We start from the raw sequence: 72089 nt of genomic DNA on the forward strand, positions 1-72089 counted from the left end.
GTGTGTGTGTGTGTGTGTGTGTGTGTGTGTGTGTGCTCTGACAGACAGAAAGGCAGACAGGCAGAGTGATGGGATGAGGGGGTTGGTTCCGAGGGATGACCAGGCAGCACCAGGTTACTGCATCAGTACCAGTATCATGTGCAGTGTTATTTATGACACCATCTCAAAAGACGAGCAGGAACCTGATCGTCTCCTGGTTAGTCTGGTGCTTCTCAGGGCTGATGGGGGGGCGGGGGGGGGTTTTCCAAACATGCTGACTGGCCGTCGCTCTTTTCAAGACAGCGGCTGTTCAGTAACACTTTGTTCTTCTGAATCGAAGGCGTCGCCAAACTTTGACACTGTGAGCAAACGCACCGACGCATCCATCTCCCTCGGCAACATCTCCAACAACAAAGGGCTGACACGCTCATTGTGCTCGTCCCTCAGCGCCGGGCGACGCCTGGCGAGCCAAATGACAATATTTTAACAACAACAACTGCCTTGAAGTTGAAGGCAACACGTGGCCAAGTATCAGCGACGCCTCGGCCCGCTGAAGCCGCTGCTTCTCTGTCGTCTCCGATGAGTCACAGTGGCATCTGTGAAAGAGCTTCCAAGTGTCCCACCAACATCCTGACCTCACAGCTCGGCAGAGGGGGGGGGGGGTGTGAAGCTCCGCTGGTTGGGCGGGACGTTCACCCCAAACTACCAGAGTTTCCTGTCGCACTTCTTCCTTCAGTCTCTTTCCTCTGTTTCTGTCTCGGAACCATTATTCACATTGGTTATTACCTGTCCATGTATTTTGTGAAGGCCGTCTGACTCAGTGACTCAGTGACTCAGTGACTCACTCCCTCGCTGCACCTTTATCATCGGAGAGACGTCCAAATACTAAAACTTGGTGAGAAAAAAACCCGGCAGTCGATAACTTTTCCCATATCTGCAGCAAACCGAGGCTCAGTGTGTCATGTTAGTGTGTTTGACGATCACTGCAGTCCCTGGAGAGCTCTTGTGCAGCTTAAGATACTGGTGGCGGCGGCACCACTGTGTTTATGCTTCACATTGGATGATAAGAGTGAGAATCACAATCACTTGCAACACACGTGAGAACATACAGACACACACACACACACACACGCCCTGCATCATCGTCCCTTGGCGTGCTGGCGCCTGTCACTCACTGGGGTCCTGGGCTGTGCGCCGCAGCCATCGACAGGCGTCTGTGTCAATGCCTGACAAAACCTGGAGGCACCAGGCTGTAATTGGAACGACGGCTCTAATCCTCACATCAAGACCGAGGCATCGACGAGCCGGCAGCGCCTGATTGGAGGAGCTGGCTGGGAGCTGTGATGTCATCACTGCGGGCCAACTGTCTATCTATCCGTGACGACTCCTGCTCAGCTGGCTTCTGGAAACCACTTTGGGTCTCCGGTTCCTTCCTGAGTCGGGGTGATTAGCAGCACCTACTGTAGGCGTCGTGTCTTTTTTCACAGCGACTCTCGCGTTGAAGAGACACCACACAGAACAGACGGTGGGAGGACCCAGTCATCCATGTCTGCTCTCAGACTCTGGTGGTAATGTGGTGTGGGACGGTGGGCAGCGTGGAGCTGAGCTCAGCTCTGACACCTCGCTGGCAGAGTCGCTGGCTGCTGGCTCTCACTGCGGCTCCTCAGAGCCAACGCGCCCCAAAGCCAGCGCAGGCGGAGGTCGAACAGAGGCACGACTGTGTGGACGAACCGGGATCAAACACGTCCTCGACAACGGCGCCTCTCAATGTGAACACCTTGTAGATATGACGCAGCCACAACTTGATGGCGTCACTCCCAAAGCAGCAGGAGAGATTAAAGCTCACTGGGTCAGACGGAGGGATGGTCAGTCCTCATACATTTATAATGCTTTCCTAATAGTGACATGAGGCAGAGGCCAAAATGGCCATATGATATTGCAATTAGTAGCTGCATATTCAATGCAAAGAGCAGCGTGTGTACTTCTTTCAACATGTTAAGTAGTCCTTGGCAGCGCTTGAAAGACGTCAACGTCATGCAGAGCATGACATGAGTGTTTCTAAGTGTGCGCGCGTGTGTGTGTGTGTGTGTGCGCGCGCGCACGCCAGCCTGCCTGCAGTTCCTGGCTTTTGTAAAGGCACCGGGAAGCTGGAGCCGTCCAGCCAGGCATGCCTGCGCAGTGTAACCAAGGCTGACTGGCTGACCTCAGACTGTGTGGGCCCTGTAGCCCAAGATGAAGGAGCTTTTTCATAGACGCAGGAACAGGAGGTATCGCCTTCCCCTCTTAGCAGCGGCACGCATTCATGCCAGACACAATGCGTTATTATTGGTTTTGAATTGAAATGTTAATTTCAGGGGAAACTGGGCCCGAGAGCTCATTTCTCATTTTTCCCCCTCGGCTGAAGCTTTTGACACGAGGAGAGTTTCAGCCCTCGCCTCTCCTCGAGTTCCGAGTAGCAAAGACTCAGCGGCCTTTGAAGGTCCACTGTGTCAAATGTTTGAAGGAAGCCTGCCTGAGAGCGTGTTTGGGTAGTTAGGCCGCTGTCAGGCCGCTTCCTTGACAAATGCTGGTGCGAGATGACCGCTGACGAGGAGCCCGAAGACTCTTATTGCTCTGTGTATGCATGCGAGAACTGTTCTATGCGTGGGTAAACCAAATGACTTTTATAGCGCTGCCAGTATAGACTTTTATGAATGTATCGATGGCAGCGTGTTCCGGTTTTTAACGATCTAAAAAGCATAAATCAAGCCAAATTTGACTCGCTGGACGTTGGCAGCAGGCCGCTGTGGTGCCGGAGCGGTTACACTCGAAGCGACTGCGAAGGCTGAAACCTGAGAGACAAGTGTCCATAACCAGTCAGGCGGTCACTATTGATCCTGTGGGGTGGGGGGGAGGGGTCTTTGAGGAGAGGTTGGTGCTCGGAGCTCGGCCGCAGCTCAGCACTCACACAGAAACCAGCGCGTCAGCAGACCCCCGCAGATCTATATATTAAAACTGCATAATCAAATTGTTTACGCAACCGTTTAGCACGTCGCTCCCGGATCGGGCCGCCGCGGGCCAGAACCGACCACCGCAGAGCCACTGGCCGTCCTGGGCAGCAACAAAGTGGAGCCGTAACTAACGGCGATTAAAGGAATATTGATGGCCGGTGACACGCAGCATCCTGTAGGAAACACACACAAAAAAAAAAAAAAAAATGCCATTTGGTCAAATAGCTGCAATAATTAAGTATATGAGGGCGAGTCAATTTTATCCGCCGCTTTTTATTTGAATCGATTATTGAGTAAAGTGGCCGAGCCTCAGAGAGCATTACTGCTGAGCAGGGTGTTGATTTCGTACCTCGAGTAACTGCGGCCAAGTTACACGGGAGCAGCTCACAGTGGTGGTGGTGGTGGTGGGGGGGGGGGGGTGTGTGTGTGTGTGTGTGGGGGGGGGGGGGGTGCGAGGCTCAGAAGAACACTGCAGCAGAACCACAAGTAACACAAGCACAGCAGCAAAACAGAAGAAAAAAAAAGTGCTTTTATGAAAAAGATCATAATATATGAGCTGGAACTCCAATAGTCGTCCCCCACCACCCGCCCCCCGGAGACCAACATTCACTCTGCTGGGGAATATTTCCCACCAGGGATTGACAAGCATTAGCCAAGGCAGAAATAATGAGTTTTGGCCGTGTAAAAACAACAAAAAAAAAACCTTGGCACATTGAATGTGATACCTTGGTTAATAATAAACTTGACCGTTTGGAAGCTTCTCTCCCGCTTGATTGATTAAACATTAACCAGGTGGAGCTGGGATATTTCTTATTAATCACAGGTGGCACCGACTTAACTGTGCGAGCGTGGGGTTGGCCAGGCAAAGACAACCACACACACACACACACACACGTGCGCACACACACTGAAAGGAGTATGAAATTATGTAACAGCAGCATATGCTGCTCAGTGGAAGCTTTAAGCTGATTGGCGATGCTGTTTTCATGCTGCAGGACCCAGAGGGAGTGGAGCATTTAACCCTGCCAGCGCAATTGAGTTTAACACACACACACACACACACACACACACACACACACACGTGTGCACACATATGGACACACATCTCCATATCAAACAGCACATTGTGGGAATTGCCATGACCTAATTGCATCTCTTATCTTGCATTCGATTACACATTTCTCAGAGGAAGCTGACCCCCCCCCCCCGTCCCCCCCACCCCATCCCGCCCCCCCCCCTCTTCCCGTCCTCTCTGCCGACAACAACATGTCCAGTAAGAAAAGCAACCTTGACTAAAGCACAGAGTATTTTACGAGTGGGTGGCAGAGCTGTGATGTGGAGCAGTTAGATTTGCAGCAGCAGCAGCAGCAGCAGCAGCAGCAGCAGCAGCAGCAGCAGCGGCAGCTCCAGCTCCAGCTCCAGCTCCAGCTCCAGCCAGACTGAAGCTCTATCTATCAGTGACTCTCTGTTTCCCACAGTGGCTGCATGCGATCGTCCCTCCAGTATGGTCACTGGATGTTCAGCCGCTGGGAACAACAAGTGTTACTTTGATGTGTGGTTGATGTGGGTGGCTGGTGTCCACAGCTACAGTACCACGGTCCTGGGCCCGACTCTGACTGACCACTGAAATAGCTGTGTTATTCTCGCTGTAACTACAGGTGACCTGAAGAGGCTTTATGAGGGGAGTGACGGAGCGGACGTCCTCTGAGCGGCTCGGCTGATGAGTGATGTGCGTGCGGCCGGACTGACGGACGGCTTTCACAAAGCAGAAAAACACAAAAGCAAAGGATTCAACAGCTTCAGGGTTGTCCTGACGCATCAGCTGTCATCGTGTGATGTGGGTGGCGGTCCGAGCGCGCGTTGGGGTGTGGGTGGGGGTGGGGGGGGGGGGGGCGATGGGGGTGCGCTAGCTTACGGCATCACACAGGTGCCCTTTTCACTCGCAGGCCGAAAATGACAAATTCAATAAAGTCAAGACACCTCCTCTGACGCACCTATGGAATCAGAAGCACCTGACAGGAGGCTGAAGGGCTCTTCCCTCGCCGCTCTGACACCCCGTCGTGACGTTCCGTATCAATATCTCCCTGCTCGGCGCCGGCTCTGGAATATCTTTCCATCTCACTAGCATGCTTTGACACGGTGAGAAGGAATAAGAATATGTGTCAGAGGTTGTGGGACTGGAGGTAAGAGCCCCACGAGGAAATTGAATCTTTGAGATGACATTAGCAGAGAGTGTCTCCGACTGTGTGTGTGTGTGTGTGTGTGTGTGTGTGTGTGTTTGAGCCGCGCAGCTTGAGTGGCCTGGCTAGGGTTACCCAGCCTAATTCTGATGGTGAAAGGGCCACAATCAGCCTACTTAATCTTGAAGCTGTTCTTTAAAACCAGAGAAAGACGATCTGTCTCTATTCTACTGTACAAAACAAGGGAACATGTGATTCGCTGTGAAATGGAAATGCACATTAAATTAAATTTGCCCTGGGGGGCCAATAAGGACGAGGCTCTGCCGCAGGTTTTCCCCTCCGATAACAAAAAACACGTTCGAGAATTAGCATCACAATCGGCTAAATGTCCTCTTGTAGCAAAAGCCCGGCCTCGTCATTTCACCGGTGATAGTAATAATTGGGAGTTGGGGGGCGAAGATAGAGGGCGCTCTGTGCATCTGACAAGCCCTCAGTGTACGTTGATTAGCAGCCTGAAGGTTCCCAGCCAGTGGAGGAGGGAACCAGCAGGCGTCGGGCCAACTGCCACCACCATGTGGCCTCAGAATCAGACTTTGCTTTGGTTTGTACGTTACACGAGGACCTCACATCAAGGCTCCCACCTGTTTGTCTGGGTGCTCGTTCCACACAATAGGTCATGAAATGCAATATGGGCCCGGGGGTCTTTCTGTCTCACCGCACAAAGCCAAGGAGTGGATGGGCTGCGAGATAAATGAGGCTCCCATATTGCTGCGCCGTAAATAATAAAAAATAAATAAATAAACCATGCAAAGAAAGTCTTGAAAGTCTCATAAGATCAGAGTACAACTTGAATGGAAAACAAACAGAGGCAGAAGGAAGAGAGGGGGGGAAAGTGTCTGGTTTTCCCGACAGGACGGACGCTTCCTTCAAGACTTTGATTGCTCGACTGTGATAGCTGTGAGAGTGAGCAGGCTGAAAAAAAAAGTTGTGTTCCGTGTTTGTACTTCCAATCTGGAGGTCTTGTCTTCCACCAGCTGTGTACACGCTGCGGAAAAAGAGCCTCCATTTTCCACAGGAAGCTCGACGGGAGCCGCGGGAAGACGAAGGCAGCGTGGAGCAGCGAGGGGGAAAATGACAAGGCCGCTCCAGGGCGAGGCTTTTGTGTAAAATACAAAACCAACCATCACTTTTGTGTAAAATAAACAAATAGAATTACAGGGCATGTGTAATTCTACACAGGGGCAAATTAAAGGCAGCACCAAAAACGAGCATTACGGGGGGGGGGGGGGGGGGGGGGGAAACACGTCTGCATAAAATATATGGCGTGCAGGAAGAAATCAAAACAACAAAATAATAAAAGCGACAATTAAAAAAAAACCAAATCTTTCAGGATTAACGATGCTATCATTGGCTGCAAAATATGCAGAAAGTTTACAAATGTTTAGTTGAGGAGATCTGGACCATCAGTTCTCACCTGAAGAGGGATCAGAACTTGAGAGACACCAGTGTGAAGGCACCAAAGGGTCTCTGTTCATGTCCGGAGGAGGTCCGTGAGTCCGTCCGTCCGTCCGTCCGTCACCTGTGTTGCTGTGACTGACAGTGCAGGCAGGTGCGGCACCAGTGAATGACAGACAGCTAAATGAGACTTCCCATTGTTCTGAGCGGCTCTTTGATCTGCTCGCGGTGGGCCAGAACCTCAGCGGGGCGTCCCAGCCGGGGCCCCAGGCTACAGTTTGTATCGACTCGGGGGGTGAAGGCAGGATGGAGGAGGTGGAGGGGGTGGTGGTGGTGGGGGGGCGGGGGGTTCTTCTCCAGAGCACCTCTGAGGAGCTCCGTCTCCAGTGGACCCAGACAGCCACACGAGCTGGAAGAACGAGGAATGTTAAGCAAAAGCTGCTGTTGGTGGCTCAATTTTTTTCTTTTTTTTTTTTTACACCCACACACACAAACTATATATGCATATGTATATACAGATTATATGAATATGAGGACATGTTTAATAGTTTTGCTTTGACAGTTTTGTGTACAGGACAAAACGAATCAGTTTGTCCTAATTTCCTGGATGACTGCTGAATGTTTGCAGTTGTAATATTTAGAATTTGTGTGAATAATTATCCACAACCTTAAAAAAAAAAAAAAAAAAAAGTCACTTGTAAAGAAACAATTGAATCACTCTCACAGCAATGACTGCATACTTACACAAACGTTCAGATGGAATTAAGCGGAGATGAATGCTGTTATTTTTTCGTGGCGGCTGTGCATATGGCCCCTTACTTAAAGCGCGAGCCCTTTAATGAACCTTCAAGTGTACAGTGAGTGGACAGGAGTGGCTTCCAGCTAAAGAGAGCAATGCTTCTTTCTGATGGCTCCCATCCTCCGCAGCAAACGACCATCAAGCAATTACGGCCAGAGATAAGGATGAGGGAAAAGGCAGCGCTGAAGTATATGTTCAGAATAAATCTGTGTGTGTGTGTGTGTGTGTGTGTGTGTGTGTGTGTGTGTGTGTGTGTGTGTGTGTGTGTGTCCGGGTTAGCGCTCAGAGCCCAGCACATGGCCGTTCCACAGAGAAGTGCGGTGTTGCTGCAGAGCAGAACCGGACCGGCGGTGACCGCGTGGAGCCTCCTCAGTCCGAGCTGCGCTGCTGCAGCAGGAGAAAGAAAGGAAGACAGGAGTGAGAGAGACGCCGCTGCGGGGAGCCACAGTGGAAGAGATCAATTGTACACATTTCTGCCACCTGAGATTCAAGTGTTTCTGTAATGCAGCACGGCTCAATCGATACGTCAGCGAGGAAACGAGAAGGCAAGAAGAGCCCGAGCAGGCCACGCTGAGCGCCGCGAGACAACACGCGGAGTTACTGCTGGTGCCGGTGACTCCGCTTCCAGCTGGAATGCCCACCACACACACACACACACACACACACACACACACACACACACACACACAGATCATTATTATTTTTGCATTTAAACCCTATTTATCCAGAGTGTAAATTTAATAACGTAAAACAAAATAATTACTAAAATAATTAGGCATTTTTACTACAATGAAGTACTACTAATTATTATTATTATTATTATTATTATTATTATTATTATTATTATTATTATTATTACTATCATTATTATCATCATCATCATCATCATCAATAATAATAATAATAATAATAATAATAATAATAATAATAATAATAATAATAATAATAATAATAATAATAATAACGACTCTTTGAACGAAGCCCTATTTATTTTCCTCTCCTCCGCGGGACTCTTTTGGATTCGGCGTGCACGCGGATGTCGGGCAGCAGATGTGATTGTTAAAAAGAAAAACACTCGCTGTGGGCAAGCATCATTTAGTCCCGACATCCTGAAATATAAAACCTAAATATTGGGGATTACGGCTTTTGTTGAAGAGAGGAGAGCAGCCCGCCGAGGACGCCGAACGCAGATGAGCAGATCATGTACTGCAGGAGGTGCAACGATGTGTTAAATTAAATGCAGCTGTTGAAATAGAAAAAAAAAGGGGTGAAGAAATTCAGGTTGAATAAAAAGAAAAGAAAAATCAAGGCGAACGTCTTCAAAGCCGTCAAAAGTTTTTTTTTTTTTTTTTCTTTTCTTCTTTTTTGCGTCCTCCGGATAAACGTGTGATCGTTTTCACAAGTTCTTTTTAAGGCTTTGCGACAATTAACCGCTGCGCTCTTCATCAGACTTCATCACTTTGGGCCCACATCTAATTAATGCTCGTGCTGAATTTGCGCCTGCTTGACTTTGGTGTAAAAGGCGAGACAAGATGTGCGACCTGCTTTGTTTTCCTGTTATTGGAACAATCTGGTGAAGCTGAATAAATAAGCGTCGAGGAAGGTCCCTTTAATCCTGCGCGTAACTGCGGCTTTAATCTGCACCGATTCCAAAGTCTTTCAGCGGAAACCGTGATAGTAAACCGCGACCGTGGTTCGAATTAAAGACCAGGAAGAAGCCGACGGCTGCCGTTTCTAAGGCAATAAAGAGCTGCGGTGGCTGCACTGGTGCCAAAAGATGCATTATTTTCCTAAAGCTAATCTTTGAGCTCTTCAATGCACAACAAAGGGAGCGTAGAGGGAATAAAAACACACACAAACACACATTTAATGTTTTCTTTTGGAAAATTGATGTATTTGATTATTAGAGTAAAGAATTACAGTATCTTAGTTGTTAGTAGGTATTAAAGTGTAGAGAAACTGGACCCATAAAGATCTTCCAACTTTCCAAGAAAGTGCATGTAACAGTCCATAGGTTGTCAAACCCAATATATAATTATATTTATAAAAACACTATCGTATCGTCCCCTGGGCCGTGATGGACTTCTCTTGTGTAAGCTTTATGTACATCTTTCTTCTGAGGGAGGTTTTGTAGTTCCACATCTGAGCTGTATTTACAGAAGCGTCAACACACAACTTTTTGCACTGATGTCAAAGAGGATGCTGGGTCATAGCAGCAATGTGGAAATGCAGCTGAGAGCAACTTAAGAAAAAAAAAGAAAAAGAAAAAGAAAAAGGAAAGTGAAAAATGGAGAATCCTGCACATTTGATTGGTTGCTTCAGTTTCAAAAAACAAACGTTCCCACCGCCGTCCCCAGGAAATATCGGCCAGGCCTCATGTTCCCTTCTGTCTGACTTTCAGCAACAGTAAGAGTGAAAAACCACAACAAGCAGATCAAGAGGGAGGAAGAGCAAAGTAAACACATACGTAGAAAGTTCAATACACTTAAGAGTAAAAAGTAAAGTGTTAACTAAGAAAACTTTTTCTTTTTTTCTTTTTAGAAATGTAGCAAACGTCGATGTTTTGTCTTAAATAAAATAAAGGAAAAATAAAGGTCGACAGGAAAAATGGAACTACCCACTTTATTTAGTCCCTTGCTTGAATTTCAACGTTTTGAGTTGAGGATGGTGCGGAGGAGGTGGGGGGGGGGGGGGGGGGGAGAAAGGGAAGGGGGGGGGCGCGAGAACACAGATGTTAGACCATCTACTGGAGATCAGTGTACATTATTTACAACACGTCTGTTTGCTTATTACAGGGCTAATGCACAACATGAACATCAACAGTTGGGTTATAGCTACTACAGACAGGAAATAACTTAATGCCAAGGTAAGGTTTTCTACCCAGATACTCTAGAAGTTTCAAAAGCACATTTTTTAAGCACCCCATACATACTCATTCTGGCTTTAAAACCACCAACAACAACAACAAAAAAAAAAAAAGTCTAACTGTTAATGCTTCAACTTGGTTTCAAGCAAGGTTATAACCACTAATAAATAAGCTCCTTAAAACTATAACATGTACATTGTACAAAAAAAGCAATTTGTCTTCACACTTATGTTCGTAAAGATTCAACGACGAGCAAAGCAGTTCAGTCGGATGCGTCCCCGTCTCCTTCCTTCTTTCTCTCGTCGTCTGTGTCTACATATGTGTACAATGTGCCATCAGGCGGCTTCACGGGGGGTGGGGGTGGGGGGGGGGCTGGGGGCGCACAACAGGGAGGACGTGCACTCTTAACTGGTGACAATTTCTTTGTTGTCCTCCATGAAACGAGTGAACCGGAAATGGCCGCCGTTCTCCGTGTTGGCCATTTTCTCCAGGCCGGCCAGAGCGGCGTTGGGCTCCATGCTGTGCAGCTTGTCCAGGCTGCCGGTCAGACCACCGATGGGGGAGCTCCCACCGTTGCCCACGCTGCCCGCTAAGGGTGGGATGCCTCCATTCTGGATGACGGAGATCTCGTTTGTCTTCATCGCCAGGCCGCTGGAGAAGGCCGCAGCGTACTGGTTCCAGAAACTGGCCGGGTCCCCGTGGTTCGCCCTCGACGCCATGTCCTTCTGGAATATCTCGGGAAACTTGACTGGGTTGGTGCCCAGGAAGGCCATTGGTCCGTCCACGGACAGCCTGCGGCCTCGTCTGGCAGGAGCGCTGTTCCACATGTGCGTGCCCATGTGGACCTGCACAGAGAGACAGAGCAGGGAGGAATACAAAGAGGAGGGAGGAGGAGGAGAGGCAGGGCAAGGAGAGGGATGAAAATTAGTGATGTTTATAAACTTGCCCACAAGAGCTGCACATGAGATGATGCAATGGAAAAAATAATAATAATGATGCTGCTAGACTCCAAATTAAAATAGCTTCACACCCAGTGCGCAGTGAACTGGTTGGTTGTCTGTACTGTGAGAAGTAGACTGGCATGGTGCAAACATCCTTTTTTGGCAAGGCTGATGCATGCTGTATAATCTAAACCTTCATTTGCACATCTCACAGGGCTCTGGGGGAAGATACACTCCCTGCTTTCATTGTGCTGACTGATATCACGTGTGACATTCCTGTACTGCCAATGCAACGACACAGGCGCAGCTTTTTGCAATTCTGTTCTGCTTTTCATTATACTGAAAAAGTAAAATTCTAACAGCAAAATTATTTATTGACTTTTTTGAGATTGGTCAGTGTTTTTTTTTTAAAAAGTTGTGTTTTGGCCTTTCATGGGATAGCTACACAACTAAAAGTGAAAGACCAAACTGTTAATATTTTAGTCATATATATATATACATTTATATATAGCGAAAAATCATCTCTCACTAAGATTCAATAGCAAAAGTTTTCTCTCGTACCTTGAGGTTTCCTTTGGTGGTGAAAGCCCGACCACAGATGGTACAGGCGAAGGGTTTCTCCCCTGTGTGGGTTCGCTCATGGATCTGCAGAGCACTGGAGGAGGAGAAACACTTGCCGCAGGTGTTGCAAAAGTGTTGCTTCGGCGTCCTGCGCGGGGGTGCGGCAGAAAGCACAGGGGAGGTGGCGGCCGAAGAGCTGACAAAGCCGGTGGGTGGATCCTTGTTTTCTTGATGCAGGCCATGGAAGAAGCCGTTGACCTCCGGTTTGCCGAGAGAGCCTACAGAGAGGAGGGAGGGTGTCGGGCTGGAAGACAGGCTGGTGTTTGAGGGCTCGAAGAGCTGCGAGGGCAGATCTCTCATCTGATGGGTCAGCATGTGCTGCTTGAGATTGCCCTTAGTGGAGAAACCCCTGTTGCAAGCGGTGCAAATAAACGGTCGTTCTTTGGTATGGCTTCGATAGTGGATGTCCAAGGCACTCTGACAAGCGAATGTCTTCCCACAGATATCACAAGACGTGTTCTTGCTGATGCTTCGCTCACGGAATGGAAATATCATGCCAAGGGACTCTTTTGAGGGGTTGACAGATGTCAGGTCCAGGGCTCCTATGTTGGAGGGGTGTGAGTGCAAGAGGCCTACACCGGTGTGCTCAAAGGATAAGGCCCTATGGTGCCTTTCTTCAAGGCTCGGGGATTTGCGCGGTTGCAGTTGCAAGCTGGTGGGGGATGGCGCCTGCATGGAGGAGGTAGATTCTGACACAGCTGGACTCCCGGCGCTTTGGCTTTCAACATCCCCTCCCAGAGACGAGGAGTCGTTGGTGAGACAATCCCCTTCCGCTAAACCGTTGGCCATGGCCTTTGCTTGTAGCTCATTGATTTCATTGCCGTGTACATGATGCTCACTGTTTTTCTCCTGGCCGTCAGAAGTCATGTCAGTTGGGGACGGCGAGTCGCACAGACTGTCGTGCGACGCGTCGGCCGACCTGGGCGTGTCTGGAATGCTGCTGTCCGGGCCTTCCTCCATTCCTTCCATGTTGTCGTCGGAAAAGTTTTCCATGTCATCAAAGTTTCTTTCCTCAAAGGAGCCGGTGTCAGAGACCATGGACTCGGGGTAGCTCTCCGGCAGTGGGGTGTTGGGGATGTGGCCGACCATGTGCATGCGTATATGCTGCTGTAGCACCACAGCATTTGTGAACTTCTTCTGACAGATAGGGCAGGAGTGTTGGACTCTCAGGGGGGGCATGGCCCTGTGGACGCTGTAGTGGGTCTTCAGGTTTCCCTTGGTGGTAAACGCCCTGCCGCAGACTTTGCATTTAAACGGTCTCTCCCCAGTATGAGTGCGATAGTGCATCTTCAAAGCACTGTGACAGCTCAACACCCGGTGGCAAATGACACACTCATTTGGATCTGTCACTTTCCTGTCAATGTTCTCCACAAGCTGCTGCAGCTTGGAGGTCTCTGATCCTTGGAGAGGATCGAGGATGCCGCCAAAGGGGAACTTGGCCTTGAATTGATCGGACATGAGAGGCATGAGCGGGTTGGTCATCATAGGTGGGCTATTAGACGTTGCGTACTCAGCAATGCTCTCTGAGGCACAGCTCACGTTTGTCATCAAGCCCACCAGGTGGCTGCCTTCTTCAGTTTTCCCATTTGAGGTAGGCAGAGTTGCACCTTCGCCATCGTCGGCCACTCCGTCCGTACTTTTAGTCGAGGGCTCGGCAGCACCCGAGTCACTCTTTGCAGTGACAGGAGGGTTTGTTATGGCTATCGAATGGTCCTCTTTCTTGATGAAATGTGGCAGGCTTGGCATGGTTGGTGGCAGCAGCATGCCGACTGAGGAGGTCAAAGTGGGCAAAACCGGTTTGCTGTCTAGCCAGCTTGTGACAGGCTTCTCAGGGGGCATAGACATGCCATATGGAATGCCGGTGCTTGTTGGTATATTGTCTAAATGCTCGGGAACAGGATAGGGGTTCATCTGGATATGTGGGTATTTCTCCTTGTGACGCTGGAAATGCACCTTGAGATTGCCCCGGGTGGAGAAGCGGTTGCCGCAGATGTTACACTTGTAAGGTCTCTCGCCAGTGTGGGAGCGCAGGTGGATCTGCAAGGCACTGTCGCTTCCGAAAACCTTGCCGCAGAACCTGCACTTATGCTTGAAGAACGCCTCATCCGAGCTGCTCTTGTGTTCGAACGAGGGGACATTTAGTGGCTTGCTTTTCGTCCGCTGGGCCAGAGCTGCTAAAGAGTTGAGGTCCTCGACAGTGGTGCCAACACTGGGCAGAGAACTGGAGAAGATGGGGTTTCCTGGTGGGGGCTGAGGTAGAAGGGGATTCACCGCAGAGCTCAACAAGCTGCGCATTCCAAATGCTGGCGTGGACGACTTAGCTAATGAGGAGCTGCTGAGCTGAGAGTGGAGGCTACTAATATGATTGGGCATCTTGTCAGAGGGCTGGGCGTTGACTGTCGATGGCCCCAGTGTGCTAACGCTCTGAGATGTCTCACTGCTCGGTTTGGACTGAGGTAGCTGTGCTGCTGCAGCCAGCTGCTTTAGGCTGCTTATACTGGCTGACTGACTAGCCAGGTTCTGTGCAAGGCCTGCGGCTGCAGCCAGCTGTTGGGAGAGATGTGAGCTGAGTGTGGCCAGTGGGCTGGCAGCAGGGCCCATTGTGCCTGGAGCAGAATTTGAGGGCACCTGCAGCTCTGGCGACTGGGAGGCCAGCAGAAGAATCTGATGGCGGATCTGCTCGATGAGTTGAAGCTGGTGAATCTGTTGCTGCTGCAGGGCCAGGAGCTGCTCCATCAGGGCCGGGACCGCCACTCTAGGGCCCCCGGTGGAACGGGCCTCTTGGGAGAATTGGGCCACAGCCACCTTGGTGCTCTGCAGGTTTTCAATGATCACGTTGCTGTTGATCATGGAGAAGTTCCCCAGTTCCGTCAGGCTGCTGAGCTGGGGCAGAGGGACAGAGACGGCTGACGTACCCAGCGCCGGGCCGGCGGTGCTCCTGCCACCGTGGCTGCTGGCTGTGTTGAGGGGGCTCCCGCTCCCTGTGTGGCTGCCTTCCTCCTCCTGACCGCTGCTCATTCCGGAAACATCCACATCCATGGATTCGTCTTTTTCAAGAGGCCCCAAAAGGTCACTGCACTCCGTTTGATCAGTGTTATTAGCTGTGTCATTCATCTGGTCATCGGGATTATGGGGAGGGGACCTGGGCGAGAAAGCTCCGGTGGGGGACGCCGGATTTTCATTCACTATCAGAACTAACTGATTCTTAGTGCAATTCTTCTGGTGCTCCTCAAGATCTGATAGTTCAAAGAATTCAGCGCAGCATCTGCTACAGACGTGGGCGTCTGTCTCTTTGCATGGGGGGTCTTCTGAGCAAAGTTCTGTGTCCCCTGAAAAAAGAGGAAGGAGAGGATTAGTGATTCTGGCGTTTTGCAGCTGAAGACGTGGCTTTTTATCTCCTCCAATTTCATTGTTGTTAATCTTAAGTTAATCAGTTTTATACGTATTCCCTTGATGCGCTCACAAAAAACAAAACAAAACAAAAAACCCAACTGTGATCGAAGGGCAACAATAAGACGGCAGAAATAAGAAAAGGCCTTATTCAGTGCAGTGGCCCCTGATACAAGATAAGAGAGGATACAAAATCAATCGGCGGTACTCAAATTATTGCTTAAAAGTCATCTTTGAAGATGTGCATCTGGATTTCATCAGTGCAACCAAAGGTAATAATTCTCTCCAGATAATCCATCATAATATAGAATAAAGTGAAGCGAGGACATTGGGCCTTAATGAAATTTCATAGAAAGGCATTGATTTCCGATATTCCCCAGCTCTCAAAGTCGACATGTCCACTTGGCGCAAATCAGACATTTGAGGGAATTATTAGACTTTCAATTTGCTGTCAACTTTGCTCATTTTCAGCCGACTATGGACATCTTGGACAGGTTATCTATGTCACTAAACTAATTTGTACCCACTCAGACTGTAGCCGCAGTGAGACATGAGCGACAGCCTGCGGCATTCCAGCTTTTACATGCACACAGTGAACACACACAGAGCCAGAAAAAGACATAAAACATTTAAGAGTTCAAAAAGAAACCGTGACTCATTTAACACATTTTGCTGTCACGACTGCCCTGAAACGTAAGGGGGGGGAAAGAAGATGTTTCACAAAAATCTGAGAAAAGAAATAAAGTCAGACTATATTTATTGTAAATTGAAGTTATCCCATTTTCTTTGGTAAGAATAAATACGCTTGCAAATGTCTAATTAGTAGAAAAGGTCCTTTCCACTTTTAACACAATTAAAATTAAAACAAATCCAAACTCCAAACTCGAGCCCATGGCTGAGCGTGAAAACAAATGCGCTCCAAACTTGACAGAATTGTGGGAAAAGAGCACAAGAAGGCAACAGAGGGCGTGCAATACAGTTGAAGAGGCACAGAGGCAGAAAGTCCTTTTTCACGTGAAAACTCAAAAAGATCAAATTGCAGCGAGTGGGAGATTTTCTCTGAGAAATGTGCCTAAGCAACACTGCAGAGAGTGGAGGGGCTCGACGGCAGCAGCGTGCCCTCAGAGCCACCGCTGCGCCGGAGACTTGCTGCATTCATTCCCCTCTTTGTCACACTAAAATCTCGCTGTTTAACATACAAGCTGATTTACAAATTGCATTTCTCTATGAATCCCTTTCATTGTGGCTGCGGCCCCTCAACACTTTCATCAGGGCCAAGAATTCATTTGCAAATGAAACCCCGGAGAAGTGCAGCCCTGCCCCACAGAGAGACAGGATGCCTTCCCATTGTTCACGCAGCATGGGAGCGGCGGGGATCGTCGGCACAGCCTGGCCCTGCTCATCTCGCTCCACTCAAAGCAGATCCTGTTTAATTCAGGGATTATCTCCCTCAATGTTTCTCTGCTCAGAGACATCAGATAACACAAAGTTGCCATGACAGTAAACCCTGGCCCTCACACCACCAAACCATGCAAACAGGGAAGATTCAACTTTAATGATAACTTTTCATGGTGAGCTCCCACCCCCCCCCCACCCCCCCCACGCTGCTGCTCCCGCCCGGCTGCATCCAGGACTGCTCGCCCTCTTTTTCTTTTTTCTTTTCTTTTTTTTTTTTTTTTTTTAACAGCATTTGATTTATAGTGTGAGAAATGTGTGAACTAAGTAAACAGCTTCTCTTTACTTTTTAACGCAAAGTGCACACAAATTAGTTTGAAGAAAATCCAGTCATGTAACAGTGCAGAATAAAAATAAGACGCGCACACACACACACACACACACACACACACACACACACACACACACTTGTGAACTGAACTCTAACCTGAAGACATTTTTTTGATAACTTCTCAAAGATGCTGAATAAATACATGACCAAACTAAAATCTCCTTTGTATAAAATACTTATTAAAATATTTACACACGCACGTGTTTGCAAGCAATAATCATCAGTCATACAAAGCAAAAAAAGAAATAAAAGATATATCTAATCATGCAATGAAATACATAATGTATATTTAAAATATATGCACAGCCTTCTGTCCAAATCTGACTCGATAGTCATTTAAAATTAAGGAATGGAGAATTTCATCTTTTGCAAAAATTTTCAAAATGAAATAAATATTTTTAAATTTAAAAGAGGAAGACTTCTGATTTGTTTAACGCTATTTAAAAAAAAAGTATATTTTGCTGCCTCACAACTGGAGACAAAAGTTTGGGTTAAAATTGAAGGATTCAATGGCAACCGTACTTTTCTAAAGGTTAAAAAAATATATGTGTCTTTATACTGCAAAAAGTAAGCAGAGGTACCGAGCGGCTTGAGCGCTTGAGGGAGAGCGTTTTTCACTCTGCACGTTCACCAAAAGAAAGGAGGAAAACTAAATGAATGCATGGCTTCAAATCCACTGTCCAGACAAGAGCTTGTATAGTAAACAGCACAGATCCTGGCATTAGGCTTAATTCCCGAAATAGCGAGGATTAACTTCGAATTAAAATTAAGAATTAGCCAAGCCGGAATAAAGATGGGAGTCTGTAAAACTTCCATCTTTATGAAGAGCACAATAAGCGGCGCAACAAGGCTGAAGGGCGTCGGGAGAGACAAAGAGCAGAAGGACAGAGTCTCAAAGAGGTCGACCAAAGTCTGAGTGTGAGAGGCAGGAAAGCGAGGTTTAGTATTTAGAAAAATAATAATAGTAAGAAGTAATAAAGTTGAGCCGAGCTCTGAGAGATCCTACATTATTTTTTCGCAGTGGGGTGGGGTGGGGGGGGCCTCTGTGAGCCTCTCCACACTTGTAACTTCAGGAGTGTCTCCAGTAGCCCTCAGGACTCATCGTCACTGAACACTAGATGGGGTTTCCACTGAAGCCGCCGTGCTGCTGCGTGGAGTTGAATATCTCGCAGGCTCTGCCCCGGTGACATGCAGCGAGCTCGAGGGGAGGGAGGGCGGAAGGGAAAAAAATGGCAAAGCAAGTCCTCGGGGCTACACCTCGACTCACAACACATAAACACTGGCAAAATGACAACTGCCCTCTCTGTTCAGCGAGAAAGAGGGGGGAGGGGGGAGGGAGGGGGGGGGGGCTGCCCTGCCAATCTGCCCTCTAGGGGGGAGGGGGGAGTGATAGGGGCTGAAAGGGGGATGGAAACAACATTGATAAGGCCTTCACACTCAAACACACTTGAATGATAATAATAAAAAAATGGAAGAGAAAAGCAGCAGCAGCAGCAACGGCCCTGCACGGCTGCTGCTGCTGCTGCTGCTGCTGCTGCTGCTGCTGCTGCTGCTGGGCCGCCTGCAGCTCCGAGCAGCAGGGTCAGTGGCGGGGTGGCCAGGAACACGCTGAGCCCTGAACTCCCATCACTTCCACTCAGAGGGACACTGGCAAAGGTTAAAACAGCCCAACAGCCCCCCCCCCCTCCCCCCCGTGGGGGGGCTCTCGCTCCGCTGCGACCCCCCACAAACTGCGGCCCTTCACCGTCGCCCATGTTCAGCCTTCAGCCTCACACACACACACACACACACACACACACACACAATGACTATCTGTTTTTCCTATTCCGGCAACAGCAAAACGACACACACACACACACACACACACACACACACACACACACACACACACACACTCACTGCCATCACTACTGTCTCAGTTAAATTGCTGCAAAAGCTGAAAACATGCAGCCTTAACAGAAATGACAGACACTTGTGAGAATTGAAGAACTTCCAGCACAAACCTTGAATTGAGCAAAACTACAGTGGAACAAATACACTGACTATATGATTCTACGTCAAGTCGATTCAGTATTTAAAAAGCAGTACAAAGTGAACAAAGTGAACGCACTGGCGAATTAGGTTTTGCATAAATTAGGTTTCTCCAGAGAAACACGTGACAAAGGTTGCAAATTGCGTTTCTACGGCAAGCGGGAATTTTCTTTTTTCTCCTCCTGCTTCCCCTTCCCCCTATTTTTGAAAATTACCTGCACATGCTTTTCATGGGGGCAAGCAACCAAACACAATGTGGCTTTCACAGAATTGAAAAGATTTAATTAAGAGGCCTTGTCCAACAGGTTTGGCCAACGCCTAAAATAAACCCAGTCTCGCTCCAGCATCTTTTCTCAAGTTTACACATCTTCAATTAAAAAAAAAAAAAAATGCTGTCAATTACATTTTATCAGTCTGAGGTGCTCATCATAGATAACGCGGCATTTTTGTTCAGAGTGTTTGCAAATATTTGTCAAGCACCGGAAAAATAAACACATTTTAAGAAAGCCTTTTCCTGGTACAGTAGTGTGTTGGGAAAGTCCAAAAGTCGGTCAACACGAGCGACGCAACGTCCTTTTACGAAACACAACCGTTATTTACGTTTCCCCTCCAGGTCGCCACAGGTTCACTTTTCTTCATTTTCACCCCCTCAACAAATAACTCGTAAATTCGGATTAATTGGAGCGACCGCCGAGACTGCGAGCTTCACGTCGGTACACATTTCTCCAGCTTCAAATTCATTTCTATAAAATTAAGAAATTGTCAAGTTTCGTACCTCTGTCTAGCCAGAATATATTTCACAGGAAAGGGAGTCAAAGTATTATTTTTTTTATTATTTATTTATTTAGCGAGTGAACAAGTTTATGTTTTGGCTGAACGCGCCTGTTCTCTAACGAATAGTCAGACTTATAATTAATCTGAAGGAATAGCTGATTTAGAAGAGGAGTTAATATTTTGTCATGGTTATAGAAATAGCAAGTACGCTACACGCGCGCGTTTGCGTGCGAGGATTCCACAGTCACCAAAGCATAAAGTAAAACGATGGGGTGAGAAAAAGACGCAGCGATATTTGAAGTTGAGTTCCTCGGTGCAATTTCTCGTCTTTTCAGCTGACTTTTCTCCAGCCAGCGTTCAGTTTTCAGGGTGGGGAAAAAAAAACCCCAATCAACAAACGACCGAAAATATTATTATGCTGAAACAGAAAAAGAAAAAAAAACAAAAACAACAACAAGAACCACCCTGGAACGAACGGTTGAAGTTGACAGAGCAGAAGGGAGGGCGGGTGTTCCCAGGGAGGCTGGAGGAGCCGGCAAGCGGCGACAGGGCGCTCCATCCCGGCCAAGCGCACCGTGAGCGACCGCTGAGCGCTGCGCAGCTCCGAGAGAAGCGCAGCCACGACCACTAACCTGCCCTCAAGACATTTACCGAAGGAGGGTTTCGTTTTGAGTCATTCTAAAACTAGAGGGAAAGTTGGGAAAGTTGCAACACAACAACAGGGACGCCGAAATGCCTCTTTTTTTTGTCATTCTTTAAAAAACTAACGAGCCTTTCCGTGGGAAACTCGCCGGGTGGCTTCTTGCGGTGATGATTTTAATTCCTTTGAGGAACAAAAAAAAACAAAAAAACACAAAAAAACAAAACAATAAAACAGCGACAAATCATTGCCGGTTGTTGAAAAGTGGCACCAAAAGCCACTTTTTGTATCGAAGGAGTTTGGATTTACATGGCAACAATAAGCTCAAGTCTAAAGTCCAAGCCGGACTCTCAACTCTCTCCCGCCAGGTTTGGGTCTCGGTCCCCGGCAAAACGGCTCGAAAGGAAGGAGAAGTTGGGGAGAAGCGGCAGGAGAAGCGGCCGCTGGCCGAAGACTCACCATTGTGCTCCGATAAGGGCAGAAGAGGGTCGGACTGGAAGTGTTGCGGCTTCGCTTGTTTCCTCCGCGACATGCTGGTTGGCACATCAGCAGACCAAGAATAAAAAAATGACTACAAAACCCCCTCTCAAAAAATTACGTAAATCGAGCCCCATCCACCGCGCATGTGCCCCGTTATGATTATCAATAATGCTCTGTGATTAATCATACAGGGATGGGAGGAGGGAGGAGGAGGAGGAGGCAGGAGGAGGAGGTGGTGGGGGGGGAGGAGGGGTGGTGGTGGTGGAGGGGGGGGGGCTTCTTTGAAAGGCGATTGGCAACTCGCCAGCCCCCTCCTATTCAAAGCAAGTCTCTTTAATCAATTAGCTCCTGATTTGCTGGGGACTCTTGTCTCTCTCTGCGCTCCCACCCAATGACTTGATCCGGATGGGGAGAAAGGCTGGCTCTCCCCAAACTTCCTGCTTTAACCCCTTCTGTCGCCGCACTCCAGCCTGGGCTTCAGCGCGGGAGCTTCGCGGTGGTCGCCGGGGGTCTGGAGTCGATGCTGCCACACAGCCTCGACAGTCTGAGCCGCGAGCACAGTTTCAAACTCTCCCTCCTCCCCCGCCGCGAACTGCCGCTCAACTCTGAAAAACTCCGCAAACTTTTCTTCCTCTCCTCCTCCTCCTTCTGTACAACTCGGTAGTCCGTCCGTCCGTCCGTCGGTCGGTCGGTCCGTCCGTCCGTGAGTCCTTCCCGCACCAGAGTCGCCGTGCTTCAGCTTCTCTCGCGCGCGTGGCTGAAACTGCAGACAGCTACTCGCTGAAGAGTTTCATTGGCAGCTGCCGGTGCGCGGCGGCAGCGGCGGCAGCAGCGTGTTGTCCGCCCGTGCGTAAAAGGGCACCGTGACGCGTTCGCCCACAGAAAGAGGAAGAAGAGGCGTCCGCGGAGTCTTCCCGACGCTCCCAGTCGAGTTTCATTTGATTGTTACGAGTCGTGAGGGGGCTTCAGTCACCGACACGTTTTCATCACACACGGCATTCCGCGAATAAACAAACTTTGAGGGCCCGAGCAGCGAGCGGGGCAGCGCGCGGAGCCCAGCCCATCGACGACCTGATTGGTCAGCGGGCTGTTCAGTCACACTGCTCTTCACCTCCACCTCCCTCCCCCCTGACACACACACACACACACACACACACACACACACACACACACACACACACACACACACACACACACACACACTACTCACTTCCCCTGAGTGCATCCACACGGTCTGTGCGCTGGTGAAGCAGCGGAGACTGTTGGGACTGTTGATCCGAGCAGCAGCAGCAGCAGCAGCAGCAGCAGCAGCAGCAGCAGCAACAACACGAGCCTGAAAATCTCGCATTATTTTTCTTCCCCAATCACTTCAATTTAGAAAAAAAAAAAACTTTCGTTAAATTAAAAAAAAAACAAAGACAAAACTAAACTAAAGCAACGGTTAAATGAAGCTGTTAAATGTCTATTTTTAAGAAAAGACGAAAGTCATTACAATGTCATTTTAAAATGATGGAGTGAATGGCCTGTTGCGGAATTCCATTTTTTTAATGTATGCAATAATAATAATAATAATAATAATAATAATGAGCTAAAAATTACATTATTATTATTATTATTATTATTATTATTATTATTATTATTATTATTATTATTATTATTATTATTATTATTATTATCATTAGCGATGGGTGAGTCTTCAGTGGGGATGTTTTAAGGGGCAAGAGGTCCCGGGGGAGCAGGGCGCGCGCGCGCCCGCCGAGTCGACAAGATTTATTAGGTGAAAAAGATAAACGAAGCTCTCAGCCGAGCTGATTTTGAGAAATGAAGATAATAACGTGACTATAGGTGATGCCTCGGATGCCATTATTTTTCACTGAATATTTAAAGAGCGGCTGCGGGCGAGATGGATCTGCTCCTCTCTCGTGTCAGTTATCTTTTAGTTTCGACTCGCCTTATTTATTTATTCATGGGAGGAAAGAGGGAGGAAGGAAGAATGGAAGGGGGGGAAAAAAAATCAAATACATCTAATGGCTTTAAGTGATCGACTTATTATTGAAAATACCGACAGAATATATACATATAATTTGGATAGTTGTCGAGACGACAGATGTCCCCCCCAAAAAATAAATAAATAAATAAATAAATAAATAAATAAATAAATAAATAATAAAATTAAAAAAAAATCTGACAGTGTTTGAAATGAAAAAAGAAAAGGAAATGATCATTAACAGGGGAAGTGTGCGTGTGTTCGCGTGTGTGCGCGTCGTTATAGAAGCTCGTGCAATTCCGGGCAGCCAAGTTGAAACTGGTGGGAGAGGAAGAAAAAAAAAAAGAAAAAAAGAGGGGGGTCTGCAATATTGTAATGTCCCGGGCGGGAAAATCAATAGGCAGTTAATTGATGTGAGTGTTGGTGTGAGATTGTAAACAGGCTGATTTGCAGCGCAGCCGAGCGAGAGACGTTTTAAATGGGATTCACTGGGGACGCCGCGCGCGGATACAGTGTTAACAATCACCGTGCTGCTGCTGGATGACACACACGCACACGCACACACACAGGCTGCAGCAACACACTCTCAATGTCACAGTGTGTGTGTGTGGGGTGGAGAGTGTGTGTGTGTGTGTGTGTGGGGGGGGGGGTCATCTTCAATATTATTATTATTATTATTATTATTATTATTTAAAATGTTCATTTTTAAAGATAATGAAAGTCATAAATGCAGCCGACATTTTTGCTGCTTTGTTATTTAGAAAATATTACAATTTTTGTGTTAATTAAAATTAAAATTTGAGTCGAAACGCGTTTAATGTTAAATGGACGTGAAAAAAATATTTTTTATTTCAAATATATATATATATATATTTTTTTAAAATTGAGGTGAACTCAATAGAATTATTATCGATTAATCGAACAATTCTCCTCCCAATTTGTATCGCTTATTATTACGTCAAGCCTCGTGAACGCGCGCGCGCGCGGACTCGCACCGCACGGGTCAGCCGTCATCATTCACAGCCGTCGCCGTGTCGCCGACAGACGCGAGATTGATCCCGCGCCCTGTGGAAACGGAGCGCGCGCTTGGCCGCATAATGTGATGGGATCTCCCGCACGGCGCGAGCACACAGGCCCGCTTCAGCGCGTGACACCCCGCATTCAACACGTGGTGGCTTCCCTCCACTCAGCGACGCCCCGAGAATCACAACGAGCTGCAGCAGAGCAGCAGGCCTTCATCTGGGTCACTGTGTGTGTGTGTGTGTGTGTGTGTGTGTGTGTGTGTGTGTGTGTGTGAAGAGGCACCAATGGTAAAACTTGCAGGAGGTTCTGGGGCTTGAAGTGCAAGTGGAAGATACACAACCACTGCTGCTGTCGTCTGAGTTCTCTCTCTCTCTCTCTCTCTCTCACACACACACACACACACACACACACACACACACACACACACACACACACACACACACAGTTCTAAGTAACATTAAGGGGCCTTAATTCACACTATAGAAACTATTCTTGCATTGTTTTTAAAATCAGGTTGGGTGAAGAAGATTCCGACTTGCCCAGTCGGCCGTGCTGGATGTGCTGCACGTTATATTTTTGATAAACACTTTAGCAACTCCCCCCCAGGCCCCCTACCCCCACCCCCACCCCCACCCCTCCCCCACTTCACCGCCGTCCTTCCCAGTAGGAATATCAAGAAGTGCTCGGCCTTATTAATGGCGCGCTGACGTCTTTCAGAGGGATTAGGAGCCTGATTAAAGGGATTGTTGTAAGCTGGCCTCACGCTCAAAAAGAAATAAAGAAAAATAGGCTCACATCAAGCCTCTCTCTCTCTCTCTCTCTCTCTCTCTCTCTCTCTCTCTCTCTCTCTCTCTCTCCCTCGTGTCTGTATACACTGTTGCTGAATCAAGACGTCACGCTGCAGGTGTCCTGAGTGGCAACTCCACCGACCTGCTGCAACACTGTCAGTCAGGGCAGGAGGAGAGGATTTACTAGAAAAACCTTTGGCATAAAACTGCAAGCGCCTGCTGATAACCAACACCAGCTCTGGAGTTTCATCAACATTGCTGCTTTGAGCTGGAGAGTCTTCAGCTTCTCAGGGAGCCACAATGCTTCACTTCAAGCTCCGTTCATTTTTTTTTTCTCTTTTTCTTTTTCTCCCCCTCTTTTGCCACTGCAGAAGCCTCTTTGAGAAATGGCCAGCGTTAAAATTCGCGACCCGCAGCAGCAGAGAGTCGCCGCCATTAATTAAGAGATCAAACCCTCGGCATTGTCCGCCAGCAGCACCGACACCACTTCTCCCACCCGCACACACACACACACACACCCTCCCCCCCTTGACAACTTCCTACTACATCACTTGATATCGGTGGACCCTGTTTGTTTGTTGTTGTACACGATCTCGGCTCCAGTTACACACACACACACACACACACACACACACACACACACACACACACACGGATCAGTCCACCTATACCTGTGTGTGTGTGTGTCCGCTGCAGTGGTCCAGGTGTGGGACTGAGGGGCTACCCAGCAGAGGGTCGGTGGTCTGCAGTGTCCCCTCCACACCGGTGCCACTGGAAAGCAGCTCCATCCCAAAGCGGCTCCATGAGACCTGCGTCTGTTTGTGCAGCCGTGACTTCTGCTGCTTCGTCTCTCTGAAGGCTGGAGGAGACAAACGGGCATATTGTGAGTCAAACGTTTGTGTGTGTCACACACTTTTTCAAATGGAACAATGAGGCTGTTTGGGATCTTTGATGAAGGAACATTTCAGTCAACTGAGAATAGTGATAAAAAAAAAAAATAATAATAAAAAAAATTAAAAATGACAGGGGTGAAATGAGCAATAGAAGCAACATTTTTTTTTTTTTTTTTGGTGAAGGGTTTGATTATGACTCAGTGGCCTATTTTTCCTCACAGTCCCCCCCCCCCCACCCCCTGTGAACAGACACTAAACTTCACGGTGATGCAATCCTCAAATTGCCAGCTTGTTATGATTCTCATTCACTTCATTATACCTGATTAAAAGACGCTCGCTTGAGTTGCTTTACGGAGCCACACTGACGTGCTGGACGACCACCAAGCCCAGCATTTTACCATCGCTCCCCATTCTTAAAAAACACGCCGGGCTTTCATATGACATTGACAAATGATATTTAGCTCGTTAGATGTTTTACAGAACCACGCCGGATTAAACTGACACACATCACTGAGGCTGAAGGTTGCCGAGGAGCCAAACACTCCAAACATCTTGAATAAATTACAGACAGCACCCTCCAGAGTGTTTATGCATTTTTTTTTTAGAAGCTTTTAGAAGCAAAAGTAAAAAAAAAACAAAAAAAAAAGAGCCGGAAAAGCAACAACAAAAAAAAAAACCAAAACCCACTGAATAATCTCAACATTAGTTTGCACGCTTGCAGACGGGGTAGACAGGGACTTCAGCTGCCTGACGCAGTGTGATGTGGCCGAGCGGGCGAAACCAGCACGGCAAACAGCGGGCTGCGAGTCGGGCTGCGAGTCGGGCTGCGAGTCGGGCGTGCCACCGACACAGAGAACAAAACCGGCGTCTTTACAGGAAAAACACTCCCACAAAGCTGAGACACATCAAGCGGTTTATTCGGGGGACTGCGAGCACGAGATGTTTATCAAGCGCCGGCAGACAGCAGCGCCGCTCGGCCTGCAGTTAAGCGTGTCTCTGACAGGCCTTTATTACTATTGATAGTTGGCATCAGTGTCCCAGGCTGAGAAATGGGGCTGCTGCAGGCAAACGTGAGCTATTGATCTCCGGCTCGGCTCCCTGACCTGCTGCTGCTGCTGCTGCTGCTGCTGCTGCTGCTGCTGCTGCTGCTGCTGCAGTGAGGGAGCTGGAGGCCGCTGAGGCCTTCAGGAGCCTCCCAGTCTTCCAGTCTTCCAGTCACCTGGGGGGACCAGTGTGGTAGTATACTCGGTCTTAGTCTCAGACCCGACGGACTCTGGGTTCTGGATCCAGACCAGTGGAGACTCAGCCAACGCTGTAATGACACGATAATAAAGGAAAAGAATCCAGCTGCTGCCGTTTTACGCTCTGTTGGTGACACCCAGAGTGACGCCCCGCCCCCTTATTCCCAGTGAGTTTATTTTTTAATTGAAGTAACGTTGAAATAAATATGAAGCAATGTTTTTTTTTTTGAAAATGGTTCAAAATAGTATCGGCAAAGCAGCAAAATGTTAAAGAAAAACGATTCAACGAGATGTTGCTGCTCCATTTAGAAGCATTTTTTTCCCCTGTGTGTTTGTTATTTTTCTTTGCCATCTTCAGTCTCGGTCCGGTCCTGATCTCCATGCTCTCTAGTCTCGATAACGTCTTGGTCTCGGGTTGGTGCCGTCTTGACTACAACACCAGGGACGACTGCCAAGTTCTTCTGCTTGCGAGGTTGAAATTATCACAGCATTGAAGGAGGTGTTGAAACTAACATGAATTCAACTCCCTCTCGTTTCCCCCACTCCCCCTTTTTCCAAGGACTTCCGTCTTTTCAGATCCGCCTGATGCAGATCCGCCTCAGCGTGTTTGTGCTGCTGCTCTGCACAGTGATACCTGACACTGCCGGGTATTTGCCTCCCGCCCGTCACAGAGACATCGCACTTCTGCTTCCTCTGTGTTAGCCAGGAAATATTTTTCACGATTGTTTTGTTTGTTTGTTTTTTTAAAAAGAAGCACAAACGCTCATTGACTGCTGTCAGGTCTTCTAAGATGAGCTGTAAGTAATCAGGATTTTGTGAGAGGGAAAAGTGCAGCAGGCTTGATGTGAGGTCCCAGTATGTGTTTGCATGTGTTCTTTAGCTTGTCGTGACCACACCAGAGACTGCTTGTTAGTGTGTGTGTGTGTGTGTGTGTGTGTGTGTGTGTGTGTGTGTGTGTGTGTGTGTGTGTTCGAGCAAGAGACGCAGTACAGCTGTCTGCTTTTGTTGGTTTCCGTGTCATTTTACTTCCCAGCCAACACACGCAAGAAGACGAGAAGTAAATGAATCAGAAAAAAATGAAAAATACTGCTGAAAAAAATATCACAACCCCCCCCCCCCCCCCCCAAAAAAAATAGTAGAAACTAGAGGAAATTAAGTGGTTTGAAATAGTGTGGCCTCGAGAGGAAGGGAGGGGGGGGGGGCGAAACCTGCCCAGAGGTGAAACAGGGGAGGGTGGGGTTGCAGAAGGGGGGGTGTAGGGGTGGGGAAGGACTTGTCTGTCTTTATTTACCCTACTGGCGGGTGTGCGGTGGGATGGGAGACGTCACTGGAGTCCCTGGTGAACACCCTGCCGGCCGAACTCACTGGAGTTCCAGCAGCGACTCCACTCCCCTCCCTCCACCTCTCAGGGCTGGCAGCCCCTCAGCGTCCGCTGTTTCTCATCAAAGGAAGTTGGGAAGGTGTTAGATATTACAGATATTACAGATATCACTGATATCACAGCATTACCTCTGCTTTCTAATGTTTTCAACCGTCCTAGTTTCCCAGTTTAGTTTGTGGGAAAGTGAGATCTTGACTCTGACTGCAGGTAGATTGAACACACTCGTCACTCACTCACTCACGCTGAAAGAAATGCACCAATGTTCACAGCATGTACACACACACACACACACACACACACACACACACACACACACACACACACACACACACACACGACTCTTTTCAAAGAAGTTTGCTTTTTTTATTACTTCCTGTCCCATTCAGCGGCCTCCCCACTTTTCCAGAGTGGCCGGCCTGTGCAGTGAAAGAGCCGCGCTTATTATGTGCCCTGGCCTCTCCAATGCTTCTCCCTCTCTCTTTAATATTCACAGTAAGAGTCTTGGCTCTCACAAGACAAGGCTGTATTCCCAGTTCTCTCTCTCTCTCTCTGTCTCTCTCTCCTCCCTGCTAACAGCCAAGTGTGGCCCCTGTGTGAGTGTAAACAGGCAGGAGGGAGGGAGGGAGGGAGGTCTCCTGACAAACATCAGCGAGGATGTGCCACCCTGCCCCGTGTCATTCATTCTCCACCTGGCAGTGGGGCTAAACTGTTAACACGGATGTGTGAGCGCCCACAAGGCCTGCAGGAACTGCCAGCGGCCGCACATGCTGCTCCGCCTCCATCCACTGCTCGCACTCACCCACCCCCAGCCACCGCTCCACCTTCCCGGAAGCGTTTGCTTTTCACACCAGAACTCTGATGACTCCTGCTTGGATTCAATTATCTGTAAAACGTCATTGTATACGAGATTTAATGATTTGACACCATTTTTAAGCGGCATTCCTCCGCGAGGCTTTGTGCTGCTCAATAGGAGGCCTCGCACATGGATGCAAGGTGTGAATTTGTCACCCAAGACGCATACCTCTGGATCCTCCGCACTTGGCAGTTGAGGCTAAAGTCTCTTTGTTTGACCAGGTGGCCGTCACGAGAGCCACTTGCACCCGCCAGAGAAAAGCTTTCATTCCCTGGCAGGCCAGCGGGGGCCTCGCAGGAGAGCCGAGCAGTGCTGGCAACACGGCCAGAGATAGGAGGGAAGATTCAACTTTCAAATGTTTGGGTTGGGGTTGCTGTAATCCCTACAGTGGTGTGAGGAAGTAGAGCCCCTTTAATTATCAGTGCCTGTTGTTTTGAGAGACGCTCGGAGATGCGAGAGGCTCATCAGACAAAATGGAGGCGAGTGTGTTGAATGTGCAGTTCACGAGAGCGTGTTGGATTGTGAATCGGATGAGTTTTGAGTGAGGGACACCTGCATGGTTCACCACCAGAGCCTCGAAACAAACGGCAGTGATAATAAAAGATTTCAGCGTCAAACATTTGTCAAGACTTATCGGTAAAAGCTTTGTAAACTATTTTTTTTTTTGTGTACGTTTGCAATCGCTGCAAAAATACAAAGTACAAACACTGATCAGGCAGCGCGCGTGCACGCACACACACACACACACACACACACACACACACACACACACACACACACACACACACGCGGCAGTCAGACCCCCGGTGACGTGAACAGCACTCTGCTATTATCGCAGGTGTGATCGCTCACCAGCCCACGGCTGCATTTACATCTTAATTACCAGCTTAATCAATGGGCTTGCACTTTGACTTCATTTGTGACATTCATGGAAGCTCATTTAAGATGTAAGAATAGGATGTCGTAAGTATTGGTGGGAAGAGAAAAGCAGCTCTTTTCAAGGCCAGATAAAAGCTAGCGGGGGGATTTTAAAGAGCGCCGCCCTCCTCGGGCCTGGCAAAGTGCGCACGGGGAGATATTTATGATAATTGCACGCTCCTCCCGAAATGACAAAGCAAATTTGTGGAGCAGGAAGCAGATGCACCAAGTGGGACTCCTGCCCTGTGATTTAAATGGCAAGTGATTGAACAACAAACTCGCATTAAGAAGGTATTGATGAGTTCAGTGTTTCATTTGGGATCAATAAGGCGATTGGTAGAGGCGAAGCCAATACGTGCAGCGAGGGGGGAGAGGGAAGCTATCGAGCGGCCCCGCTGTAGGATGGAGAAGGCGCTGCCGCTTGTTTATCCAACTGCAGCTCGTGGTGCAAGTCTTTGCACCACAGGGTCACAGTATTACTGCTGCAAGCTCTTTCTTCATCATTTCACATTACATTAGACTGCAGAAATGACCTTGGACTGAGTCTCACGACTGAACTCATTTGGCTCCATTGCTGGAAGTCTGACTGCCCTCATTAATCTGAGGCCAACACACCCAGACAGTGAAGACTGAACCATGAAAATAAAGTGAGAAAAGGATGGATAGAAGAGTTAGGCAATGTGATGGCAGTTACATTTAAAACATGGCTTGGTTCATACGAGTGTGAAGACAGAAAGGATGTTACAATAGCACCTGCCTAGTTTGAGGAGGGAACTGCACTGTTCTAATTAAAGTCTCATAGAGAGAGGCAGTGAAGTCACACGTACACAAATAAATGATTCAAAAATGATAAATCATCAATAATTCTGCTGTACAAACGACTGAGCTTATTGTTTTGAAAGTCCACCATGAGCCAGCAAGCAGCTAAAAAAAAAAAAAGACATTGAAAATATATTTTAGATCATCCGCAAACTACGGCGAGGGAGGGAAAAGAGGGGGAAGTAGTTGTGATTATTAATGTGGAATCCTGGCTGAAAGGGCCTGCGAGTGTGAAACTCATGCAAATTGCAGCTGTGTCATCACTCTCCTCCCGCAGTGTGACAGATGATGCTAAACAATGAACATTTCATCTTCCGCCGCAGCGCCAGCTCCTGTACGACAGAGATGGAGCACGTCGGGGCGAGATGAATTACCGCGCGGTGATTTATCATGACGGGGCCAATAGGAAAAATACAAATGAACAATTAGCAAATTTAACCTTAATTAACTGCTCTCAGACAATGGAGGAGCTTGTAGAGGCCGTGTGAACACGCTCGGTCGCAGCCGGAGCACGTGTTCAATCTTCACGCACTTAGTAGATTATTAGAACGTTAATTAAGGTTAATTGAATAATTTCCTCGGCACTGTACGCCAATTATGGTGCCAGAAGTGGAGCCTGACAAGACAGAATGCTCTGATGAGCCACGAGATGGAATTCCTCAACACATCACAGGAGGAATGCAAGGATTAGGACCAAATCTGTATGGAAGAAAAACCACCAACAAAAAAAAACAAAAAAGAAAAATGCTAACTGTAGCCGCATCACGTGTACTCTCAGTTACTGAGTTTGGAGTTGATTTGGGAACAGGCCATTTCCCACACAGCGTCCTCATGAGTGATAATGTCATTTGGAAGCCAATATAATAACCGTGTGAGAGCAGCAGGACTTGAAGCTCTCGTCTCAACAATGGTGGAAAAATTAACGACCACAGGATCTTCGTTGACAGGATGCAGCTCCCCCTCTCTCTCTCTCTCTCTCTCTCTCTCTCTCTCTCACTCACACACACACACACCCACACCCACACACACACACACACAGAGGTGCCACAAACGCAAATCAGGACATATCTCATAATTCAATGGCAACAAATCTAATTGCAACAACTCAATTTGTCTCCATCCCTCCCCTAAATAATAAGATGAAGTGTTGGTAAACAAAGTGTTTTGCTGTGTGTAAATGGGAATGCAGTAATGTGTGCCACTAATTCTGGTGCAAGAATAGCACCTAAATTATACCGAAGTGACTTCATAATTAGATAGTAAGAGGAAGGTTGAAGACAGGAGTTGCTCTCTGAGGGGAGTCGACCTCCTGCTGCCCCAGCCGGAGCAGAGGGGGAGCAGGGCGGAGCTCCACAGCCAATCCAGAGGAGAAATGATTTTGTCTTCAATATGTGTTTGATTCTATACATCATGGGCGCTCGCTGCGTGCACCCGGAGCTCGAGCAGTGCAGGTGCTAAGGGGAAATAAGACGATGGCATCATCCAGAGAGCTGGCAGCAAATATCTGGCTAACAAATGATAATGTGTATACACAGGCTCATAAGACTATCAATCAGGCTTCAACCCTACAAACTAATAGAGTTCACAGCTGACAGCCGCAGGGAAAAAAAATCATAAATAATGTTCGTCGTGTTGAAATGAGAAGCAGAGAGCATCCCTGTGTAAAACAAAAGCACCTCTGCATCCTTTAAATGGGGGGGAAACTGCATTCAAATAGATCTAGAAATCAACACTCTCTTAGAGTGTGGGAGGAAAAGACAACATTTTGATATCATTTATTTATTTGTTTTTTATTCTGCAACAGAGCTGCGACACATTCATCCCACTGCGGCGCATTACGAGCAAAACCTCGACGAAGACGCGGCGCTGCGAGGACGACTGACAGCAAGACGAGGAGAAATAATGAAAAGAGACAGCAGAGAAAGAGGGGAGAGGTGGGGAAGAGGGCTAAACAGCGGCGAGGGCGTCATTGTGGGGGGGCTAATGGTGGTGGTGGCGGGGGCGGGGGGGGGGGTGAGGTTGCAAGCAATTTCTCTTTGTTATCAAGTGAAATGACTCTGCAAATATGACAATAAATCACAGAGGAAATCAATCTGAGAGGAGGCGACTGTGAGCCGCTGATAATGCATCAATCAATATTTAATGTTTAGACTTTAATTAATCCACAGGCTGCGAGCATTCTTTAAGTGACAAAGGGGGGGCGGGAGGGGGGAGGGGCGGAGCAGCAAACGAGCGGGGAGTGCTTCTGCATAGAGGAGCTCTTATATCAAAGACAAGACAGTGAGCGCCAGTCCATCTGCCGCCGCTGCCCCGGCATCGGTTCACGCCTTCATCCGTCTCTGCACGGGACCGGGAGACGGAGCGCAGCCAAAGTCAATGGAGGACGTGGTTCCAAACGTCCCCGTGTGCAGGCTGTGGAATGAATGCATTTTCTTTGAAATTCAGGCAGCCGCGTCTGTTTAATGCACGCGCCTTGCTGCTTCTGCGCCGTGGCCGTCTCTGGGCAGAGGAAGGAAAGAAGAGGAAAGGTGAGGAGGTGACAGGAAGGCTCACCAAGCTTCTCGCGTTCAACTTTTATCCTGTATATGTGGTTGCAATTGGCCGTGGATCAAGTGGCATGACACGGAACAAAAGGCACCAGTATTACATGATAAATGTTGCTTTTAAAAAAATAAATAAATAAAAATCTGTGAATAATGAAGAATTCTATCAACATTAAAAAGCACAGAATTGTCCCCTTACAATTGTATTATCAGTGTACAACTGCCATATTGTTATACATGTTATGTGTGCAGTAGCCCAGAACATGGTTCTGCTCACCTGAAGCTGGGAAATTAAAAAAAACAAACACACCTAAAACCCAGGAAATCACATTTCTGCAATGCAGATTTATTATCATCATGCAGGCCTAAAACAAGGTGTCAGTAGTACTGCATGTCATTAGTCAGCAGTGAGAAGTGTATACACCAGAGGAGACTTGGCTGGGGGGGGGGCGCAGTCGTCTCCAACTCTGTGTTGCAACCTCAAACTTTCACAGAGGCAACAAGCGTGTGACTGCTTACTGGATGCAAACTGGTTGACGGTGGGGATGGTGGGCTGCAGGTTCTGTTCCCTCAGGTGGAAACTGATCGTCATCGTCCACACTTTGATTCCTCTTTCAGCTCGTAAACCAGCGTTGTCCTCACTTCACAGTCACTCTGCTCCACAGCTACTTTGACCGAGTGGGACTTTCCGCTACTTTTCCTTTCAGGCCGACGGTGGGAATGAAAGTTTCAGGGCTGTGAGAACAGGCCGACCTGCCTCTCCGCTCACCACCTGCCCCGTCTCCATACCTGTGCGCTCCTGACACTGCTGTATCATCCGATTCAGCGGCTCTATCGAACAGAAATCCCCGTCTGAGGAATGCAACGGCGGGCAGCAGCCATTACGGAGGAGCGGCTGCTTAGCCCTCGCCCTCCGCTGTGCACCGACGCGTCCCACTGGTGCTAATTACCGAATCAGCCTCAGCCAGCAGCGGCGGGACCAAGTAACATGGAAAATGCTTGACATTCGGGCACCTTGCTGTAAGATTTACAGAGATAATTGGGACGCAACTGAGCGGGAGGTCCGCCAAGTCCTCTGGAGTTGATTAAGTGGCTTTGGTGTTGCTCTGCGATTGAGGTGCATCACCAAAAAACACGGCCTCGGGGGAGCAGGGCGTGGGTCAGCACCAGGGGTGGAGCTGAGGGGAGAAGAAACACAGGCAAAGCAGTTCCCTGAGATGCGGATAAAAGGCTTTACCCATAACGGCTGCTCTTACTCCTGACCGCACATATTGCGTTTGATGCATTGAGCCATTGTCTGCAGATTTACAGGTCTTTTATCCCCAGAGAGGACCCATCTGCAGAGACCTGGAATGTGCTTAAAAAATGCCCCATGAACAATCCCTGCCTTGAGAATCCAGCCATTAAACAGCAGCGGGAAGATGGGGGAGACGCCTTGGTGACCATCATGCTGAGAAAATGAGCAAAGTCTCCAAAATGTTGGCGCTGACGCCCGGTTCCAAATGTTTGCCCTGCTGCGGTTTGAACGGGCGGCAGCAAAATGCTGCAAGGAGGACCGAAAAAAAAAACAGAAAGAAACACAAGTTCCACATATATTGATCGGAAGAGAGGAGTCGGGCCGGCTGCCTCTCAGGGATGTTGTGAGAAGTATTTAACTGACTTTTATGACAGTTGTTAAGTCACTTCCTGCAGCAGTGGTTTATGCCGTCGCAATAACCTCCATGAATGATGTAATGAGAGATTATGATACTTCCTCCCTCCTTTATGATCTGGACCGCTCGGCTTTATGTCAACACTCGCTCGTGCGTGATCATATTAAAACCAATATCGCACTATAGGCTTGGCCTTAGAATGTATTAAAGCTGCCGACTGGATGTTGGCCAGTGTGACAAGAGGGGAGGGGGGGGGTCGATATGACACAGGTGGTGATAACAAATGCAGACGGATTATAAAATGCACAGTTAAATTTAACACCCTTCGTATGGCTTGATAATTATTCAGTTTTTTTTTTTTTTGTATATTAACTGCCGTACGAGTCCATTCACACCTGACTTTGTTGATGGGGGCACTTTCTTTGAAGAACATCTTCAAGAATCACAACTGGTTGAACACTGAATATGACTGATTATGATTAACTTAGGACATTTAAAGTGTAACAATACTGAACCCTGTACATAACTCTTCTTCTCTCTTGGTGTTTCATCAGCCTCTGACACAAGGTAGCAGGGTGGCTTCATTAGGCCTTGCTGTGAGGGGTTGGGGGGGGCATTTTCTTTGGATGAAGTTGGAGCGCCGCAGACATGCAAGTGAATGGCATCATGCTGGGATGTAGGTGTGAAGTTGTTTTGCATGAGACAAACCTGCAGCCACCAGCTGGAGGTCAACTGGTTATCACAGTCCCGGCTCACCGTGTGTCATCACAGTGCCTTGTGGTAATATACCGACTCTGCATATTTATGCTAGCAGAGCTTCTCAGAGCCTCACTGCCTTAATGAAGGTCTCAAACCCTCATTAAGGCAGTGAGGCTCAAACTCGGAGCCTGAAATAGCTGGTAAACTCCATACAAGTTGGAACAGCTTTGTAAAAATGTCTGACGACGACTGGCAGTCATGCTTGATGACGCGACAGTGAAGCATTTTGTCTGTGGAAAGTCCACGTTGTGGTCATTCGGGCAAACTGCAGGTTTAAGGTCTCAAACTCAGCAAGCATGAATCTTCCAGAGAGGGGCTAATAAATGAAGACATAGATACAAACCAGTTGTAACTGCGTTATTGTTTCAGGTCTTCTACATTTCTGAAATCAGTCAAGACTTGACATCACATGTGTGGACGTCGCTGGAGCACTTTGTAGCACTTTGTCCCCCTTCTTTGTCCTGAAGTTGAATAGAGCTGGGTAGAGTGCAGGAATCTTTGATCACGTAAAGCACGAGGCTGCAGCGCTACGTGGTTCACAGATGGGAAGTCCCATGACACACGTTTACTCATGCTGAGAAAAGTTGGAGGGGGGTGGGAGTGGGAGAGAGAGAGAGAGAGAGAGAGAGGGGGGGAGGGGGGGTGGGGGGGTTTGATCCAGTCCCTTTTTTAATGCTGCTTTTCCGGTCAAAATTCACAGTGGCACAGCGTGCAGGAGGAACAACACAATGGCCAAGTCAACACATCCAGTCGGGAAAGAAGCTGCACAGACTGTGTTGCTTCAGGACGGTGCTGTTGCCTTTGACTGATATATGACAACGTAGTAAACAGCAACAAAAAAAAAACACGTCATGATACAGCACATACAGAGGCCACAATTCCACCAATTCCAAGTGTGACAGCAGTGGACGTGTGAAGCCATAGAATCAAATCCCCACCAACACATCCACTGCTGGAGGAAAGAGGAAGACCATTCTAATGGGCACGCCTGGGCAGCTCCGTCCAAGACAAGGGGGAAAAAAAATAAAAAAATAAAATCTGTAATCAGGGGGACGGCGTGATGATGTCACCCAATTCAACGAGCCCTTGATTAATTCCTCTGTCAATTTGCAGCCCAAACTTGCCGCTGCGGATTTCAGAGTGCACCCAAGCAAGATACAAGCTGATTGCACGTAGAGTCGCAGGCTTGCTAACATGCATGCAAGTGTGTGTGCGTGTGTGTGTGTGTGCGTGTGTGGAAGTCTGGGGTCAAGGAACTTTAGGAATGCTGCGTCCTTTTGTGCTGACTTGCTGCTGTGCCAGGACGAGGGCTTTCTCTTTAATCCATCTCATCCGGTAAACACTGACGTTCAGACGGCCGCGGGCCAGCCGCTAATGCTGTTGTTTTCCCCTCCAAAGAAAATGTGTATTTCTTTGGAGATGTCTTGAGGCAGATGGAGATGCAGGGTGGTGGCAGCGGCAGCGGGGTGGGGGGTGGGGGTGGGGGGGTTATATTTAATCTGACTAAGGCTCATGCTTTGATTGGAACCCAGATTAGGATTGCAGCCCAGCATTTTCAATAATTATTCTCTAGTTGAATTAAACGCATCCTCTTAACACGAAAAAAAAACATACGCTTGCCGTGCATGTCTGCCCCGGACATCTGTAGGCTCTCTGCTTCTAATCTTGACATATTTATTAAGCCAAGGCAGCGCTCAGCGGGCGAAGACGGCCTCGTAGATGGAATTCATTTCACCGTCGCTGTATTCAATCAGAGCCACCTGTGATACATAATTTCCTTCAAGAGATTTCCCTCATTTAAGCTGTATTCCTGCCTCTTTCTCCTGCTGGAGTGCTGTGCCACATAAAGGACGGGCTAATTTAGAACACGCTCTTGATTGGATTCATCCCAGAAGAAAGGCCCGGCCTCCTGGGCCCCCCTCCCCCCTGTCACCTGGACAATGACTGGGGGACTTATCGCTGCGCTCGCCTGCTCCTCGCCGGCCCATATCAAACATGTATTGTTTTTTCCTCTCTAGCCGCTTTGTCTCCGGGGACGTTACAGACACTGAGCTTGTTTGCTAATTGATGGCAAAATGGCCGAGGCATTCATCCTCACACGCCTGTGTTTGCAGGTAGCGGAGCTCCTCTTCCTGTCGTGAGTTAAGACCACTAACCCAGCCCGCTTAAGACCCCATTGTTCTTTTTTATCACGGAGCATTTTAATAAATCTTAGATGGTAATCTCGCCGTCACTGCCCATAAGAACGTCTTTAACTTTGAAAACAGTTACCGGTTTAATCTGGGGAGGGGCAGGATATCAGGTGAAGCTACTTGTTATTTTTAAATACTTTATGGGACAAAGGAGAGTCTCCTCCCCCTCTGCAGACATCTGGTTGTTCTGTGAGGGCAGAAATCTATTAAAGGGCTAAAAAAAAAAAAAAAGAAAAAAAAAAGCTCAGTGCAGCAATAAAGCCATGGACGCAAAGTAGTGCAAGATTTAAAAAAGCATATGTTTCAAAAGTCATTAAGAGGGACTGAGCCGAGCCTGCTGTGGACTTGATTCACGTCGGGCCGTAAGCCCTTAGTGGGTGTAAATAATGTATTAATTTTAAGAGAGATTTTTTTTTCTCTTCCTCATCGTCTTAGATAAAAAAAAAAAAAAAAAAAAAATCTCCATCTGGTCAAGTGTGAAGTAGGACAGAGCTAGATTAGAGAATGTTCTGTGTTATGTTATCTGAGCACGGGCTTAATGTCTGCACAATCAATGCCCGTCCAACAAGTGGTTCATTAGAAGCAGAATGGCCATGTTTTAATTCCGTGTATAACAAACGAGTGGCCGAAAGCGGAGCACTAATATAGATTCACATTATCTCATCTGCTGGGGTGAGAGAGGGACGATACCGTTCAGGAGGACTGAGAGGAAGAGAACCGATGGAGGAGAGCACCTCCAAGACTGAAAACCTCCTCTTGTGAGACAGCAGCAGGAGTGCAGAGGGACATTTGTTGGATTCATAGTCTGTAAAAATCTACCTTTCCCTCAATATTGAGGGCTGAAGCGCAGCTGAATTCAACACCATGCTATTAGTCAGTGTTGCGGTTGTGTTCTCATCAGACCTTAGAGGTGGTGGAACCTGCTGAAGAAGAGTCCCATCTCCTAACCCCACAGTGTGACCAGGGGGAGAGGGGAGCAGGCACCAGCCTTCCTTCCTTCCTTCCTTCCTTCCTCCCTCCTGTCCACTCATCGAAGCGTCGTGGACGGAGGGAAGCGTTCTATATTTATATATCTATAGACGCTCATCGGGTCGACGCAACCTGGATTGGAAGCATTACCGGAGACGGAGGAACCAAAACATCTGTTGTTAAACGCAAGCAGGCTGCAGTGTGACATGTTTGCAGTCTTGTCCTCTTCAGATGTTTGGCCTACAGTGATCCACATCAAACGCTTGGCTTGCGTCTCTGCCTCTCTGCCCCCCCCCACCCACACCCCCCACCCCACAGACCCCTCCCCCTCTGGTCTCTATCGCTCTCAGCCACAGCTGAGCAGCGCGGCGCTGATACCCTCCTCTCCTTGACTCCTTCATTCCACTCCCGCTATCTGCGAGATGTTTTATTTCTCCTTCTCCCTCCTGCCCTGACTCCGCCCCCCTCCCCCCTCCCCTCTCCCCCTGCCACCGCCGCCGCCATCTGTGCTCCCGCTATGTATTAGTATTTGTGGGCCTTGCGTGCTTGCCGATGATGAGATTTGATCCCCCGTGCTGGATGATCCTCACCTGATATCCCACGTCAGGCACATTCTTAAGCTGGTTAACTTCTCCACCTTAAGAGGGAAGGACAAGGCGCTTCATTTTTTTTTTTTTTTTGCCACCCCCTCCCCCTCCCCCACCCTCTCTTCCATGAATGCAGCGCGACACGCAGGCTAAGCTGGTATTAAAGTTGAGCAACTTGTCCATCAAGCTAAGCGCCCGGTGACAGCGTGGCACCGGCAAGGATTTCCTGTTGCGCTGCTCAGTGGCTCACAGCAAATTAGAGAAAATTAAAATTTGAGAGGAGTCTCTCCCTGCTTGCAGGCTCCAAACTTTCAGGTAACGAGAGCCGAGCCCTCTGTGGCCTGCTGCCGAAGATCAGCCGGCGATAATTGACGGGGGCGTCTGCTCACCCGCAGGTGTGTTTTTAACTCCTCTCACGAGAGCAGCGCTGACTTCACCCGCTGACATAATGCTGTTTAATGCCGCGGCGGGCTCACACGAAACGTCGCACACAGGCCATTATTTTTGAGTCGGCGGTGCAATGAAGAACACAAGCAAGGCAAAAAGGGCAAAAATCAAATCATGAAATCTGTAAACAAGATGAGTAAAAAGTTGTTTTTCTTCCAGCTCTGATTTGTTCCTCATATTCTATTTAGAAGATAAGCCTGTTAAAGTTTCACAGTAATTGGATGATTGTTGTTCAGGGGTGGATTTGAATGGGAGCGAGAGGCCTGAGCACCAACAGACTGCTGCATTAGTGTGAAACAGATTGTTGTGCTGTTCCGCAGGGTCTGGGAGAGCGGTCGAGTTGTGCTATTGCGCAACTCGCATCAGTACAGACTTTGATGCATCAGTTGCAAAGTGGCTACAGAGAGACCATGGTGTTCGTGCGATTGCTCTCCACAGTCAAGCGTGTTTTCATCCTGCTTTTGTTGATTTGCACTGATCACAGGGGCACAGTTTAGTCACAAATGAGTCTTACAGCCGTTTCCCAACTGGCTGAAAATGCTGTTTAAAGCCTCCGACTGCCTTCGGAGGGCGGCGCAGAGGGGACGCGACCCCTGTCGCCGAAGGTCAAACAACACGGCGCTTGGCGCAGATTTCTACCGGCTCGCCTTGCCTCGACTTCCTGTGGGAATTCTCCACACGCGTCCAGCCGCCAATGTATGTCCCCACTCGTCACCTCTGGCTGTTACGTCTGTCAGTCTTTTCCATCGCTATGCTTTCAGTCATTTGGAACAGCAACCAAGTCAAAAGCACAACACAATGTATTCACTTTACTTTTTTTTTTTGTAAACACAACCGATGTTCTTTTGGAGGCGCACGGCACCGCATGCCCAGACCAAAGCAGCTCAAATGCCCCATTGTGACTTCAGAGGAAAGGCATCAAGCGTCCTTGGATGAGAACGAAGCTCTGCGCTGCCACATTCGCACACAGAAGAACACGGAGGCATTATTTTCTTTTTGCAAATACAGCTGGCAGGCAAGTTAAAAGGGCCATTAGACTGCTTGTGTAATTGTTGAAAGATAAGAGAACAGAGAATGGAGAAAAATGCAACCAGGACGGGGAGATGGGAGAGTGGGGGTGGGGGGGTCGAGGGGGGGTGGAGGGTTGGAGTGCTGGGCCATTCTTCAAAGCGATATCAGTTTTGCCATTAATCCAATTTGGATTGATTTTCCTCCCTCACACACTTTAAGAAACTCGTCTCAGATGCTTTTCTTCGCGGCGGCGGCGTCTCTCACACGACACCGCGAGTAGCAGAAAGAGACACAGAGAGGAGAGACAGAGCGGGAGATCATGGAGTTCAGCATCTCTTTGATTGCTATCTTGGGGCTACAGTGAGCAATTACTGTCTGGAACCTTTAAAGAAGCTGATTACAGGCAGCAACAGACAGCCGGCCGGCCAGCCGGCCGGATGGCCGAACGGACCGACAGACGGACGGACGGACGGACGGACCGACCTGCTTCCAGGTACCACTCAGCCGTCTCCTCTGGCTGCCACGCTGGGCAGCTGGACACAGTCCCAGCAAGTGTGAAATGTTCCCGTCATCGGCTTTGGCCAAAACACACACACACACACACACACACGCACACGCACACACACACACGCACACAAATGTTTAATGCAGAACTCCACTCTTCCGCAGGGCTGGCGACGCCGTCGCTGAAAGTGGAGGAAGAGGAGGAGGAGGAGGAGGAGGTGAAGCTCGGAAGGCAAGGTGTCACGAGGAGAAAGGGAGGGATGGCGAGAGGAGGAGAAGGCGCGGGAAGGCGGCCGGTGGTTGGCTTCCAGTTTCCTCACGGCTCCGGGCCTGGCGCTCCTACTTCTGTTGATTTACGGCCTTTCTCAGCACCACCACATCTGAGAGAGGAATAATTAGAAGGCCCTAAAACGGAGCCGTTTAAGGCTGTTGTAATGAAATTTGCTGGCCTGCAAGTTGTCTTTTTTTTTTTTTTCTTCCCTGGAGGGAGGGGCGGAGCAAAAGGAGGAGGACGCTGGCAGTCGTCTCCGATTCCGGCTCGTCCGCGCGCAATCGCACGGAAACGTCGAGCCGACAAAGTGTTGCGCGGCCGTACTCGAGCGTACGGAGGATCCGCTCTCGCGCTCCGCTTCCCACACGTTCCCATCCAGCTCGTTCGCAGCGCCTTTACAAGATCATTTTATTCCTACCAACTCCTTGTTATGGTGATTAAATACATCCCCGGTGCGAGGCATCAATTACTGGGCAGTGGAGCACCACAAAGAGGCCTGGCTGGGAGCTGGGGAGGGGGCTCGCCCGCCTGCCCGCCTGCCCGCCTGGCTGCCTGGCTGCCTGGCTGCCTGGCTGCTCTGTTGGCTGCGTTGACTGGTGAGGGAGAGGAGTTCCAGGACTCGTCAGTCCCCAGACCAGAAGCACTTCCAGAGCAGAGCAGAGCTGCGGGGCCTGGCTGAGGGGAACCCTGGCTGGCTGGCTGCTGGCTGGCTGGCTGGCTGGCTGAGCAGAGCAGAGCAGCTGCCTCCCCTGGCTTGGATGAATGATGGCGCTCTAAAAGGGGAGCCACAGAATCCTAACCCCCCCCCCCCAACACACACACACACACACACACACACACACACACAAACAATACAATCTCTCCATAAACAAGCACTGGCCATCTCCGGCACTGCCCTGAACTTTAAAGAAGGGGCACCGAGGGGGAGTGGGGGTCCTGGGGTGTGTGTGTGTGGGGGGGGGGGGGCTCAGTGCTGGCAATGAAAAGAGGTGAATGTGGTGGTTAACCCATCAGTTTTACCAGTTGTGTGGAATGACTGAACCTTCCTCAGCGACAGCATGTCAGGCGTCTCCTCCGCAGGATGTGTGAGACCAGAAACACACAGAAAAAAAAGAATAACAGCTATTACCTCTGTCATCTACAAACGACTATAATCTGCTGTCGGCCATCAGCCCCAAGGCCATTTCCATTTATACTGGCTGTGGGCTTCTTTTTTTTTTTTTTTTTTATCTTTCTTTATTGTTCTTTGTGTTACGGCCCTTGACCGCCACTCTAACAACACACATCAATGAGTTTCTGCCATCGCAGCGCAACCTGGCCCCCACTTTACCACAAATACGCCACACACCCATTCCTAAATATATATACACACCCAATCTAAAGGCAACCAAGTTTTTAGGTTGTCACCATTTTCCAGAAACTTTAAGGAATACACGGACAGAAAATCAACCTTGGTGCAAAACAGAAATTGAAGCATAATTACTTTTCAACACCAATTGATTAACTTTGAATAAACCTGGACTTACTGACCAAATCCCTCCTAAATCCTTATGATTTATCCCAATGTGTCCATGTGGCAAACAGCCTATAGGAAGGCGTGGGCAGAAGCTGGAGGGTGATTGGATGAGCAGGTCAGTCAGACTCAGCCTTTCACTTCCCACCACTTTGATCCAAGACAACAGCACCGCGCTTATGGAAACCACTGGAGTGAAATAAGCAACCGGAAATGTTGATGAGCAAGACTCCAGTGGTGATCCAGCTGCTGCGCAGCGTTCATTCTAAACTGATACACAGCACAGTGGTCACAGCCAGGTGCCCCCCCCCCCCCACACACACACACACCCAGGAATGGCAGCTACACGTCTGCTGCCCTGTCCCGTTTAATGGCACCTTGCCTTATATTTACCGCTGCTGGGGGAAGCATCAGTCACTCTGAAGCTACTAGTTTTTGTCCACCTGTCACTCTGGTCGCCACTGTGGACGGGGTTGCATGGTGCTAAAAGGACGGTGGGTTGTTGTGGTGGTTGCACCTCTCAAAAATACCCTCTTTAGATATGAAATATAAGATCTACTGGAATTGAACTGGTTTTCCTTTGGAGGAATTGACATGGGACCTCATTGAAATACCAGTTCACCGTCCCGTGATGGCTAGAACATAAACAAAGGTGTGTAAAGTGGGCCACACTGAGTGGAGGGAGCAGGTAGGACAGGATAGAGGGCGTCCCAGGATACTGAGGACAGGAAGGGCGGAGTCATGCATTAAAGCTCTGGAGAAGATTAGTAGATCGCCAGCGCTGCCGTACCCTCGCAAACTACTAACCTGGCCTGTCGACACCGAGGAAACAAACCATTGACGTTATTAAAGCAAAAAAAGTTGTATTATTTTTTTAGTGAAGGTTGTTTTTGCTGCCTGCAGTCTCTCTTCAACTCGGCCACTTTAGTCATTTGACTGCACCCCCAGCAGGAGCATGTGACAAATAAAGTTGCTGACTCTTGAATCTCTGATCAACTGTGTGTTAATGGGTTCCACCGTTTCCATATTCTGTGCAATATCGATTGAACCACAGATTATCACTTCTAAAGAAAAATAAAAGCAACCACTACAAAGCCACCCTGACCAGTCGCCATGGGCTCCAATCACAGGACCTCTGATGAGACCTTGGAGTGACACGTCGCTCAGTAAGTCTACTTCATGCAACAACGCAACACTTCATCACACATGTATGGGCCCTTTTTCCGAGGCCAGCCAGCCTTTCCCTGCTCACTTTCTAATCAGGGAAGGGGAGGGTTAAGGGGCGGCCGGCCAAGAGGACTGAAGAATCTTACTGGGATGTAATCCCGTCCAAGTGGCACTGCCTCTTTCTTCTCTCTTGTTCGGGCTCCTTTGTGAGGCTCCAGAGCTTGGGGCCCGGAAGGGAGCGCAGGATGTGTAGTGGACGCGGCAGTAAGGCCTCAGGGAGAGGTGAGGGTGGCGGCTGGAGGGTGGTGGTGGTGATGGTGGGGGGGGTCAGGTAGTGCCTGCAGTGCACAACAACAATTCTGCTCGAGGCTCTTGGAATTCATACTGGGGTTTTTAAGGAATGCATGACCATTAAGTACGTAGTTAATATGTTTCTTGATTGTTTTGCACTGTAGACTTTTCTTTTTGCTGCTGTAACCACGTTACATCGTGGGACCAATAACGGTCTTCTTCTTCGTCCGCGTGGAGATAAGATTTCACTCCAGTGAAATGATTGAAATGTGGTGCCAAAAGGTAGAATTACTCCTTCTGAAGACCCAAATCCTTAACCTTTTTTTTTGAATGAGACATACTGTACACATATAAATAAATGTGACTCAATGTGGTGCCCCTGTCATTAAACAGGTGAAGGAATCAGGAAACCATTGACAGTGTCAAACAAATACATGAACCACGCGTGAGACACATGACAGGTCAGTGTCGAAGATCACTCAAATCTTTGAGACAACTCAATCTGCAACAATAACTCCAGATGTTGTTGCAGAAATGTACAATGTGCACAATGTGAAGAACATGTTTTCAGAATAACAGTCATTTTTTTTTATGATCAGGCCTCTAAATCATATGCACAAGTACAAGCTGCCCTAAATCTGAATGTGAGTGACACTTGACTGTCACTGGGCACCATTCACAGATGATCTGTGCCAAACGCACATCTTTCCACTCAAAATCAACTCATTCAGATGCCGTCCACATATCCAGGCACCTTCTCTTTCCTGCACATCTGCCTCCTCAGACAGAGCCAGTGGTGAAGGCCCCTCTGCATCTCCTCCTCTGGAAATGAACTGCTTATGTATCCATACCTATACATGACTATATATCATTCTTTTTGGTTCAAAATAAAGCCTATTTGTATGACAGTGGTGTCACTGGGCCATCTGTGCTCACACCGCACGCTCGTGCCTGTCTTCCTGCTGCAGCCTGCTCAGACAGACAGTAAAACTGGGTGGGGACGGGTGGAGCGGTGGGGGAGGGGCCCAGTAGGAATGCAGCTCTGTGTGCATTGTTTTATCAAAATAAACCATCTGGACAAAGATATCTCCAGCAGAATTTATATTGAACAGCTGCAAAAGCAAGCTTCTGTGTGTGAAGCGCTGATGCAACCGGACCACACGGCAAGCCTCAATCATCGAGCGGGACTGAGGGATGGTGGTGGGTGGGGTGTGGGTGGGGGCTGGGGCTCACACAAGGATTCACCCCTCAACATATAGAGACATCTACGCAAAGGACGGGACGGAGAAAACAACCAAAACACACAATGAAAGGGGGGGGGTTGCAGTGAGCCGGGGGGAGAGTTGGCATCCTGCAGGACGGGAGAGGACGGCCGTGGATGCACAGGAACTCAGCGGCCCAGTCGCTGCTGGCACATCACAAGCAGCAGATGTGGAGACTGAGGAGCCTCGCTGCTGCTGCTGCTGCTGCTGCTGCTGCTGCGGCTGCATGCAAGCGGCCATCTGGCCAAGCTAAATATTGCCTCAGTGCACCCCCCCCCCCCCTCCCATTCTATTTGCCTTTGGCACATTTGTATTGTCCATGGTCACACATAGGTGGACTCCAATCACTGTGGATGGGGGGGGGGGGGGGGGGGGGGATTTATGGAGGTGCCATCGGGGTGATTAGTTCCAGCGGTAAACAATGGGCCGGCCGTGTTGCGTTTGACTCGGTGCGGCCCACAGCAGGCGTGAACAGCACTCACGCTCCTCAATGGTGTCTGTCTCTTTCTGCTCAAGTAACATCAAACAAACACTGCAAACAAAGAGGGGGGTGGGCGGGGGGGCGGTAGGGGCAGGAGGATGGGGGGGGTGCTAAACGTAGACACGGGAATCAAAGGGCGGGTGTCTGCACACGGGCGACACTTGACTCCTACAAAAAAATAAATAAAAATGCCTCCTTCCTCAGTTTCCTCAGTACACAAGAGCAACAACCAGGAGGCTGAGCAGAGAGTGGAGCTGAGCTGAGCTGAGCTGAGCTGAGCTGGGCTGGGCTGAGCTGAGCTGAGCTGGGTAGTCGGGCCAGCTGTCATCAAAAGGCATCATACAAAAGGGAAATAATTGCCACTTGTTGCACGCAGGCCGGAGACGTCTCTAATAAACGAGCAGGTTTCTGTGTTATTAACTCAGCGTCGTGCCATGAAAGCATTCTTTGAATGTTTGCGTATGATTTCAGGGAAAACGTCTTTGCCCCATCGACAGGCGAGAGCAGTATGACGGAAGAATGAAAACAGAGTGACGGTCGGGTCGAACCGCAGCGAGGCGGAAGGAGGAAAAGTGACACTCTTCAGTGTTTTCTTCTTCTTCTTCTTCTTCTTCTTCTGTGGTGCTGAACACAACTGCACTCTTACTTTTCAAGTCCTGATGAGGAGTAATGTGCGGGTCAATGGTAACCCATTGCACATAATCTCTAATAATCTAAACTCTAATAACTGTAATGAACATCGTCCTGACATTATAGAACCCAACAAAAGAAAAAAAAAGAAAAAATGTCATTTATTAAACACCAACGTTGTTTTGATGGATGCGCGAGTAAACAAAGCAAAAACACACAAACAGGTTGGGGGGGGGGGGTGGTTAAATATGATGTTTTTAGCCATTGCCTCATAATGTTTGACAAAGCTGATTTTTATTTGGACCCTGAACACAACCACATGTGGTTCCAAATCCACGGACACACAAACGCAACTGATAGAAGCCTCGCTACAAAGGCCCAGCTGTCCGCAGCGCTGCAGGCCTCCACTGTGGGATATAGACTTATTCCAAGATGAAAAACTAAACCAGGAAAACAAAAAAACATCCGTCATTAGTCTCACCTTGGTCCGCTTGCATCACAGACCAGGCATTCCATGTCCTCCTCTAATCATCCCAGCGCCAATATCCTGCAATTAGTTCAGTTTTCCACCCTGTGCCCCGAGGTCCCGCTGCAGCCTGGGAAATGGGATCCAGCCCCCCTTCCTAAGCCTCGCCGAGCACGTCACACACCGGCACTGCGGTGGCGGCTATCTTACGTCTGCATGGGAACCACATGTTGTCAGCATATTGCACCCACAGGTTGGTCCAGAGCGCTGGAGCTACACGTAAAGGCCTTCACGCACTCAGGCTGACGTGTGGAACGGAATTAAAATAAAATGAATTCAAATTTAATAAAAAAAAAAAAAAAAAAAAACTAAACGATGATGATTATAAAATGACGTTGGGATTTTTTTTTTTTCCAATGCTTGATTAAATTCCTGCCATGAAAACAATGACGCTCTCGCTCGCTAGGCGTGAAGTTTTTTTCCATGCTAAGCAACGAAAGGCTTCCTGACTCTTGCACCCTGACGTGCTTGTCACGGTGCAGCGTGCACATATGAATTAAATGTCCTGGTATGGGGACGTATGAGATCAGCTCTGATGCACCGACAGGGTCAGTCAGAGTTCACGCGGTGGATTTGGACCATGTTTGCCTTCAAGTAGCACACAAGCGCATTTGTACACTTGCATGTACACAAAGTGCACACGCACGGAGCAGGAGGGCCCCTGTTTATCCCATCACAGCCCGTTAATAATAGCCAAAGAATGGTGCTCTTTTGAATGTGATTTTAATTGGTTTATAAATTCTGCCAATTATGCTGAGGCATTCACCCACCCCCCACCACCCACCACCCCGACCCCACCCTCCAGGAGTCACCTTCACTAATCTGCTTTAAGCCTAAATGGAATCAAACAGGCCGGTGTCATGGAGTCTCACCCCAGTGCTGCAGGAGGCTGCGGACAGCAGGCATGCGTGCCTGAGTGTATTCAAATGCCTACATGCAGCCTAACTGTGTGTGTGTGTGTGTGTGTGTGTGTGTGTGTGTGTGTGCGTCTGAACAGAAGATGGCTGTCCTGCAGCCTGGCAGATCATGTGAATACGGAAAGCCAATTGGATTAGCAGATTACCACAAGATCTGCCCTCCGACCTCTGGAAGACACTCAGACACTCAGATGTATTTGGCCGACTGACGTTGATGCAGGCTGTCGCTTCCTCCCAAACATAAACCACCGCACAAATCATACGCACACACACGCACGCACACACACACACACACTGCACAGGGGCGAGGAGGTAACGCGCAGCCTTTCCCTGCCTGGAAGGTCGTAGATAAAGCGGACGCTACTAAGTTAATGTTCCTGCTTCAGGGGGATTACAAGTATGAAGGAGATTAGCCACAATGCCACAACAATAAGAAGGGTTAAACCAAAGTATCTTGGAGTGCCAACTCCATGCACTTATCTTTGAGCATGTGGCGGTATTAAGATAGATAGATAGAAACTGGCTGCTGATTGGCTGCAAGGTGAGGATTAACTTTTGGTAAGCAGACTGCTATGATGCAGATGGATGCCTAATAGTTTAACAGTAATAATCCGGACTTCTGGGTAGAACAGAGACAGTAACACTCTTATTAGGCCAGGCCAACAGACACAGGAGGCAAAGGAATGCTAAAAAAAAAAAAGAAAAAGAAAACAGTGAACCAGCGTCCTATATATAAACTCATTTCACTGTAAAATGTGTTTGGACTGATGGGCATCCAACCAAAGCTGCAGCTCAGGAATCAGGAATTACTACATAACCGGATCATAATGGCTCATTTTGCACCTGTGTCATTGCAGACATACTGTGGACTCCTGTTGGAACCATTCAGTCACGGCCACGTGACATCCACCATGGAGAGAAACGTCCTTGATTCACCTCCAGGATGTCACAACATTCTGCATTAACGAGGGGTTTCTCAGTTTCTCTACGGCGCGATGGGGGTTCATGTGTGACGTTATGTCCTCACTGTGTCCGTCAGCCCTCCTGACACACAACTCCACCCCCCCCCACCCCCCAAAAAAAAAGCCATATTAACACATGGAACTAATACTCGATTTACTTCATTTTCATGGACATTTAATGTCAGTGCGCATTCCATAGCAGCTCCACTGATTCTTATAGCTCACTTTATATGCATAAAATTCCTTTAAATGCAGCCATCCACTGCTCCGGCTCTGATTAGTCCGTCGTCTGCACTCATTCAGAGTATCTCCTTGCAAACGCCGCTTTTGGGGAAGGCGCTGCATGAGGTCACGCATGGCAACCTGTGGTCTGCAGCCAGGCCTCCCCGGGAGAAGAAAGCCCACTTGTTTGGCAGCGGCGGCCCTAATGTGTGGACACATTTCCCTCCCCAGAGTCAGAAAAAGTGGCTTTTTTTTGCCACCCCCCCCCCCCGGCTGCACCTGATGACCCAGCGACCGCCGCCGACCACCCCCCCCCCCCCCCCGCCACCGCTGCTGCCGCTCTGTAGCGCATTTCATTGCTCACGTCCCTCCGCCTGCCGAGCCACAAGCGCAGGTTATTTGCACATGTTGCTGCTGCTGCTGCTGCTGCTGCTGCTGCTGCTGCTGGCGGCTCCAGCTTCGGCGGGAGCTGCTCTCCAAACAAGCAGAGCAGAGAACAGCGAGCGCCACCGCCGCCGCTGCCAAAAAAGCCTTTGAACAAAATTACTTCCTCTCACACGCCACGGCTTTAATTATGTGTTGGAGGACGTAAAACAGGTCGGACAATTTGTAGTGGGAAATCATATTTCCATTGAAAGGGCTTAGTGCATAACCGATGATTTATAAGGGGGGGCAGGGGGGGGTGGGGGGGTGTCATAATTATTTTTCTCCGGCGGGGCCGAGGATCGTGTTTCGGCTAATGGGTGTCGAGTTGAAAGCACTAATTAGGTTTTGTAGTCGACTGACACGGGCACAGAGAGAGAAGGTGCCACAATAAATAAGTTCCCACCGTGTAACTCAAAGCCTGTAATTTGAGTCAACGCTCCTGTATTAGGTTGTGGGAATTATAAACGTCTCAACAAAATGCAGATAAGTAATTGTGCAGTGTCTTGAGCTCTGACAGGTGTGATTACTGCAGCGAGGGTGTAACTGGGCTCCCTGTGGGCAGCTGCTGCCGTATGAAATTAAAAACAACAAATGACTCCACTTCCCCCAGTGCATCTCTCTCTCTCTCTCTCTCTCTCTCTCTCTCTCTCTCTCTCTCTCTCTCTCTCTCTCTCTCTCTCTCTCTCTCTCTCTCTCTCTCTCTCTCTCTCTCTCTCTCTCTCTCTCTCAGAGATGAGGTGAAAGGAATCAGAATAAAACTTTAAAAAATACACAACCAACGCAGTGAATGAAGTGGAGCGGTGGATCCCAGCGCAACACCTCCCACCCTCGGCGATGTCGTGAAGAGATTTACTGCGTGTTAAAAGATGGATTGTTCGTACTTGTCCAAACAGCGGCGGCTAACGCTGCCGCCTCAATGTTGTCTTTCCCTCTCTTGCGTCCGACGTGAAGACGAAGCTGCAGAATGATGTAAACAAAGAGTGCGGCCATTTTTCAGGGCTCCCGGCAGCAAACGACGGCCGAGCGTCGACGCTGCCAGGCTCGGAATTTTCCATCGCTCCTGTTTGAGGAGACTTACAACGTGACAATTAGAGGAGGCCATCACGTGACCCTTTCAAATTCATGGTTATTCAGCTGGGCCCCGCAAACACATGAAGCGACCGACCGTCCGTCCGTCCGTCCGTCCATCCGTCCTCCCTGGCCTCCTCCTGCAGCGCGAGGAGGAGCTGCAGGAGGAGGCCAGGTGCCCTCAGCAGGCTGTCGCCTTGGAAGACTCACTCAGTCACTGGTCATTAGGGATGAAGGAGGCCCATCCAGACCCATCGCCCTTAGCAACGCACACACACACACACACACACAGCAAAGTGGCACCGTCCTGTAGACAAACAAGGAGCGGCAGCGGGACGCAGCAGTGGGACGCAGCAGCGACGCCTGATGGCCCTGCTGCATGAAGCCTCTGCTCTGACTCTGACTGACGGAGGGAGGAGAGCGGAGCAGAGCAGCCCACCACCCCAGCACACCTGATGGTTGCCAGGTCGGATTGGAACCTGCAGGAGGAACACCTTTCACAAGCAGTCAGGGTGGAAGTGGCTTCAGGCCATCTCTCCCTCTCTCTCTCTCTCTCTCTCTCTCTCTCTCTCTCTCTCTCTCTCTCTCTCCCGCTCTTTGTTTTTTAACTTTAGCCTACAACACAGAGAGAAGAAGGAAACAGCTGCTACTGTTGTAATATTACCCCATGGCTACACAGAGGCGCCGTTTCAGTCAGAAAAATTAATATTATTTATATATGTATAGGTGTGTGTGTGTGTGTGTGTGTGTGTGTGTCTGCTATGAACACGGTGTACTTGATAAAGTGGAATATGAGCATTGATGGTAATATCTCGTCAGTTACCATGGAACACGGCTAAAAAGAAGCAATGTAAATGTTGAAAAGTGGTGTCAAAATATCTCCACCACTCCTTACACTCTCACTCTGATCCAGTGATCAATATCCCTGCGTCTGAAAATTCTAATCAGATTCTATTCAAGTACAGATGTTGATGTTGATGAATTGGTGGCTGAGAACCTGAAGAGAAAAGACAAAAAGGGGATGAATGAGCAGGAGGGGAAGAACGTGTTGCGGTGTGTGTGTGCGTGTGTGTGTGTGTGTGTGTGTGTGTGTGTGTGTGTGTGACCATGCAGCTGAGATGCTTTATGTTGCAGATCATTGGAGAAGAATGACTAATGAGTCCGTGTGGGCAGCAGCAGTTCAGGAGTCTGATTCGCTGGCAACAACACTGCGCAATACTGCGCAATACTGCACAACACTGCACAACACTACACAACACTGCACGTTCATTGTACACTCAGAAACATTTGAGTTCTGATGAATCTGATATTTTGTGACGTTATGATCTCCGCGACCCAGCTTGTTCTGTTTTTCTAAATCAAAGACTCAGAAAGTCGATCAAGAGTCACAACTAATCTAATTTTCTTTTTGGTCTTACATTTGACTCGCTTTTTATTTTCATAGAAAAGTAAATAAACACAGTGTTTGTTGTTTGTGTTACTGTGGTTATTCTGACACAATAAAAGCTTCCTGGAGAAAAATGTCCACATTACAAAAGAAGCTTGTTTGGAGTCAAACAGCTTCTCCAGCCCAGCGCTGAGTGAGCTGGAGCTGGAGCTGGAGCACACACACACACACACACACACACACACACACACACACACACACACACACACACACACACACACACACACACACACACACACACACAGCGCTGAATGTTCACAGAGCTCGAGATCAGTAGGTGGGGGGTTGGGGGTGGTGGTGGGGGTGGTGGGGGGGGAGGGGGGGGAGCAGCTGATGGAGGCGTGAGCGCCGGAAGTTCTTCATGTTCTACACGTTCACAGACAAACACCCACACACACGTGGTTCTGCGCCGTCTCTCACACTCGCTGCGCTCCTGTCACTCAGTCATGACTTGAGCGTGTGAGGCAGACATGAGGTCACCCGGCCCCGCTTTGAAGGCTGGAACACACAGACGGTGTATTACAAGGTGAAGAACATCTCAGCGCCATCCAGACAGAACACTCATTAACCCGGTCAATGAGTTGTGCCGCTGGTGCGTCTCCCTCCAAAGAGAAAACACAACACCACGTCAAGATAGCGAAGTCTCACAAAGCGGTGGCCTACCTTTGTGGGTGTAAAGCAATGCACACAACAACAACAACAACAACAACACCTGGATAGGATGCAGCTGATCAGTGTAATAAGAGTTGCAGCCACCGAGCTACTGTGCATCTAAACCACCTGGACACGGTGCTTTATTACTGCAATAGTCTTCTATGCAATAGACTAGCACTGCCTATGGCAGTTATAGTGTCCTGTTGCACAATAATATTCATAGAGGCGGCTTAAAAAATAACTGACTTGTCAGTTGTGTTGTCAGAGTTAGCATCCCATAACTCAGAGGAGTCTGAACAACAGATGTACGTCAAATAAAACTACTATTGACAACGTATACATTCTACTACTCGGAATGGTGTGGCCGTGGCTAGCTGGCAAACACAGCTAACACGGCTAACATGGTTGGCTTCAGCGCTAGCATGTCTCCAGAGCTGGGTACAACGTTTGCTGGTCTTCACTGTGGTTGGCTGGCATTCTAATGTGCCTCCTAACAGCCCCTCCTCCTTGTCACCAGCACAGTGTTCACCGAGTGTGTCAAGTGTTGGTCCTCACACTCTCCATTTTTGAATCACTTTAAGAGGACCAACGGCGTCGCTAATTATCGCGACAAGCGCGCTTCACTGACTCGTGCCTTCAATTTAGGAAATGTTTAATACAGAGCTTTTCGGAATGAAGAAAAACAAAATCCTGCCGTCTCCCCAAATGCGATCCCAAAACAGCGACGCAAAAGTGATTTCAAGCAGGGCGACAAGAACAACACACCATCGAGCGCACGCAAGCATTCCCGTCTGGCGAGCGCTGGCAGATCGTGCGCTCGTCACGGTCGGTTGCTGAGTCAGTGGACGAGCTCGCTGGTGTATGAAATGAGGGGAGTACCTTTCATTTCCTGCCCCGACCCCCCCCCCCGGTTCTCCTCAACTGCCAGGCAGGAAGGAGGCAGTGTGGTGCATGCACGCCTCCCACTCGCCGCCTCAGCACGTCACACTTGTGACTCAGTGCAAAGAGAGCAAACAGGAAGTTAGCTGCTACCGGGGAGCGCACACACGCTCAGAAAACAACGCAAACAGCACACAAGTGTGTGTGTGTGTGTGTGTGTGTGTGTGTGTAGGGGTTCAATGCTCAGAATGCTCAGCGTGGCTCATGTGGAACTTGGTCTTTTGCAAAAGACTCATGCAAGACTCTCTCTCTCTCTCTCTCTCTCTCACACACACACACACACACACACACACGCACACACACACTGTCAGAGTCAGGAGGAGTTCAAAGGTGCGATGGCGGGAGAGCCGGGAGACGTGCAAGCCGGACGGCTGCGGGGACGGATGACGGTGAGGAGGACGGACAAGAGGAGCAGAGAGACGGACGAGTGGCTCGGCCGCCGTCACTCAGCCTCCATCCTCACCTGGTAACTTCTCTGTCACCTCATGCCATCACCTTGTCACCCCTCCGTGTCCGTGCCAGCGCGTCAACCATCCCCTTAGCAACAGCGCCTGTCAGCCAATTGTCATGCGGCCCCGCTTCACCTCTGACCTTTTGTTTCTTTTCATACACGCCACGGAGGGGGTTGGGGGGAGGGCCGGGGGGCAGGGGGGTGGGGGGGGGGGGGGGGGGGGGTGAAGCACGGGAGGAAGGGCAGTTGTGTCCGGACATGCCCATCACCCTAGATCACAGGCCACTGACATAAATGCTACTGGGCCTGGAGATTTATGAGGGTGTGTAATATTGTGAACCATATTGTGAACCACCCCCCCCCCCCCCATCCCCCCCTCCGCCCAACCCCCCCTCCTTCCCCTTTAAGTCTTGTCACTGAAACAGTGGGTAGGATGGCCAGGTCACACTCACGCAAACATCATTAAATTGATGTTTGTGTGGGTGTTTAAACCTATAAAGTGTTTATGTTTTACGGGCAGGGGAGGGAGGCGGGGGGGGGGGGGGGGTCATGATGTGACTAAATGTGACTCATATTCTTTTCAGCATAAATACAACAACAGGCCGGGGGGGTGGGGCGGGGGCTGATTGGGCTCAATTTTTTATTTTCTTCTTCAAAAGTTAAAAAAATCGGTTGTTGGTTCCTGCAGAAGACAGAACTCTCGACTTTGCTGCCAGGAGGGCCGTTGATGTGAATTGTGCTTCCATCACTTGGAGACATTTGCTTAATATCTAAAATTGTGTGTAGCATATTTGGCAGTTGAACACTCGCTTCTCCCCAACTGCTCCCAACAACAGTGTACAGTTGCACTTTTGAGAACAATCCGGTGAAATTAGATCACCGGATTGTCATCAACACTGCTAGCATAGCATTAGCTCCCAACTCATTGTTCTATGGTCATAACGATGTGAAGGACCATCTGCTGCTAAATCAGCTCCTTCAGCCACAGAACCAGCTGCTGAGAATTCAACACTTTTCAACTGAGTCCAACTGAATTTCCCAGACATTTGTGTGGAGGCACCTCATGACCAAGCAACAACAGCAGCAGCAGCAGCAGCAGCAGCAGCAGCAGGTCATTCTACAAGGGACGAAGCTCATGTAGTCAGCAGCACCGGACACTCAGCCAGTGTGAGGGCTGCGGGCCAAGGAATGCATCAGGGAAAACAGCGAGCTGCACATGTCCAATCAGAGGCCACGGAACATTACCCATAATCCTCTGGACAAATACATGCATCTGGTACCATAACAACGCGGTGTAACACTTAAGAAGGGAGAGTGTGGGACGCATCCGTAGCAACACACCATAATTACAAAGGGAGAGGGAGAGAGAGGAGAGAGAGAGAGAGAGAGAGAGAGAGAGAGAGAGAGGGAGAGAGAGAGAGAGAGAGAGAGGGCTGACTAAGTTTAGAAGAGCCAGTAAGCAACCCCCCTACACACACACACACTCACACACACACACACACACACACACACACACACACACACACACACACACACACACTCACACACACACACACACACACCCCTCTTCACATGCTCCCACACTGATATTTAACAAAACATTAATCTTCTTGCCAGTGGCTCCAGAGAATGGTGCTGATGTATCTTGAAGCGCGGAGAGGCTGGCCTAATAGTAATTCCATTGTTGGCCTCTTTTATTTATGCTTGGCTCCACCAGGCAGATGAGGTAAGTCCCCTTTTTTCATGTTATTATTCAGAAGTGGCGATACATAAAGCCAGATTACACAAATGTCTCTCTGTTTGGCGCCGCCGCCGCCGCTCCTCCCTCGCACAAACGCTTAATGTGACCCCCCCCCCCCACACACACACACACACACACACACACACACACACACACACCCATCCCTCCACTGGCTTTCAATGGCACATTTCCCCTTCCACCCTCTCCCACCCCCACCCCCACCCCGCCTCTTTTCTAAATCACCGCCACCATTTGCATGTGAATTGCTTGTATATCTTCTTTTATATGATGCACCGACAACACTGGCTTTCCAGAAAAAAAAAAGAAAAGAAAGAGGAGGAGAACTGCTGCCACCTAACCCCCCCCCCCCACACACACACACACACACACTCCCCCAACACCACATCATCTGTAAGACACACACACATTTCACCAACCGCTACCAAACAGGGAGTAAAGAAAAGAAGATGTTTGGCTCCAGTTCTGCCAGTATGGACGGACGTGGCAAAGCAGTTTCACTACATCACACACACACACACACACCACACACACACACACACACACACACACACACACACACACACACACACACACACACACACACACACACACACACAGGCCGCAGCAGGGTTTATGATATGGAGGTGAGGCTCCTTTGTGCTCTGCAGAGACAACCTCTCTGTCTGTCCATGTTACTGGGGCGATAATCCTGCTGGAATTTCTCCTAAGCACTTTTACTGACATTTTCAATTATCGCCATGCCAGGGCCCAGTAAACGGCATTTAAGGGGCCCCCGTCATCTCCGCGTTGAATCATATTTGTGAATCAGCCCCGCTCGTCTGCCAGAGAGCAGCCAGTTAGCGGCTGAGTTCACAGAGCGCTTTGGCCGAGACGGAAAGAAAAGAAAGAAAAAAAAACGAGTGAGGGGGGTGGGGGGGAGTGGGAGGGGGGCGGGGGGGGAGCAGACGTCGGCGCTCACCGGCGTGCAGACTCCTCCGGCCAGCCGTGCCCGCCCGCCTGGTAAATTTACGACGTCAGGCCGGGCCGTCCCCTTCTTCAAACAGAGCGGGCGGCCCAGACTCTGGAAAGCAAACAGACGGCTGACCTCCGCTGCTCCGGGTCAGACTTTGTTTTCTGTTCACCTCTGACGACATCCATTTACGCTTCGAGTCCAAAAGCACTCCGCCGTCGCTGAGCTTGGGTTACATGCTTACTTACCGCGCTCCCCTCCCCCCCCACACTCATCCTCCCCTCCCCCCCCCCCCCCCAGCCCATAATAATTCAGACCTGTATTGAAAAGAGGTTCCTTTCTCCCCCGCGTTCCGTCTCGGCGAACTGGAGCTTTGTTTCAGAAGTGGATGGACTTCAAAGAAGACGTGAAATGAACAGATTGATGTTTGCCGTTCGGTGAGAGCTCCGGTTTCACGGCTGATCACTCCGGTGTCTCTTTGCAACAGTTTGAAGATGTAGAAAACATCATATGAGTCTATTTCTTCTTCAAAGGCATGATTTTATAGAGAGGGATTTATTTATTTTTTTTTTTTTGAGCGAATTGCATTTCAGGAAACGAGTGAAACTTCCAACTGCCACAGGCCTAGGATGGCCAGGGCATTTCCCCCAGGATGTTCTGGGCTTCTGTCTCTTCCTGCAACTGTAAACATGTCTTTCCCTTGTTGTTGCTGTTGTTCCAGCATTTTGTCAGCTGGGGCTTGGCCACTGGATCACTGGATCACTGGATCACTGGCTGCTCCACCTGGAGCTCAGACTGCAGCCACCTTTTGCTCAACTAAACTATTCATGCAGTAATAACACCATATATAGCAGCATCTGCTACTGTAACACTCTCCATTTGAAAGTCAGGATGTGCTTGAGGTTCATAAACAGCCAGTGCTTGCTCTGGGTTTTTGGAACTGTTGCCACGGAGAGCAGGTTGGAACCTGCTCGACAGGTATAGAGCCCTGAGAAAACTGCCGTCGTGACGATGTGGTGAGACACACACACCAGCCTGAATCAAACCGAGCCGCAGTGCACTGGGTCACCACTGCAAGACCAATCAGACGAGGGCGGACTCCCGGCGTCACTGCCGACAGCCCGGAGAAGAAGACAAACGCGGCCGACGTCCTGCGGAGCGTCTGGTGAAACCAGCTGTCGACGAGCCCGGCTGGCCTCCCTCACCTCACCTCTCGCTGCCTCCCTCGCCGGGCTGACGTCATGGCAGCATCCTGTCTCCCCTGTGGATGGGCTCTGTTATGACAGGTTTAATTGAGGGTTGTCAAGCCATAACGTAGCTGTAAATATTAGACTTGCCCAGAGCGTCAATAAGAGGAAACGGCCTTACTGTACCGTTTCTACTCCCTGCAGCACAATGTGAGCCATTGTTGAGTGGATTGCCGAGAGGTATTTGGATGCCTGCTTTGGGTTGCAGAGAGCTCCCACAAAAGGCTTCAGTAATTCTCAAAAAGAAACACAAGTTCTCTGTGAAAAGGCCTCATTTTAATAAGGCTGGACAGACGACTACAGTTTTAGCAGCTACAGTTATTCAAATACCTATTTTTCAATTAGTTATTTGAACACGGCCAAGTACAAGCTGCACACAATAACATATCAAATACCTTTTCATTGAGGAAAGCGGGAGAATGGAGTGAGTCCCGGAGATCTCAGAAACCCGAGCTGGGCTGCGGTGAAAGCAGCAAACTAACACCAGACTTCACATCAACACTCCTCTATGGATTTATGCATCTGTTTACCCAAGTCTTGTTTTTGCTCTTTCAGAGGATGTTCTAGAGAAGTCCTTCAGGCCGAAGATGTGACAACGAAGGTTTATGGAATGTGCGCTCGTCAGGACTAAACATCATTATTATTATTGTCTTTTTTTTTTCTTTTTTTTTTGTAGGGGAAGTTTTTCAGTGACATCATCTTTTAGGAGCAAACACAAAAGCCTCGTCGATGACGGTGATGACAACCCCGGCTGTGAATTTCACGGGTTATTCTAACGCTTTTTAAAGAGCACCTGGTCCGGCGCACGCTGCAGGATATTCTGGGTTTTCAGGAGGGGTGTTGATGGGACGGAGCGAGGAAAACTACCCTCCAAGTCATTCAAAAGAGCCTGCGTGATTTACATGGCTTCTTGTGTGTGTGTGTGTGTGTGCGTGTGTGTGCCACCGTGCCTGCCTGCGTGTGTGCATGAAGCCTCCATTGTGTTTTTTGGAGAGTGTGTTCCAGTAAGTGACACAGAGCCTGACTCACCTGGGGGGAGGGAGGTGAGGGGGAGGGGAGGGGTGAGTCAGTGTGCATCATCAGTCACGGCTGGCCAGCCAGGGGCTCCCAGCTGAACTTCTATTATTGTTGGGCTCCTTGCTGCAACACAAGGATGCCAAGGTTACATTTTGATATTGTGGTCACTGTGTGAACGAGAAGCCAAAACATTTTCATTTCATTTTCAACAAAACAAAGTGTCCAAAGCGCGACTCCAACGTTAAACTCTGGACGAGCAGGAAGAAGACGCAAGCGGTTCGTAGAGTTGCATCGCAAGCTGAACGAGTGAATTTTCAGGACACTGCTATCTATCCAGTAGAAGCCTCAGTTGCAACAGTTACATGTGATATATGCAATATTGACTCTCTCCTTCCTCAGCACTACCACAGCATTCATGTGAAAGCAACCCTCCCTGACTGCTTGCTCGTACTGTAGACCTGAGGATGCTCTCAGAACTGCATCCAGAGCGTTGGACCGCACCCCTACAGTGCAGTAATTATCCACCAACGTCGGCACAGTATGGATAAATAAGCTGACGGATGACTCCCTTCCAGCGGCCTCCGCCGCCGGCAAAGGCAGATAAAGAGCTGCTCTTAACTAGAGCCTGCAGAAGGTGTAACTCAGCACTTCTGCTCCAATAACCGATGAGATATGAAAATTGACAGCGGCGTCAGGGCGGCCGTGCCACATGTTTACGAGTGGCTGTCTTAACTGGCCGCCTCTGCGGGCCCCCCGTAAGTCATATGCAGAGTGCTCATCATTGAGTGGGGATTTATAGGGCCTGAGTCTGCATATGACACCCCCACCCCCCCAAACCCCACCCCCATCACCCTCCCCATCGAGTGCCCCTCCCCCGCAGCCACAGAGGAGGCATCATTTACACACAACCACCATCAGCTTGACAGAGGAAGTCCCAGCGCCTTGGCTCCAGGGTCCTGCACTCCGGTGGCCACCCGATAATACTTATATCTACAGTAATATATATGTAGGGCCCTGCGATGAACTGGCCACTGGTCCAGGGTGTCACCCTGCCTTCGCCCTAAGACAGCTGGGAGAGGCTCCAGCAGACCCCCAGGACCCTGAATAGGAATAAGCGGGTATAGAAGATGAACGAATGAATGAGATTTGAGACATATATATATATATATATATATATATATATATATATATATATAGCAATCTTCCTCTATAAGGATCCGTGTGAAAAAGCACCTCATAAGAGCATCAAAACCTTGAGTCATATGTGAGAGGTTTTCCCAAGCTGAGCCGTTTCCATCAGCAGTTTTTTTATTTCCATATTTAGGTTTGGCACAATTCTACAGGTCATGGAAGCGCAGCAACTTCATTCCACGAGTTTACATTGGTACATGAATGCAAATACAGACAAATGACATGAATAGCATGGCCTTGTATACACGTTGCATGGTAGTGCAGGTTGTGAAATCCAAAGTCAAGTGGTTTATCGCAGTCGTGTGTCCTCACCACCCAGCGTCCCGGTGAACCTCCACTCTCTGGGACTCCTCTCGACTCGCTAGCCTGGATTTGCGCGCCTGCTTTGTTTGCATTTTTACACACGGAACATGTGGCACTGATAGGGAGCTTGGCAAGATAATTGCCGTAGGCAGAAAGCCAGCAGGGACAGGAGCGCTTCCAGCAGGGAGGCTGAGGAAGAGCACTGTACACGGCTGGTCACGCTGCCTCAGGCCCAGACCAGGGGCACCATGACCTGGATCTCAAACAGCGCTGCCAGCAAAGCAAAACAAAACGCCTCCAATACAGAGTGGGAATTTGGAGCAGTGTCACGCACCAAAAAAAGTTGCTTCTATATTTGTATTTACAGCTTCCATGGCAAAATGTGAGCAGGCAGATGCTTCCAGACTGGAACTGTTGGAGATGAAGGACTGAACGTTAGAGCCTTGTTCTGCTACTGGGGGTGACATCCATGCAAATCATAGCAGAGATGAAGAACCAAGACCCCCTCACCACCACCACCCCCCAGCAGCAGCAGCAGCAGCAGCTCCATCCACCCAGAGGGTCACATCAGGCCGTCCTGCCAGCATCACTGAAAACAAGCTGCCCACCACCACCACCACCACCACCACCCCGACCCCCCAGTTCCCACCCCTGTGCCTACTCACACAGACTGGGACAAATTGGGACAACCCCCCCCACCCCCCCACTCTTCCCCTCCATTGCGCTCCACAGCAGCCTCTGCTCAGGGGGCTAATTCCACCTTCAAATCACCATTTGTACTTATTATGCTGACATAATTAATCCCCTGTTGTGATCAGCGGGGGAATGAGGGCCCTCTGCGCTCCACTGGTCTACCCCTGCCATGACACCCCCCCCCCCACACCACCCCACCACCACTACTTATACAAATCTTCTCCACACTCCCTCCCCACGTCCATCTTGTCTGGTTTGAGAGGTCTCCCCCCCCCCCCCCCTCCCCCGTCCATCCCCCTATAATCTCCGCTCTATCTGTCTGTGTTATTGTTTGTCCCGATGTGACTGGAGTCACGCTGCTGTCGCCGGCTGACAGGATTGACGAGTCAAACAGTCGCAGTGCCTGGTGCTTTGCAGGAGGGCAGAGGAGGAAAGTTGCCTGATGTTGCAGGACTTCAGACTTAAAGACTCAGGCGTCCTAGCCAACTGGGAGCAAGACCCTCGTTGCTCATGTATATTCTTATATATGTGAGAGCCAATCCAAGGATAAATGGAAGAAAAACCAAATGACTTCCATTGTACCGCAAGCATCCCCTTTCTGGAATGTATTGATGGGCAGTGTGTCAAGCACTGACCAATTCAAAAATCATAAATTGTACACACGACCCAAATACACATGGCCTCACTCCAAATGGCTCCACATCTTAGTCCTGCTGGCAGTGCAGTGCAGTGCAGTGCAGTGCAGTGCAGTGCAGTGCAGTGCAGTGCAGTGCCACCAGTCCAGTGGTGCCTGAGCTCTTCACCTGCAGCGGGAGGCTCTCTGCACACAGAGCTGCAGATACGGCTTTGATTTGGCACTGCGCTTGGGTGGAAATTGCAGGTTTGGTAAGTAAACGCTGAAGACAGCAGAGGGGGAGGGGGGAGGTGGGCGGGTAGTGGAGGGGCGGGGGGGGGGGGGGGTGATGGGGGAGGTGGCGGCATCAAAAAACACCAGCTGGATTAATAAATCCAAGCAGTGACTGTGTCCACATCCCAGAGTGTCGGGCAGATTAAAACACAAGCGTCTCAAGTTGTGAAACATATGTCAGCGGCGCTGAGCAAACACTGTTGGAATAATAACGGAGGGAGAGGTGCGAGCCCACCCCTCGCCCCCCGCTGGCCCCCCTGAAACCAGCCGCTGAGCGACAGACTGTGTTCACCGCTGCTGCTGCTGCTTCCTAGAAATCAAAATACCCAGTTGCTGAACTTTGATTCCTCGTGAAAAGGGCAACATGTATGTGTGTGTTTGCAAAGCACTGAGGCCACATCATCAGGATCATTTCCCCCCCCCCCCACATTTGTTTTTATTTGATTTATGCTTAGCAGAATAGATAAACACACATTTCAAGGAAAGCCTGTGTTCTTTTTATCCACTTCCAATAAAACTGGGTAAATGCATATCATGTGAAAGCAAAATAGTTCCCCGAGGCCGAGGATATTGCCACACATTAGGCAGAGGAAGGCCAGATTGCAATGCGAACGGTGATTTAATACCCAAATAAAGTCCTGCACTGTAAATCAGAGGCACTGGCTCTGTCTTCCACTGCCAAAAGAGGCTTAAACCAATCATGCGGCACTTTGCGATAATGTTTTGAACCACAATTTTATAATTGGTGACGATTCAAAAAGCATTAAAAAAAAAAAAGGACACCGAGAAACGGCCGTGATTTTGGCTCGGTGGGGCTGTGAGCTTGGTCGGCTGCGTCTTACTGCAGCCGGAGAAGACGATGTTTAGTCAATAACCAGGGGACGGATGAAATGAAAACACGTGAGCGAGCTCAGAAAAGGTTGAGTGAAATCCGTCTGCTCAAAGCCCTTCTTTCATTTTTCTGCCCAGGTTTTTGTGTCGCTCTGATTCTCCATTCCATCAATGTCAAATTCCAGGAACATTTGCTCTCCAGTCCACGCCACCCCCACATCACCGAGCCCCTCCCCCTGCTCCCCCCTCCCGTCGCCCCTCCCGAGCCCTCATCTTTACATAAAAGTTCAGGCTGCATATTAAAAGGAGCTAAAATATTCACACTGTCAAAGGTGGTCAAAGGCTTCTGCGTTCACACAGGAGCTGACAAAGAGGAGGCACCCAGCGCTTGGCCCAAAGAGAACTGTTGAAATAAATCAGCACATACAAAGACACAGAGAGATAATGGGAACTGGAGCTGGGCCTGATCCAGAAACAGAAAACACAGCAGCGCGCACCAGAACGCGCGCACACACGCACACACACACACACACACACACACACACACACACACACACACACACACACACACACACACACACATGCGGCGTTGGTCCGGGAACAAAGTCTGCTCACAGATTAATATTTATTTTTTGCTGCACAACTTGTCCAGAACGTACAGTATCAGAAGACGGGAGAAAAAAACACAACCCCCCCCCCCCCCCCCCAAAAACAAAACAAAACAAAACACCATAACTGCCCTCCCTCTGTGTGCGCAACCTTTCCGTGAAATCCCAGGACTGAAATCAAACAAATAAAAAACAAAATGAAAGAAAACAAAACGCCAGGCAGATGGTCCCAGCCGGGGGAGTGCGGGAGAGTTGCCGGCTATCTCAGAAACATCCACTTAAGCCTCCTGCAAAGGTGCAAGTGTGTATCAGTGTGTGAGGTCTGCACTTGTGTTTGAATGTTCTTCTGAACAGATTAGATAAGAAGAAGTTAATTATGTTTGTGCTGCAAGTCAAGCATTCGAGCTGCAGTCGGCTGCAAAATAAAAGACTTTGTTGCACTTTTGGAAGATGTCTATTCTTTACAATACAGGCTACAGGCCCTACATGTGTGTGTATGGAAAACTATGCGTGTGTGTGTGTGTGTGTGTGTGTGTGTGTGTGTGTGTGTGTGTGTGTGTGTATATTTTGTTTTGCTGTTTTTCTGTTCTTCATTGGATAAAAAAAAAAAAATGTTTGTTTCTTAAAAGACAATGCTGCTAAACATACAAACACGATGCAGCCAGTCAGTGGCGGGGAGGGGGGCGGGGGAGGGGGGCTCCTGTCAAGGAAATATTTTCATAAATGATATTTTAAAACTGTCCTTGTGGTACAAAAACCAAGCAGTTGCTTTAATGACTACTTGGAAACAGACGTACGCGTCCCCCTGATACAACGCCAGCAGGGGGGAGCAAAAGAAGCGCATCTCATTCAAAGATTTTATTATTTTAGAGCTGAAGATTCATTTCCATGATTCTTTCCGCAAAAAAAGCACCAGTGATGATGTTTTTTTTTTTTTTATTATATATATTTTTTTTAACAAGAACTTTTTTGTTTTGAGATACAAAAGAGTTATGTGAGATAAAAAGTTCTGTCAGCTATGCTAAAAATTCCCAGCCCATAGTACGAACACCCACATGAAGCAGAAGGGAATAAGAATGCAATAGGAATAGACAATGCAATTTATTTACAGCAATGATTCGCTCTGCATCCACAGTCACATAGAAGAAAAGCTTTGAGGTGAAGGCCGTTAAAGCAACCGAGAACCAAGTACAAAAAAAAAACAAAAACAAACAAAAAAAAAAATCAATAAACTTCTGAAGAAATGCTTTTGGCCTTTAGTGAACTCGCAGACTGGGGCTTCACGCTTTTACGCAGCTTTTTATTTGCCCCTATATCAACAGCGGAGAGGAAACAGAGGCCTCCCTGAACTAATTTTACTGGTGAACACTCAGTCATTTGTTGAGCAGCACACAGCAGGCCCTGCTGTCGGAGGCCCAAGGATTAGGGCTCAATATTTGTAAACCTCGCCTGGCTTTCGTGCGGAAATGGGGAGTGGAGAAAAATGGGAAGCCTTGGCAAAGCAAAGTGTGAAAAACTATCAAATTGTCAGCCATGACAGAAACAGTTACACACACTGGCCTCTGGCTGACACAGAAACAATGCACTGTTAAACCGAGAAACACTGCCGCCTTGTTTTTCTGACTGTGGGTGAGTTTATGGGTCTTTGGGCGCAACAAGAAGCAAATATATGCACTTAATAAATCCATGTGCCATTTACGGTACAACACGCTTCTCCAATGAGCACAAAGTTCAAACCATGAGGTCCAAAGCTCGATGGTTTTTTTTGGTTTCTGGCTTTCTTCTGCCAGTTGGAACTGTTGTCCGAGCGAGGAGCCCCGGCATTAAACTTCTTTACACGAAGGCCAAGACCTCTGAACGTGTTCCTCGTCTTTTAACCTCTTCCTCAGCCCAACATTCTCCCACAATGCACATCATCTGTCCCACAAAGGGCCCATAAAGTGCTAAAAAAAAAAAAAAAAAATCCCAGGACCTTATTTCCAGCTGTGACACACAACCCAGACCTATTCAAGTCCTCCAGTTTGACCTTTGTTTGAAAAGTCCCTCCTCAGTTGGAGGCCTGGGCTGTAAATTCATAGAGCTATGAAATGAATGTGCCAGACGAGCCCTTCGTTAGTCACGTCCAGATGAAAGAGGCAGCGCGTGACCGGGACGAGTCAGATATTGATGCCGTTTTCCTTCATTCGAAGGTCAGGATTGTCTGAGATCTGTCTCCGATACCAAGCAGCGTCGATGCTAACAAACACAGCCAACACATCTGCATTCAATAGGCTGTGCACGGCCTCAGCGCAGTGACTCCCAGCACCTATAAAACACACATGTGCATCCACGCCAGAGGTGGGAAAATCCGCTCACTCACTTTGATTTGGAAGAATCACCGGAGTGACGCAGGTGGGGTGAGTCAGCTTCCCTCCGCAGGACCAGGACCAGGACCAGGACCACACGCCGCCAACGTCCGCCAACTATATTGGAATTGAAGCAAAGGCATTTGTTTAGCAACCACATGATAACAGAGTCAGCTGAGGGCACTCTACATGGAGAGTGGGCTCACTACGCAATTCACACCCAGAGACAAACTGGGGCAAGAGTGGCAAAGGAAGATGGCCAGAAAAACAACCTTTTCAGAGGGACCTCCAGCATCCATCCATCCCTCCATCCATCCATCATTCATCCATCCATCCATCCATCCCTCCATCCATCATTCATCCATCCATCATTCATCCATCCAGCATCCATCCATCATTCATCCATCCATCATTCATCCATCCATCATTCATCCATCCAGCATCCATCCATCATTCATCCATCCATCATTCATCCATCCATCCCTCCATCCATCCATCATTCATCCATCCATCATTCATCCATCCATCCATCATTCATCCATACATCCATCCCTCCATCCATCCATCATTCATTCATCCATCCCTCCATCCATCATTCATCCATCATTCATCCATCCATCCCTCCATCCATCCATCATTCATCCATCATTCATCCATCCATCCCTCCATCCATCCATCATTCATTCATCCATCCCTCCATCATTCATCCATCCATCCATCCATCATTCATCCATCCATACATCCATCATTCATCCATACATCCATCCCTCCATCATTCATCCATCCATCATTCATCCATCCAGCAACCATCCAACATTCATCCATCCATCCCTCCATCCATCCATCATTCATCCATCAATCATTCATCCATCCATCCATCATTCATCCATCCCTCCATCCATCATTCATCCATCCATCCATCATTCATCCCTCCATCATTCATCCATCCAGCATCCATCCATCATTCATCCATCCATCCCTCCATCCATCATTCATCCATCCATCCATCCAGCATCCATCCATCATTCATCCATCCATCCCTCCATCCATCATTCATCCATCCATCCATCATTCATCCATCCCTCCATCCATCCATCATTCATCCCCCCATCCATCCATCATTCATCCATCCAGCATCCATCCATCATTCATCCATCCATCCCTCCATCCATCCATCATTCATCCATCCAGCATCCATCCATCATTCATCCATCCATCCCTCCATCCATCAATCATTCATCCATCCATCCATTATTCATCCATCCCTCCATCCATCATTCATCCATCCATCCATCATTCATCCCTCCATCCATCCATCATTCATCCATCCAGCATCCATCCATCATTCATCCATCCATCATTCATCCATCATTCATCCATCCATCCATCATTCATCCATCCCTCCATCGTCCATCCATTCATCCCTCCATCCGTCCATCCATCCGTCCGTCATCCCTCCAATGATAGAATGTCACTTGGTTCCTAAATACTAATACAGTGCAAGACAGAGGAGAGTGGGGGGGGAGGGGGGGCTGCAGTCCATCTGGAAAATCTATGAACCAATTCAGAAGTTCTGGAATTGACATTTTGGAAAGGAATTCAGATCAGCTTCAACACAATAGCAGAAAAAAAAAAAAAAGATTGTCGTCACTGCAGTGACGGACGTGACATGAGATCACACACACACTAAAAAGTATTTGCTACACACATATTCTAATAGAGTTTCATTGCGAGCGGCACAGATCCGTGGCGTCTGTCGCCTCTGCCGCCCTGCTGTTCCGTGGGCCGCCCGCTCCCTTTATTTATTTCTGTTGCGTTAAAGTCGCTGTTCTCCATCTGCCGCCTCCTTCCTGTGCGATTCCAAATGTATGCAGCGTTACAAGGAGCGAGTGGCAGCTGCAACTCCCAGAAGTTATCAATCAGACGACGTAGCTTCACTAAAATGACCAAAAAAAAAAAAAAAACCCACAAAAACAAACAAACAACCGAACCCACGTGGTGAGAGTCGGGGCGGAGCCACTCGTAGCAACTGTCGAAAGATGACAAATTCGAGTTCTTTTGCCACCAAACACAAATTGCTGAAATCGTGCCGTGAACACTGAGTCAGCAGCAGCCGCCCGTGGCCGAGCGGAGGCAGGCGCGACACCGAGGCCAGTGTCCACACGCACTCTGTACCTGTGAGAGTGATGTAAAGTGTAACTCGCAGGGGTAATTGTACAACAAGTGGACTGTAGCGCCGTCAATGAGCCGCTGCGTCTGGTTGGTGGGTGGGTGGGTGGGGGCGGGGTGTGCGTGGGGTTGTGGCCGGTCACTCTACGCGATTCAAAGCGCCGGGCTAAATTAGCCGTGTCCTGAGCAGCAAGTGCTTCAAAGCAGGAAATGAAAGCCAGGTGGCGCTCACTTCAAATGCAGGGAATTCCATCAAAACACAAGACGAGGCACAAGGGTAAATACACAGGAACAGGGCTGTATTACTCTTACCGCCGCTACTAGCGTTACTTCTAGCAAAGACGATAGCGATAACCACGAGTAAAAGAAGTTCCAGTTGACGTCGACGGCCTCCCGGCAGGTACCGGAGGCAGGCTGACTCCAAATGGCTCTCGTGCTTGACCCAGAAAGGCTCCCGTTGAGTCATTTAAGGGCAAAAGTGCAACAACAGAACAAGTGGAGCCGCCCCTGCCAGTGAGAAATGACTTCTGTTTCTCCGTCTCGCTGTTGTCGGACCTTTGAGGCGGAGCCATTAACAGGGCCACTAACACGCCGAGGGGGCAGCAAGCATTTGTTCGCAGCTTTTATGGCCGTCACAGAGCCGACAGCCGCGGGGGAAGTCAGGAAGAAGAGTGTATTAGCAACAGTGTTGCTGTTGTTTCCTGTGCCCATGTGCATCTTGATGTGTGTGTGTGTGTGTGTGTGTGTGCACTCTCACAGGTTCAGGGGGCAGGGTTTATGAGTAACCAGACAGCTGGCAAGCTTCAAAGATCAAACGGCAAGTGTGACTTTTCTTTCGTCGACAGCTTGTTTTCACGTGACGTCACAGCGCTCAGGTGGAGCAGAAAGATGACAATGTTTTACGTCGTACGTGTACATTTTTTTTTTTTTTTTTTTCCTCACAGAGTTCCAAAGGTGGTTGTTGTTCACACAGGTGAGAAGTGTAGAAAGCTCACAGAGCAACGCTGTAGAAAGCAGATTTTTAACCCAAGTCCTGCTGTCAGGAGGAGCAGAGTCCGCTAATGCTAATGCTAATCCACGTGTGCAGCGAACAGGAGGTGGTGAGGAGGTATGCTGGGGGGCTACCTGGGCTAGCTGGGCTAGCTTGAAACGGGCTCTGTACAATGCAGGCTCTCCTCCACACCTCCCTGCATGAACTGGGTTTCTTTCCATTTCTGCTTCCTGCCCTCCATCGGAATTCTCGCCTGCTCAGCGCGTCATCATGACAACTGGACTGGACCGCAGCCATTGGGTGCCCAAAGCTGGACAGTTTGCGCCGGGCCCACTCAGGCTGGCGAGTGAGGAGAGGACCGGGTCAGTTTAAAATGAAATGGAGCGATTGAATATCTTTGACTCTGCTGACCAGCGGAGAGCTTTTAATAGACTCCTTTTACACTCGTTTGTCTGCGGGGTGAATGTGGGTGTGGTCTGAGATCTGAGAAACACTTGACTGGCGTGGACGCTGCCACGTCGACCTCAGGGGTCTTTGTAAGAGGCGCATTTAGTTGTGGTGACCTGCACCCCGGGGCCAACTCACACACACACACATACACACACACACACAGGCACACACACACACACACAAAACATCCATGAGCATAACCAAAGTCTTTTCAGCGACGCACACTCGGCTCCTTCTTCAGCTGCCTTGCTGGCCACAATGGTCCCGCTGTGCTGACAACTCAACTGGAAGAGAACTTAACCTTTGACCCCAGAGGTCATCTCTTTACCACCAACACAGCCCCCCCCACCCAGGGATGCAAATGAGCAGCTTATGAATGATATGGCACGCAGACGTTGCAGGCGATTAGCCCGACGCTAATCACAATGCTAATATTAATACTCCATGGTCTCGTCAGGAAGACGCTCATCACGAGCCGAGCCTTGGAACGCTGAAGCAGAATCGCTGGATCAGTGCCACGGGCTATGCAGAAAGACACTTGTTAGACGCACCGACACACGCAGGCTAGCTTGAGCTATCAGGCTAGCGCTGCTAATGTCACCTCTGCATCAAATGCGTTGCGTGGTGAGAGTGTGAAGAGTCCATTGTTGAGCACTCAGTGTTTGACTCTCTCAGCTGACACGCTCTTTCCCCACTAATTGAACAATAGTCTTACCTTTTCATGCCACATGTGACAAAACAGTGAATTCAGTCTAACATAGTTTGCTTTTTACAACACTGAAATATACAAAAATTGAAGTGCATCTTCTGGCCGGTTTTGAAACTTTATCACACTTCCAGCTCAGTGGCTGCGCCTGGAAGTCGGAGCAGCTCCACCTTTTGAAGTGCCGTCGGTGTTCACACGGCGCAAGGTCAACGTTGTGAGCGAGGAAGGCGAGCACCCCTAATGTTTAGCTGCGTGTAATTGGACGGAAGTGTGGGAGGCAGGTGTGTGCAGCCATTGTTCACTTTGATGGGATTATTTGCACCTCTCAGTGCCAAGAAGGCAGGTATCATCCGAAGGCAGTCGTCTAAATTTACAGCGGCTGGATTTAGGTTTTTCCTCTCTTTCTCTCTCTCTCTCTCTCTCTCTCCATCCAGGTTCTATAATTACAGCTGCTCTGTAATTAGGGCAGAGCCTTCAGGACCAGGGTGACTACTGTCTACTTTAAAGGGGTTTGGGAAAAGTCTCCAGAGCGGGGGAGGAGGGCATTCCAGTTTTGCTCTTAATTCATTTCTTTCTTTATTTCTTTATTTTCCAATCTCTGGGCTTAAGGTTCCCGGTGATTACGCCGCCGTCATCAAATGAGCCTCTGCCGGTTAATGATGTACAAGATATTTTCAACATGGGGTCAAAGCCAGGCCAGTCATCGCCCAGCTTGGTAGACGACCTCGTGCTTTAGGTGTAATTTGACTGGCGTTTAAAGATACATTTTTCTTTAATAACTCTTTGAAGGAACACGGAGCATGGAGCATGGAGCATGGAGCAGTTCCTGGTCACGGCCTCGTTGCAACGGAGATCACTGCTGGGGAGTTGAAGCTGAGGCTCCTCAGTTTCTTCTATTGTCCAGGAACTTTCCTGCCCCTCCTGGAAAGCCTGCACTGATTAGTGGGCATTTCCAATCAGGTAAGGAGTTGATTTAAAGTGTGAAGCTGTGAATGCTGTAGATTTTCCTTTCTGAGAGCATGCAGAACACACAAGTGCCATTGTGTGAGGCCTTAAGAAGCATTACAGCCATGCAAACGTCAGCCTGGGACGTCCTTTTGCCAATAAATGACTTGGGAAGAAAATTCTGAATTGAATAAAGGAAAAAAAACAAAAAACCCCCGCTCAACCCTGAAGCACATGAAGTGGACTGAA

The 72089-nt window shown here is 48.9% G+C and overlaps 1 protein-coding gene and 1 long non-coding RNA gene across 4 annotated transcripts; both read right to left on the reverse strand.

Moving 5' to 3' along the window:
* Window positions 1-4587: 4587 nt before the first annotated feature.
* On the reverse strand, window positions 4588-8179 carry LOC142880122 (uncharacterized). 2 transcript variants are annotated; one of them, XR_012925389.1, is made up of 4 exons: window positions 7884-8179; window positions 7349-7790; window positions 6624-7013; window positions 4588-6305 (listed from the first exon to the last, which is right to left on the reverse strand). It is a non-coding gene; the product is annotated as an uncharacterized LOC142880122 (long non-coding RNA). The 2 variants fall into 2 exon arrangements; XR_012925388.1 differs by having other exon boundaries at window positions 6624-7790.
* A 1829-nt stretch (window positions 8180-10008) lies between these two features.
* sall1a (spalt-like transcription factor 1a) lies at window positions 10009-21470 on the reverse strand. Of its 2 annotated transcripts, none has more exons than XM_076013748.1 (3): window positions 20912-21470; window positions 11772-15160; window positions 10009-11114 (listed from the first exon to the last, which is right to left on the reverse strand). In XM_076013748.1, exons 1-3 carry the CDS (start codon window positions 20982-20984, stop codon window positions 10674-10676), a joined length of 3903 nt encoding a protein of 1300 aa, XP_075869863.1. In that variant the 5' UTR covers window positions 20985-21470; the 3' UTR covers window positions 10009-10673. The 2 variants fall into 2 exon arrangements, with proteins under 2 accessions (XP_075869863.1, XP_075869864.1); XM_076013749.1 differs by lacking the exon at window positions 20912-21470 and adding an exon at window positions 18014-18295.
* Between the last annotated feature and the right edge of the window lie 50619 nt (window positions 21471-72089).

The sequence above is a fragment of the Nelusetta ayraudi genome, unplaced genomic scaffold (assembly GCF_046127955.1).
Source record: "Nelusetta ayraudi isolate G7.1 ecotype Tasmania unplaced genomic scaffold, CSIRO-AGI_Nayr_v1 ptg000157l, whole genome shotgun sequence".
Classification (NCBI taxonomy): Eukaryota; Metazoa; Chordata; class Actinopteri; order Tetraodontiformes; family Monacanthidae; genus Nelusetta; species Nelusetta ayraudi.

Coding starts and splice junctions, on each gene's coding strand:
- sall1a (XM_076013748.1), bottom strand. CDS start 20,984: ATGTCGCGGAGGAAACAAGCGAAGCCGCAACACTTCCAGTCCGACCCT. Junction 15,161..20,911: donor GCCCTTATCGGAGCACAATG/GTGAGTCTTCGG, acceptor CTCTTTTTTCAG/GGGACACAGAACTTTGCTCA. Junction 11,115..11,771: donor CCACCAAAGGAAACCTCAAG/GTACGAGAGAAA, acceptor CTCTCTGTGCAG/GTCCACATGGGCACGCACAT.